This window comes from Archocentrus centrarchus, chromosome 5, assembly GCF_007364275.1.
Source record: "Archocentrus centrarchus isolate MPI-CPG fArcCen1 chromosome 5, fArcCen1, whole genome shotgun sequence".
Lineage (NCBI taxonomy): Eukaryota > Metazoa > Chordata > Actinopteri > Cichliformes > Cichlidae > Archocentrus > Archocentrus centrarchus.
Genome location: NC_044350.1, coordinates 20,153,415 through 20,225,503, shown reverse-complemented (window position 1 = coordinate 20,225,503; position 72,089 = coordinate 20,153,415). Strand labels below are relative to the sequence as shown.

The window sequence follows — 72,089 nt, the reverse complement described above, 5'->3', positions numbered from 1 at the left end:
CTGGAGCTGTAGGCAACTGGTTTCCACTCTTCTCCATGGAGTTGAAGTAACACAGCTCCCAGACCATAGCTGCTGGCGTCAGCAGATACTGTAGTTGGCTTTGAAATGTCACAAAAGGTGAGAACTGGTGCTGTTGTTAGCCTTCTTTTGATATTCTCAAAAGCTGACTGTTGGAATTGGCCCCAGATCCATGCATTTTTAGTTTTGAGTAGTTCATACAAAGGTTGGCCAATGGTGGCAAGGTCAGAGATGTATTTGCCAAGATAATTGACCATGCCTAGCAGTCTTTTTAGCTCTTGCACGTTTTGTGGTGAGGGCAACTGGTGAATGGCCTCAACTTTCTCAGGGTCTGGTCTCACCCCGAAGTGATCAATCAGATGACCCAAGAACCCTAACTGACTTTGCCTCAAGGAACACTTCTTTGTTAAGCTTGAGGCCTGTAGACTCAATGCGATGTAGTACTTTGTTCAGTCGAGCATAGTGTTCTTCCATGGTGGCTCCGTAGACCAGGATTTGATCCATGAAGACTTCCACACCCTCCAAGCCTTCCAAGGTCTCCAGCATCTTTCGCTGAAAGATTTCAGGTGCACTTGTTATGCCGAATGTTAACCTTTTGAAACAGTACCTGCCAAATGGTGTTATAAAAGTTGTCAGTAAGTAGCTGTCGGGGTGGAGAGGAATCTGCCAAAATCTGCTGACAGCATCAAGGGAAGAAAACACTGTTGCACCACTTAATTTAGAGGTTATCTCATCAGAAGTAGGCAGGACATAGCACTCTCTCTTTACTGACTTGTTTAGCCTTGTGAGGTCGACACAAATTCTTGCTCGGCCTGTGTGTTTTTTTAATATGGGAACCATGGGAGCGCACCATTCAGTAGGTTGTGTCACTCTTTCAATTACACGATTTTTTTCCCCATTCTCAGCAGTTCATCTTTTACTTTCGGCAACATGGGAACGGGCACATGGCAGGCAGTGTGTACAGCATAAGGCTCTGCATCTTCTCTTAGCTGTATTTTGACTGGTTCTGTTTTCAGTGTGCCATGTTCCCCATAAGGCTGCTGGCAACTGCTTTTGTTTGGTGTAACCTCATCTACTCGCCTCACGAGATTCATTTCTACTGACAAGGAGCAACTGAGTAGATTATTGACGCTGTGTCCACAGACTACATACATTTTGGATGGATAGTCTTTGCCTTTGTAGCTTACTGTCGCATTAAAATATAATAGGCACAACAGCTGTCCACCTGGGCTGTTTAAAGGGAGGTCTGATGGTTGTAATTGTCTTTCAGGGGTGATTTTGTGGAATGCGTCTTCATTTATGACATTAACATCTGCTCCCGTGTCTATTTTAAATTCCACCGGTACAGAATCAACATTTAGGACCATAGTCCATGCCTCACTTTTCTCGTTTGACTTGCACGCTGAGCCCAGAAAATATGACGTCTGCTCACCTTTGTCAGGCTCTGTGCCTTCATTCACAGACCTGCAGTTACAGCACACCCTGGCCCAATGTCCATGCTGTGACATGCTGTTTTTGAAGCTGGGCACTTTTCATCTCTCCTGTGTTGTGTTTTGCCACATTTACCGCATTTCTTTTCCTTCTCTCCCCATTTTCTGCCTATTTGTGACTGGCCTTGTTGTTGTTGAGGTTTCCAGTTTGTGATTTTATGTTTGGTTCGTACTTCCTGCACGGACGCCGCCGGATATCCTTGCAAACTCACTTGCACCGATACCTCCTCCGATTCCCTCACAGTCTGAATTGTGAGCGCCAGTGTGAGGTCCGACATTAACTGCAGTCTGCGTGAGAGTTCCTTATCCAATATCCCGACCACGATCCGGTCGCGGATGTGTTCCTCTCTGGAAGAAGCCCCAAAGTCGCAATGTTCAGATAACTCATATAAAGCTCGTATGAAGCTTTCTTCTTCTTTTTCGGCCGTTGGAGTCGCTGGTGAAAACAGGCTCTTTCATGTATAACGTTCCTCCGCGGGAAAAAGTAGTCATCAAACTTCGCTATTACTACTGTAAAGTCATTGATGTCTTCTCCCTCGCAAACGAGAATGATCTAAATATATTCTCGGCTTCATTGCCCATGGCATAAATGAGGCAGCTCACCTGCACCTCGCCATCATCTTTGTTAAGTTTAGTAGCAATCCGATAGCGCTGAAAGCGCTGTTTCCAGTCCGGCCATTCTGTCGGCCTATCGAAAGTAAAGTTCGTGGGAGGAATTAACTTTGCCATGGCTCAGAGTCCGCTTATTCTTATATGTAAACTGGCGACTATCCGGTCTGGATAATTTCTGACACCATGCAGAATGATCGAGTGGTAGTTTTAATGAATAACTTACCTTTTATTTTGGCTTGGCAAAACACGCCACAGAGTAGCTAGGCAACGGGTAAACAGTGGCAGGGCACAAACGTTTGTGTGCGTGCCGTAAAGCAATATGGTGTCGTAAAGTGTAGCACACAACAGCAGTTCACAGTACACTTTTTCAAATCAATATGTGACAACGGCAGAAGGGAACATGAGATTGACAGATGGTTTGGGGCTGCACTGGTCTGTCATGGTGAAGAGGGAGCTGAGTGTGAAAGCAAAGCTGTCGATTTACTGGTCAGCCTATGTCCCTAGCCTCACCTATGGTCACGAGCTTTGAGTAGTGACCAGGGTTATAAGAGTTTTGGATTTTACATTATCATTTAGTTTTAGTTAGTTTTTACTTTTTTTCTCTAATTCAGTTTGTTTTAATTAGTTTTCAGAGTGGTTTTGCTCGTTTTTATTAGTTTTTATTTTTGGTTTATTGCTTAGTTTTAGTTTAGTTTCATTAGTTTCAGTATTAGTTTTAGTATTTTCATACTTTGTCAGGTGCAAGATTCAATTCGCAAAAGTGACTATTGTGTAATAAAATCTCAACAAAAGATACCATAAAGAAATATATTCAACAACCAACAGTTCATAAGACAGAAGCACTAAATGCTAAATGTGTAATAATTAGGACACACATGAACATCAACAGGGAGAAACAAAGAAAAACATGAACTCCCAAACTCAATAAATTCTACAATACACTCCCAATAAACTCCAGTGTCAGTGCAGTAGATTAACAACACCTACATTTGGTGTTTGACAAAAACAAACTCTTTGAAGGAGTCAAAGCTCAAATCCAGCTGCATCCTGATGTTCTCCACCACCAGAAGCTGCTTCTGTTTTGGAGCTAGCTTGGTTAGATGCTCTAATTAGACTTGCAGGGTCTTTGCAACCTCTGTACACAACCTACGGAAGTGTCCGACCTCATGTCCGCATTTATGCTTGTATAGCTGTGTGTGTTAATTACCTTGTGGTCGTGTGCTGCGGTGCCAGCTGGGACTTTTTTTGGTCCTGGCTCTTTGTGCTCATTTTTTTTGGCTGCAAACATATTTGTCCCTGTTTTTCCACTTCCTTCATTTCCTCACGTCCATTCCAACAGTTTTAGCAGTCTCCCAGGAATTTGCTGACATTTGTGAGTCCTTATACTGATGCTTTGATTATTATTCCTGATTGTTATTCTCTCACTGATAAAGTAGACGGAAACGCACAAGAACTGAACAGGTTAATCACAGCGTTGCGGCAACGTGGACCCGCTCTGAACCCGGTCGGTTCAGAGCGACTCTGCAGCTTTCTCGTGCACACGCACGCACACAGCTGCCCGGCGGCGCTCCTAGCTTAAACTCGGAGAGCGGAAAATGATCAATCCACAATAATTTCAGTTAGTTTTATTTAGTTTTTTAAACTCACAATACAGTTTTAGTTAGTTGTCGTTTTTTCCTTTTAATTGTAGTTTTTATTTATTTCAGTTAACGACAATGTTTTTTCAATTTCAGTTTTCTTTATTTCGTTCGTTTTCGTTAACTATAATAACCCTGGTAGTGACCAATGAGATCGAGAATACCAGCGGCAGAAATGAGTAGTGTTGTAGTACTCGAGATTGGTCTCGGTCTCGAGACTGCTTTTTGATGGTCTCGGTCTTGTCATGGTCTCGGACATTGGACTCGGGATTTTATTTCAAGACCACAGCTGTGGAAATGTCAATAAATTGCCAGAATATTTTCCAATTTATTTGTTAACATCCTTGCATTTATTTAATAAAAAATGTACTGATTCAAGTCCAACAAAGATTGCGCTCCTCTGCCTCTCAAAGGAGTGCCGCTCGCAGACTCCCCCCGGCTAGGTTGCTGCTATTATCGCTGCTTGCCTGTATCGCAGTTTGCAATCTACCACAGAGCAGGGACTGTTTCGTTCACAGTGTGCACGTTTGATCTCACTATGGTCATTTGTGCGCTTGATTTCGTGGGCTGCAGAAATTAAAATGACAACCTGTAAGAAAGCAAGAAGTAAGAGGGAAAATGAAGATCAAAGGAAAATTTCAGGCTTCCTATTCAACAAAAAAAATCCCAGCATGAAAGGTAAATACCAACCTTCATTTGATACACAAACTAAAAATTTAATGCAAATTTTAGGGCTGCAATGATCCTTGGAGTAACTCAATTCGATTATTAAAATTTGTTGACGCAAAGTGCTACTTGTAGTCTTGCTCTTAACCTGTCTGTGTTTACCTCTGTGCTGCACACAGCTGCTGCAGTAGTTTGGTTTACACGGTAAAGTGTGTTCGCAGGACAAGAAAGGGGAGGCTGTTCTCCCACACTCGTATGTAAATGAGCAGTTCACGAAGCGCGTTCTTAAGCCTTTCACAGGTTCATTTAAACCAGCACCAGTACTGGCACGAGCACCGGCCCCTCGGCGGTGGAAAAGTAGCAACCATGAGCTCAGGTGGAGTGAAAGGAGCTCTTGTTCCTGTAACCACCTTAAAACATGGAAAACAGCTGGAGGTCCTTCATCAACCACCTGATCAGCAACATGAAGAACAGAGAACTCCATCCACCGCTGTTTGTTTCACACAGAGAAAAACTGCAGTACGGAAGTTAAAATATGCTGATGAATTGTTAAAATAAAAAATTATTTCTTATCCAATTACTTGATTAATTGGCGGAGTAATAAATAGAATATTTGATTACTAAAATAATCGATAGGTGCAGTCCTACTTGTATTCAGAAAGCCATAATCAAACATTAGTTTTCAGCACCAGTGGAGCGATGAAAGGCCTTCAAGAATAAAAACTGCAGTTCCCAGCAAGATGTCACTTCCTGTTGTTGCATTAAAAATGTGATAGTTTATACTCACAACATGGTGGCTGATATTCAAATGTAGGAAATGCTTTTAGCAGCTGATTGTCAAAAAATCTGGATTATATTTTTGTTGTGTATGTTTTTTATGTGATTTCTGCAAACACATTAGTGGAAGGAAACGGCACTCTGGGACATATTAAATGCATACTATATGAATGTAACTTTTCTGTATTATATGCAAAAGTTATCACTCTATCGATCTAATAAGGCCTGATTTAGAGTTCTGCATTGGTCCTTTGTACATTCTCTCTGAACCTAACCTGACATGCACCTCGAGAAATGTAACTACACGTCCACAAAGACTGTGATTACTGCCTAGGCTTCAGAGGTGGTTTCCAGTAACATCGTAGGCCCCGTCACTCAGTTAACAAGCGGGAGCGGTATTTAGCGGTTAGCATTAGCTTACTAATTAGCATTAGCTTACTAATTAGTATTAGCGTTAGCGCTGGGCTGAAAAATATTTCTTGCTAGAACCCTGTAGTTACCATGGCTACCAATGACAGCAGATAAGTAAGCTGTTTCTCCGCCATTAGTACTAGTGGTGGGCAGATCAATCCTAATATTGATAATATTAGCATCTGCCCTTTTCTACGCAGTGGCCTGCTGGTCTAGCTCTGTGTTGGGATGTCCTCTAGAGTCTGTGATGGTGGTGGGTGAGAGGAGGATGTTAGCAAAGCTGACATCCATCATGGACAACCCCCATCACCCTCTGCATGAGACCGTGGGTGAGCTGAGCAGCTCCTTCAGTCAGAGACTGAAACATCCTCGCTGCAGGAAGGAGCGCTTTCGCAGGTCATTCATCCCAACAGCAGTTAGACTGTATAACACATCATAATGTCTTGAGTCACTTGGACACTTTACCTCCTCTGCCATCACTTTATCCATACAGTCCAGATACATTTTATTTATTACACTCAGCCATATAATGCATACCGTGTATGCTATGTACCTTACTGGCTACAAATGTATATAATATTTTGATATCTATATATAGTGTTTTGATGTGTGTGTATATGTGTGTAAATGTAAATGTGTGTATTGACATTGATATATATATATTTGTGTATATAGTGCTTATGTACATGTATATAGTTTTTTTTTTTTTTTGCTATTTTATTTAATTTTATTCTATTCTATTTTAGTTTTAGTTTGGTTATTTGTTCTTACTCATCCTTTTCATTTTTTCTCTGTACTGAGCTGCTGTAATGCGCAAATTTCCCCCTCGTGGGATCATTAAAGTTTTATCTTATCTTTTTTATCTCTTAATATCAATATCAACTTTGGTATTGGTATTGATCAATATCAGTATAATGAGATTGATACCTTAGCTTCAGTTTCTCTCCTGTATGCAGTGCTGCGGTTTCATCAGAGATGCAGGCTGACTGTCTAAGTGTTGCTCCTGTCACAGCACAGAGCAGGCACACTTTGCTCCTCCCCTCCCCACAGTGGTTTGTTATACTGTCACATGACACGTAACATATTTTACTTACGAAAAAAAGGAATTTGCTATAAAACATTTAAAGCATATTCAAATTTTTACAGCTTGTTTATTTAAGGAAAAAAGTTTACATTTGATCTTGAGTGATGATTTTGTACCCTTCATTTACGAAAAAAAAAAATCCAGACATCAATATATGGGGAAAATTGCTTTGTTAATGTTGTATTGTTTCAGAACAATAACCTTTATTTTGAAAAAGTATTTTCTACTTACCTATAAACTTTGCCCAATTCTGTACTGGGTTTTAACTAATTAAGGATCCAAAGGAAAAAAATCTCAAACCAGTTAAACTTCATGAAAATTCTTCATGATTATTAAAAAGTATTGGTATCAGTATCGGTATTAGTATCGGCGATACTGGCCCTGTATTTACTTGACATTGAATCGATACCAAATCTTGAAGTATCGTACACAACTACATTGAGCAGCATACAGGAGGAGTGATTGACTGTGATTGACCCTCATCCTGGCTCTGATTGGTTGTTTTTGATTAGGAGTGGTTCAGGGAGGAGGTGAAGGAGCTTGATTTTTTTCACAGATTATCAGTCTCATACTGTCCTGACATGGTGACAGTTTTAACAAATATGTAAAAAACAGATTTATAAAGTTACATACTGCAGCTTTAATCTGTATAAGAGAGAAACTTGTGGCTTAAGTTCTTACTGTCGATGATTGTTTTGCCATTTTTACACATTTAGCTATGTGGTTTTGAAATAGCACCCATTTTTACAAAGATTGTTGTTGGTTTTAAAAACAACATTACTTTATGTATTGTTTCTGAAAGGCAGAGAACAGTTAAGACTATTGTGATGAACTATGAATAATTGTTTTACATTCTGTGATAAATGATGGAAGTCACGCAGAGTATTAAATAAAGATGGTTAAATTTATAATTTATAAACACAGGGGTGGCTGGCCTCTCCCTTAGAGATAAGGTGAGGAGTGCGGCCATCCGGGAGGGGCTCAGAGTAGAGCTGCTGCTCCTCCACATCGAAAGGAGCCAGTTGAGGTGGCTCGGGCATCTGATTAGGATGCCTCCTGGCCGCCTCTTAGGTGAGGTGTTCCGGGCATGTCCCACCGGGAAGAGGCCCCGTGGTTAGACCCAGGACACGCTGGAGGGATTATATCTCTCGGCTGGCCTGGGAACGCTTTGGGGTCCCTCCAGATGAGCTGGAGGAGGTGGCTGGGGAGAGGGAAGCCTGCTTCTTTGCTTAGGCTCCTGCCCCCGCGACCCGGCCCCGGATAAGCGGAAGAGAATGGATGGATGGATGGATGGATGGATGGATGGGTTAAATTTATTTCAGCTCTGAGTGTTTAATATCTAGGTGATTTTATGGGAATCTGGATCTTTCAGATCAATTTGAGAAGTGATTTTGATCATGTTTCACATTTTATTGCGTCATATAGCATCAGGCACTGGTCTTGGTCTTGTCTGGGTCTCGCCCTCCCTCGGTCTTGGTCTCAACTCGGTCTTGGACCCTAAAAGTCTTGGTGTTGTCTCGGTCTCGATACACTCTGGTCTTGGTCTTGTCTTGGTCTCGGGTTAGGTGGTCTTGACTACAACACTGGAAATGAGCTTGCTCCAAAGGGTGGCCAGCCTCTCCCTTAGAGATACGGTGAGGAGTCGAGCCATTTGGGAGGGGCTCAAAGTAGAGCTGCTGCTCCTCCACAGTGAGAGGAGCCAGTTGAGTTGGTTCAGGCATCTGACTAGGATGCCTCCTGGGCGCCTCTTGGTTGAGGTGTTCAGGGCATGTCCTACTGGGAGGAGGCCCCGGGGCAGACCCAGACCAAGCTAGAGTGATTATATCTCTCGGCTGTCCTGGGAATGCCTTGGAGTCCCCCCAAATGAGCTGGTGGAGGTGGCTGGGTAGAGGGAGGTCTGCGCTTCTCTGCTTAGGCTGCTGCCCTGCGACCCAGCCCCGGATAAGCAGAAGAAGATGGATGGATGGATGGATGGATGGATGGACTTTGACTATCTTAATGTCTTGTATCAATCTGTTTAATAGTCAGAGATCCACTCACTGTAGTTACAGTTATATTTTCCACTTGACATCATCACATTGTCTACAGTATCTGTGGACACTGACCCTGATGATCTTAGCTTTGGATAGCATAGGAATCATAGTTAGTTATTTACAAAGACACTGGAGTTGTCAAGTAATAACCTTATTCTGAAAGTACAATATTTATATAATTGTAGCAAGTGAAAGAATCTATACTTAAACACAGCTTAAAGAATGTGTCCACTGTATGTCTGCTGACTTTATTATTATTTTTCCTTCTTCCTAATAATTGCTCAACTACTATGCTGTATACACTGTATATTTTATATACATTTAAATACCTGCTTATTTTACAAAGATGCAACCTACTTTTTTGTCCATTTTGATTGTAATAAACAGTTAAGGTGATAATTTGCCCTTAAAAATTTGCATTCAGTTTCTCTATTTCAATATATAGCTGTAAAACATGAAAACAATCTTAGTGGCATTATCTAACCAATGTTAACATTTTTTACTAACACTCTAAGCAAACGCAAAGCATAAACCAGCTTTTAACAAAGTAGTCAAAGCATAAAGATGCACACTTTACCATAAGGAGCTCGAGTCTTTTCCCCTTCGAAACTTGTCTTCTGAAATGAAACACCAGCTTTTGTCCAGAAAATATGTTCAGTGAAATGAGATTCTGTGAGGAGTGGCCAAAGACAAACAAAGCCAGTCTTTTCACTGGAACCAGTAGAAAATGCTGGCACACACACACACTCACCTACACACACACACACACACACACAGTTTGACGTTGGTTTCTATTTTGTGTTGGTCAAGATAAACTTACTTTGGGAAAGGGGGGTTGCTTTATCTTTCTTTGACAGGCGTGTACATTGCGGTATATTTGTGTCCCTCTTATCGTTGTGTGGAATACATTTGAATAATTCGCTTTGGGGTTTTTTTGCTTTTTTTAAATGACTACTTTATCATAAATTAATAATAAACCTATTTTTGTTTTGCACTGCTGTGAAAGGTGGTATTATATGATGGAATATTTGTTCTCAGTCATTTCAGAGAATGGTATTTTCACATATCCACACCTTCAGCTCAGTTTGAAGGCTATACGTGACAGTTTTCCCTCCTCTGTTCCACATGACCTTGTGTAACAAGAGAAATAAAAGTCTTAAATGATAAATGGTTGTAAGAGCCATAAAGCAGAAAAGATAGGATGTGAAAATATATGTACAATTTATAGTTGCAATTTATATTTTGTTCCATTCTTGATTCATGTCATTGTGTAGTTCATAATTTCAAGAAAATGATTGTTGATATAAAAAGTGTTTGATGACGCTCCCTTAGAGTGACGTAACTGAGCACGTGCAGCACCAGTTTAGTCAGAGCTGCGCAAGGCACGGGAGCATATAGTTTTCTTACCGTGCGCCATGCTTGAAGTGATTTTTGTAACCCTTTGATTTTCTAAGTAAAGACACCTAAACATAAAGAGCCTGTCATGTCGTGCGTGTGAAGAAATTACTGTGTCTGCAGCTCTAAGGGGTATTTTTTAGAAACCAAAGAAAGAAAGTACCACTACAATGGTGGTCTAATATATAGTTATGTATTGTGCATTTGTTTATTTCATCTTTATTTTTGGATGTAGATTTACTATGTGCATAAGATTCAGTTGAATACCTGAATATTTGTTCCTCATTCCCTGAAACAAAGAGGAGTGAAAAGCTGTGCGCTATGAAAAACCATGCTTGCATATCAGTCAGTATAATTTGCATATGCAATGCTAATCGTAGCAGCAGTGTTCAAATGAGCATAACAGATCACAGCATGGCTCTCCCTGATCTGGTTACAGGGTTTTTGAGTGGTTTATAATATAAGTAACATTAAGTCTTCAGTTCCTGGGTTTACTGTATTCTAGTAAGGTGGCTCAGTTTTGGTTCATGTTTACATCATTAGTAGTAGTAGTAGTAGTCTCCCTAGTCCCTCTGTAGGGAGCCTTGTCCTTTGGTGTCCTTTAGTCATTTCCTGCTTTACTTTGAAGGTTAGTTTGTCTAGTTGCAGTTTTACTTCCTGCCTTTTCCCTCCTTTGTGATTCATCCCATATGATTCATTCAGAAGGTTCTTTCCACCACTGAAAAAAAAAAATTCAATACTTCGCTGATTGTGTTCCCCTGCAGTTACATTTTTGTCCTCCTGTGTTCTGGCATGTGTGCATATAGTTTTGTGTGTCCTTTCTCTGTCTGCTAGCTTGTCTGCTACGCTCCCCAGCATGCACTGTCTCTGTGCTCCTCATGCAAGTTGGATTTTGGTTCTGGTTTTTTTGCCTTTGAGACTTTGTTGATGTTCAAGTTTGTCATCAGCCTCAAACATCAGCTTGTCTCTTTAATTCTACAGTCTTGGCACGCTCCTGGCCCGGGCCTAGAGGCGGCCTTCTTAGTGTATCCAGATGAGCATGGTGTATGGTCAAAGGCACAACCTACTTTACATCACCCATGAGTCATTGTTTTACATGAGGGTTTTAAAGGCTGCTACAGTTAGGACTGAGTCATGGTTGCTAAAAACTTTACAACTGACTGTAGTGATGTAGTAGGTGTAAAATATTGAATAAAATGTTGTGCTGCATGACTGGCTTTATTTTCACTCTTACATTTAACTTTATGAAACGCAAATTTTCAAGTGGATCGCCAATATTTTCTCCAAGCTTTTGGGTAAAACTCATCACCAACTGTCCACCAACGTCATCATCAGTCACTTGGCAACAGATTGTAAACTAAGTGGAGCATTTTTACGGACTAAGCTAACATGGGTGGCACTTCATAATATACACATACATGCAGGCATGTGTATGTTGTAAAATGATGTTATGATGAGCTTTATTATTTGGGTATAAAGGGCCCAGTCATTTGTCCCGCCCCAGGCCCGGCTTTGATTTGTTCCGCTAGTGGACCACAGGTATATGATTCTGTCTTTTTCTATGTAGTGGTATAAGTATTTGTACATTTTAATACATTACCTGGACTGGAGATTGCTTAACAGTTTTTTTTTTTAAGTGTGTAAAGCTCTTTGTGATTTAGTAAAATATGTTTTTTTTCCAAAAGTTGTAACAAAGCATTTAGCTTAAGACCTCTTTTTAATTGTTTTGTCTTTTTCATTAAATCATTTTATTCTAAGCTGTTCAACAAAAACCCTGAGTCAATACATGGTACAGATAGAACATTTCTTTCCTATTTATTTAAATTTGACCAAAAGAAAAAGATACATCGTTCTTTATGAATAGCTGATTGGATTAACTGTAAAATAAAATGTATGCAGCATTATTTTTCTTTTGCAGGCTACACTAGCAAGACAGGAAATATCTATTGCCTCTTATATGCTGTGTTTCAGTCAGAAAGTTTTTTGTTTTGTTTTTTTTTAGGTAAAATACAAATAACCACATGTAAGCATGATGTGATATTAAACATCCACGTGCAAAGAAAAAGTGATCAAAAAGTAAGACTTGGCCTGTTAGCTCAGGAGACAGCTGTGTTTCTTTGAACTGAAGTAGCCCTCACTTTGAAAGACGTTGCCAAAGATAATTTATTAACAACCCCAACAATGACTTGTCTGACCTAAATCTAGTATTATTATTAAAAACTCTTCTGCTGGGAATACACAGAAAGACATTAGCTCTGAAGAGATAAGGTGTGTTTGAAAATGGAAAAAGAAGGACTTCCACAAGAACACCAAGCGGACTCAGAAGACAAATGGTGAGTATAAAGATCGGAGTCCCCTTTGCTTTCCAGAGATGAAATTCTCCCTGCAGTAATGTTTCTGAAACTGAACAATCTTAGCACACTGTGTGGCTAACAAAGAGCATTTAATTCATTTTGTTTCATTAATGTCATTTTTTTAAATTTAGAATAAAAGTATACCATTCTGATAGGGGTAAAGGGGTAATTTGGTGATTTTCTGCATCAGTTAGAACGCACATCCAGGCAAATAAAAGTGCACCTTGTATTCGGATTCATTTCTGACATGAGCTATGCAAAGTTTAGAATCGGTGTTTAATAAATAAAACGTGAGAGCATAAAGCTGTGTTTAGTCACAAAGCAGGGTCAGGAAGGTTATTTAGTTTGATGTAGACATAAATAATAATGTAACAACATTTTATGGGGAGTTAGGTGTTCATACTGTATATGGTACTATTTTCTTAACATGCAACAACAGGTTTTAGTTGTTGTCTCTCTAGCACAAGACAACACAATTTTGTATTGAGACACTGAGCACAGTCACTGTTCTTTGGTCCTCAAAAAGAAGCTTCAGCATGTAAGCCCCTCGCCTATTGCATTTCTCTAATCTCTCCCCTAATGCATAAGCCAAAAAAATTAATTGCTAACTCACTGCAGTTTAATATCAATACCCCTTTTACTATCCAAGAAAGGTCACTGACACAAAATGGCATCATGAGTTGCTGGACTGCCATTGGACCGTTACTGTGCTCTGACTTCACAGCAGTCTGAACAGCTGACAGCTGTGGAGCTAAAGGGCTGGTTAGTGGAAGCTCTCCAGAGAAAAAATAAGAAACAATGGCAGCGGGAGAAAATGACAGGAGGAGTGTATATTTCACAACAACGGACCCTCACCTCATGTGTCCCAACCATTAGATGGCACAGGAATGCGGTGGCTCTGGTATTCTGTTTAGAAGGAATACTTTGCATTTACTTGTCCCTTCAAAGAGTTGTCAATGATTGGCTTCATTCAGAGATTAAATATGAGAGGAGTGCTGTCTTCCAAAATGACAGTGCCCACCATTCAAGGTCACATTGAATGGTACCTGAACGGTTGAGTGACTCGACTCCTCATTAAAAGTCAAGTAAGTTGTTCTTTCCTTTATTTGTCAACCATTTACAGTTTAGTGAATAATATCCCAAGCACAGTTATTATAAAACTAAACTAAAAACATAAAGTATGTATGAAACTACATTTTAGTTAACTGAACAAAATAGTGTTTGGAAGGAAAAGGGAGAATCAGCTGAAACAATATCACGCATTTACAATGCTAACTAAAATAAAATAAAAATATAAAGCATATGTCTAAGGATGCCCACATGACTGTGAGTTATGTTTACACTGTAATACCTATTCTGAATTTTTCAAATGTAACCACCCTAACCTAAACAACACCAAGTCTAATGAAAATTAAATCTAAACATTTGCAAGCAACGAAAGATAATGACTAAATCCACTTTTGAAACTTAGCTGAACCTATTGCAATAACTCTGACCCTAAGAAGGAAACCTAGCCTGTCTCCAGAATGAGCTGGTAGCTGGTACTGATTAAATCAAAAGTGGGTGGCCAATCAATTTTCCCAAGTATGGAGTTAATTTCCTGCCAAAAGGTTGCACGCAAATAAAACCTGTTTTACAAACTGTCCTCAGACATCGCGCACATACACAATACATATTTTACAAACTGTTCTCGAGCACAAAATGATCTCTCCTCGTATACAAAACAACCTCTCCTCGCGTAGAAACAGCTCCGCGGTAAGGTTGTGCCAAAAGTCACGTGATATGCCAAAGTCACATTCCCTCCTCGACAGCAGGGGGTGCTATCGAGACAACTGAAATGCACCGAGAGCAGTATTAACTTTTTTGTTCACAATATTAACTGTTTTGAACTGCAACTGTTGCTGTATATATCTGATAATCGAGGTCAAAAATGCTGGATTGTACAGTATATCAAGGTTTGGGCACCCCTGCCTAGCCTGAAGAGCTGATTGTACTGTTTGAGTAAATCAAAGTAAAATTTTGTCACCTTCTTAAAAAACTTGGCCTATGCCATTTTTTCCCAAAAGTTTTTTTTTGTTTTTTTGCCTTAATCATCTTTTTAATTTCCTGCCAAAAGGTTGCATGCAAAGAACACATGCTGCACACAAATAAAACCTGTTTTACAAACTATCCTCAGACACCGCACACACACAAAACATATTTTACAAACTGTCCTCTAGCACAAAATGATCTCTCCTCGTATACAAAACAACCTCTCCACACGTACGAAACAGTTGCAACCTTTTGGCAGGAAATTAACTCCATACACTTTATTGTCAAAAGATGATTCAGGCAAAAAAAAAAAAAAAAAAAAAGAACTTTGGGGATTTTTTTTAGGAAGGTGACGAAATTTTACTTTGATTTACTCAAACAGTACAATCAGCTCTTCAGGCTAGGCAGGGGTGCCCAAACCTTGATATACTGTACAATCCAGAATTTTTGACCTCGATTATCAGATACATACAGCAACAGTTGCAGTTCAAAACAGTTAATATTGTGGACAAAAAAAGTTAATACTGCTCTCGGGGCGTTTCAGTTGTCTCGATAGCACCCCCTGCTGTCGAGGAGGGAATGTGACTTTGGCATATCACGTGACCGCGGAGCTGTTTCGTACGCGAGGAGAGGTTGTTTTGTATTCGAGGAGAGATCATTTTGTGCTCGAGAACAGTTTGTAAAATATGTATTGTGTGTGTGCGCGATGTCTGAGGACAGTTTGTAAAACAGGTTTTATTTGTGTGCAGCATGTTTTCTTTGCGTGCAACCTTTTGGCAGGAAATTAACTCCATAAAAAGTGGTGGTGATTTTTTGTTTCATAAAATAACTTTTGCCAAAAAATGACTTAAGCCATTATTACTTTCAATAATAATGGCCGTTATATCTGCCGTTATATCTGAATGGTTTCAGATATGCAACAGGTTTTATTTGTGTGCAGCATGTGTTCTTTGCATGCAACCTTTTGGCAGGAAATTAACTCCATACCCATGGGCCATATGAGAAACTGTGACTATTGTGAAGGGCCGCACCAATACCTTATAAAGAGATCAAATTAACATTGAGCAGAACTGAGTTTAGCTTATCTGTGTGGCCCGTCACAACAGTCAGTTTTTCATGTGGTCTCTTGGGAAAATTAATTGCCCAACCCTCTATTAAATCCTGTTTGGTCACCGTTCCATTTCTGGGTGAAGTTTGGCCTGTATTCCCTGCTGCTAAATCCAACTTAACGAACTACAAATAGGAAAGGTTTAAATTGTGGGATTTGCTTCACCTGTTGTTCGTACTATCGACCTCACGGTGACGCTAAGAGACCGTCAAACGAGCAGCAATCTGTTGCTTTCGCTCTGTGCCAGAATGGTACATTCACCAACAGAGGCACCTATGCAGCTCAGCATGGCTGACGTGCATCCAACCAACCCCCTCCTGTTGCCTTTACTTTGAGGCCATGTGGTCTGCGGAACAGTCTCCGCCTTGTCATTCAGAAACAACCCGCCCTCGTTTCTCTGTGTCTGTGGCTCCTTCTGCTTGTCTGTCATCGTCGCCGCTCACATTGCTCTCTCCCACTTCTCCACTCATGTGCTCAGTTACGGTCACGGCTCGGAGTTGCACTTGTCTTTGTGAGACCGGGAGATCTGGACGTATTCTACTCAGGAGGCTCTAGATGAATTAACCCGGAATGGAAAGCTAAAGAATTACTGCAGACGTGAGCCAGTCTTTATCTTGGTATTCCCTTTTGCTTTATGTCATATTAGATTTTTCCTTTATATGTCTTCTTTGTTTTGATTGTGAGTGGAATTTTCTGCTGATTACTTTATCGTACTGTAAATAAATGCGTTTATAGCTGCACTTAACTCTTGGCAATTGTTGCTGTAAAATGTAGGCCAAAGGTTACTGAATACGCTGCTGCGAGTTTTAGCAGTTTCCCCTTTAGTGTAGCACCTCAGGCTTCTCTGTGATCATAGCCACAAAAGGCTATACAATATCCACTCACAACTCTTGTGTGAGTGGATTTAAACAGACTACATAACAGTGCTCAAAAGGTTACTTGGACAAAACTGTACAGATAGAGAATGAATAAAAAAGTTAAATTTGTTTGTCTTCTAGATCATATTTGCTACAGGTAGTGATTGAAATAAGTTTTTATATACATTTTGGGCTAAAGGCAAAACAGCTGTTGATGTCAGTGTACATATTTATAGTGACATGCTATATATTCATCTATTGTAATATAAGTCAATATATGTACGGGCACATATTAATTGTGGTAAAGAACCATTTTTTTCTTTACATTTTGGCCAAAAAGCAAAACAGCTGTTGATGTCAGTGTACAATATTAATAGTGACAGACTATATATTCACCTGTCATAATACAAGTGAACATATATATAGATAGATAGCTAGAAAGAGAGAGAGATTCTGCAAAGTATCTTAGTAGTTCCTAGGACTGCACTCTTGGTGTGCCTGGAATCTGCTGGAGCCACTTTTCCAGCTTGGGGGTTACAGCTCCTAACGCTCCTGTTACCACTGGGACCACTCTGGAAGTAAACAACAAAACTAGACTAGTTAAAGCAGATGAAAAAACTTTACCAAAGTCCTTTCATCTGCTTTAGTTGTTCCTTCAGCCCCTGGTTCTCCATTTTCTCGTGCGCCTTCTTTCTGATGTTACTGTTTGCTAGGATTCTTCTGCTCCTTATCAACCTCCACTATATCTGGTTGGCTGGCCAGCAGGACCTTAACCCTGTTGTTCGCAACCACTTTTGGTGGAGTCTCTCATCTGGAACTGGGGACATCTAATCCATATGTGGCACAGATGTTCCTGTACACCGTCCCAGCCACTTGGTTGTACCTCTTAATGTACTTGGGTCTTGGGGAGATCTTCTTGATGTATTTGTGGATGTTCTGTGCTTCTTCTTGGATTGTGGGCTGACACTCACTAATCCTTGTCCTTCCTCTTACTTTTGCACCTTCAGACTCAGGGTGTTGTATTTTGAGGGAAACCTCCCTGCATTGTGAGTACTTTTTGTGTTTTGATATCAGTGGCATTTATCTACAGGACAGTACAGGACCTACAGATCTGTACATCACATCTAAAAGTGTGTGTTTGCAAATGTCTCTTTCTTTTAAATGCAGTAACTTTTGATACAGTTAACTTGGATGTGTGGAAGAACTGATTAGTTTTAATGGTCAAACATCAACATAACTATGACCTCACATCTGTCCCATTGTGAATGTGATGTTTCGGGAACTCCTGAGATCATGTCTGGCACAAATGTGCACTTGGACTTAAGAATGAACTGATTACGATGTGGTGATAAAAAGTCAAAGTCAAGATAAAGTTATTATGTAACATTTATTTTTAAATGGCCAAATGTCAACATCCATTCAGTTTCTTTTCACTGTACAAGGAAATATCAATGCAAGTGAAAGAGGCCATTATTAGGCTGAAAAATAAAACTTTTTTTTTTTGGAGTGGCTAAATCATCAATCCAGTAAATTCTTAAAAAAGACTAGCTGCAGTGGCCAGCTCAGCAACACCAAAATACCTGGGAGACCACGGAAGACAACTAAAGTGCAATTTCTTTCCATGGGTAAGAAAAACAACTTCACAACAACTAGCTAAGTCAACAACACTCTTGAGGAGATAGGCATATCATTGTCAAGGTCTCCAATTAAGAGACGCTTTCATGGATGTAAATACATAGAGTTTACAATAAGGTGCATACCACTGGTTACACTCAAGAACGGGAAGACCAGATTAGACTTTCCTAGTAAATATTTAAAGAGCCTACATAGCTCTGAAAGGAAGACTAAGCAAAGGTTAACTTGTACCAGAATGATGGGAAGAGAAAGGTATGGAGGAGGATAGAAACAGATGACGCATACCGCATTGTCTATTAAACATGATCTGGCACGTTTTTCAGTGGCCTTAACACAAACCTAAAAGCAGAGAGACCCGCAAACAAGCAGCAACTCAAAGCAGCTGCGGGAAGGGCCTGGCAGAAACCCTAGAATTCAAGCAGGCATTGATTGCAAAGTATTTTCATTTAAATATTTAAAAATAATAATATATTTTAAAATTTTATTAGTTTGTCCTGTTTTTTTTTAACCTCTGGATCTAAATTTATGAGACTTGACCTTGGCAGACACTAATCTAGTTTCGCCTTATTAAAAATCACACTTTGGATAGCAATTTTTCTCCAGTGTGCATACACTCTAATGCAGTGTAATATCAAACACATAATATCCAATCAGAAAGAAGAATTTCAGCAATGACATGAAGAGCTACCTTCTACAAGTGTGCAGAAGCATGCTTTGTGGTTCAGCTTTTTACATCTTCAGTTGCTGGTTTTATTTCATATATAGTTTTCATATATAGTGAGTCTTATCAAGGATATTAGATGTGTAAAATAAATAAAAACAATAAGAAATATTATTGGCAGTAATGAGGTAAATATAATGTACTTTAAACTTTTTATAAACTTTCCTGTCCCAAAATGAGGTCCCAAAACGCAAACGCAGAAGAGACAGACAGCTTCACACTAAGCGACTTTATTTACAATCAAAGTTGCATGGACAAAAAAAACAACGCAATATGAGAGGCAGCAGAAGAAGAATCCTAAACTAACTCGACCCTTAATCTTAAGGAATAACAAAAGGGGACCAGGTTTATAACGATAACTCTGGAAAATTATTCCAGAGTCTTTTAATACAGAAGCTTCCACATATAACAAAAGATCTACACAGGCATTCACACGTTTATTTTCCCTTCTAAATATTCTCAAAACGTGGCAGATGGAACAAGGTGAAGGAGAAGCAAATATGCAGTCAGTCATAATTTGGAGATGCTGGGGCCGAACATAATCAGAGACATTGCATAACTTCAAGCTGGTCGGGGGGGGCTGAATTTGCAGGGATTATTTTTGGCAGGAGAAAAACATCCGTCTTTAGGAGGAGGGTTTATACTAGTGATGGTCGGAGCTGCTGGGTTTCCGGGAGGGCAGGCAGGTGAGTTGGGGCCAGTTTCCCAGAGAGTCCTGGAGTTTCCTGGAGAGAGGTGAGCAGCGCAGGCAGTTATCTTGTAGTGGTGAAACGAGCGCCAACTGAAGACAAAAAGCATCTACAACATTACACAGATAGAGCAAGTCAAGTTACCTTGCAGGAGCAGGTGCTTTCATAGGCCCACAAAGCACGATTACACTAACAAGGCTACTTTTCCTTTTTGTCTGTAAAAACAATAAAAAAAAAAAAAACTGTGGCCATGATCAGAGCTGAAGGCAGAGCGGGGAGCAGATGTGAATGATGACTTTGTGTAGGTGACACCAGATAAAGTTGAACTGAACAAAAATAACAGATAAACCAGTCCCATCATGGCCAACACTAACAAAACTCTCATCACAGACAAAGCATTAAGACAGGCTAACACTTGGGAGTAACAGTAGGAGTAAGTAATGTTATCATCCCTTTATCTGTCTATATATATATATATATATATATATATATATAGATTAGGGGTGGGACTCGATTAAAAAAATTAATCGAATTAATTACAAGCTTTGTAATTAATTAATCGAAATTAATCGCATTTTAATCGCATTTCAATATTTGACATGAGAAATATTAATTTAAGTTTAGTTGATGAATAAATCAATATACATAAGCTTAAACTTCAAAATTTTGTTCATTTTCCCACCAGTCTACTACACAGACCAATGAAGGGTGGAAGTGCCCCTATGATAAGCAAACTCCTGAAATTAAAGTTAAGCATCATAACTGGATAGTTTTATTCAACATTAATGTCTCACTTGTTATAGTTGGAAATTAATCATTCACTCAGCTGTATTCCTTGATGTTGAAATGTGTTATGATTGTTTTAACAGCTTATTTTGAATTAAAGACTTAAAATTAAACCACAAAAAGGAGAAAAAGTTCGTTCTCTGTTTAACAGCTGCTTTTACACAGCTGTGCTTCGCATTCACGGTTGCTAGGCGACATGAGCTACACAGAGGTGACGGCAGCTGATATGAAGGCTAGCTGCTCACTTCTGGCCTTTGTGGTGTTCGTGGGCTGCTAAAGACGTGGGCCGGGTCCTTCGCAGGATGCGGCCCCTAATAATCTGTATGCCTGGAACTCGTGCACTGAGAAACGTTCCACGGTGCAAAGTGCGATTAAAATGCGTTCAAATTTTTAACGCGTTCATTTCCCCGTAATTAATTAATCGAAATTAACCCGTTAAAGTCCCAGCCCTAATATATATATATATATATATATATATATATATATATAGGTAGATATATATATATATAGATAGATAGATAGTCCGGAACCTTGTACACAAACTGTGAAGACTCAAGTTTTCCATTTGCTATTGTAGTTCTTGCCACATATAAGCAGCACATACTGTAATTGCCATGCTCCAGCATCCAATGGTAGATTTTTCCTCTTGGTCAGCCCATTAAATGATCCATAAACACTTTACAGGAGTTGTTTTTCAGCATCTCAGGATTTGAAGCCTATTACTAATGTAGAATCACACATATTTTCCAGTCTGCCTGCTTCACTCCCACATCAAATCCTAGGCCGCCGCACAAAAGCAACATTGATGAACAGATTTATTCTCATACCAAGCTGCACCGACCCTCTGCTGACCTAATGCAGCAAGACTGCTGGCTTTGTCCAGATCGTGAACGCTGATGTACCATGATTAATTTATGTCAATATTCCTACTGTGATTTTTTTTTTGTGTGTGTTGTTTACTTGGCACTAATCAGTGTAGATAACCAGATGACCTCTGGAATTTCAAGGTGTGTGCCTTCCAAATCTTCTTTGCTTAAAAATGTGATCAAACCTGCTATCTTAAATGAACTTTTTCCCTTCTTATTACAGCACAATGAATGCACCCTATGATCCAGATGTCAGCTTGAAGCTGAACATGGGCACAGCCTATCCTGCACCCAGCACCCATACGAGAGTACAGTGGTCTAGCAAAATTGAGTTCCTCTTGGCTGTTGCTGGACAAATCATAGGGCTAGGAAATGTGTGGCGGTTTCCTTACTTGTGCTACAAAAATGGAGGAGGTGAGTATCAATATAAGGAAAGAGTGTAAACACTACCTTGTGATGCATCAACGTAGATATGCTGGGTTTCTGTTAGTACCTACTCACAATTCGCCACGGTCTTGTTTTGTTTCCTTTGCAACTGAGTACCACCTCGATGTGGGTGGAGTTGATATAGCAGTGTGGGCGGTAGTCTCTTGACGTAATTTGTATGCAGCTCAAAATACAACACAACAATGGATGAGATAAAGGCAAGCTAACAGCTAATGCCATTTTAATATCATCATCATGTATAAGTCCCCCATAAAGTGTTTTAATGGATGATGGTTATCATTGTTAAGTATTAACTCTATACCACCAAACATGTCATAATTAAATCGGTATACTTCAAAAAATGCTGCCGTTCATATAATTCTGGCAACAATTACTGTAATAATCCTATATAGGTTGTGAAGTGCAGTTTCTCAGCTTTCAGAAATGGTTTGAATTTTTCCAATCGGACAAACAGTCGTGTAATTACAGTAATTCAAAGTTCCTATGATCAGCCATGTTAACCAGCCGTTCGCGGCTATTAGAGGCAGGTAATGGGTGCTTCAGCAGTGATCGTCTGGCAGCATAGGGTTATAATATGTATGCTGTGTGCACGTTTCAGATGGCTCTCATGTCGCAAAACTTCTGCTGCATACTGTCGGTCTGGGCATTTAACTGGTGCTTTGCGTGCCTCCATTTTCCTGATGTCGGGTTTTGTCGGGTTTTCGGGTCTAGGCAAAGCATTAAAGTTATTAAGTTATTTCATAAAGTTTATTTGCAGTTCTAAACATATTTATGGTGGGGTTTTTTTCTTCACTTTTTGTCTCTCCAAAGATGTTTTTCCTTTCTTCTGCAGCCTCGATTGCAACTACAGTACAGCCAAATGAACAATTATGCAAATTAGGTGATGATGTCATATAGTGACCTCTATTTTCAGCAACAGAAAATTTCCCATATTTTTAAATAAAAAACTTGACAGGTATGGCACAGGGAGAACATGCAAACGTCACACACCAAAGGCCTAGCTGTCAAAATCTCCATTATTTGCCTTACACACTTAAAATTTGCAAGAAAACACACTGCAGAAAGTAGCTAAACAAAAATTAAGATCCACATATGTAAAAATTACACTAAAAATTCTGCATTACAAGCTGAACAAAAAAACAAAACACAAAATAAGTTTTAAAAGAAATGAAAGAATTTAGAAAATTAGCCAACATTATTTTTTAGTGCGTAATACCAGTTTTATTTAGAGATTAGATGAGTAAGCCAGTCTTGATCTCCCGTGGGACTGGCCTGTGACAATGTGGTAAAGGAGTTCAATAATTCAGTACAAATAACTTACGTGGTACATCTTTTGATTTTCTCCAGGGGTGTTCTTCATTCCATACATACTCTTCCTCTTCACCTGTGGCATACCTTTGTTTCTGCTGGAGACATCTCTTGGCCAGTACACGAAGCAAGGAGCGATCACCTGCTGGAAGAAAATTTGCCCCCTATTTGAAGGTAAATATTCTGTATTTTTTTTTAACCCTCTGGACCTCTGAGCATCCATTTTTGTGCATGCGTGCTCTGTGCCATCCAGACATTACATGAAAACCGTTCAGTGGATTTATCACAAATTTGGCAGAAACATTCATTGGACCTGAGAGAGGTCCAATGAAAGCTTGGTCTTCTGATTAAATATCTGGGGGCCCCATGGGGGCCCCCAAAATGTTAAACATACCAAATTTTCACATATTTTGCTTAATTGCAGAAAAACTGTTCAGTACCTACATTTATTACAAGTAAACTCTATGATATCTTTTTTTTCTGTGACCTTGTATGAACTTTCTCATGAGTGTTAATATTTTCTGTAAAATTAGATTCACTGACTCTGATTCTCTATAGGAGCCCCCATGACCCCCAAAATGGGGGTAAAATCACTGATTAGAATAAATTATTTGTAATTGCTGGGAAAAAAAAAACATCGTTTTATGTTCTAGTGATTATTGCTAATAATCATAATACTTGTGATAATTTTAAAAAATGGGGCTCTTTAATATCATCTTACTGTAACACCTGTGCTTCTTGTTCTTCCTATCATGCTCCAGGGTTTTCTATCATCTTACTGGAACTATGAATGACCACATGACTTCAGGGTGTTTTTTTTGTTTTTTTTTTAAACTAGAACATGTGACACTTCCACCAAGGGCACATGACTGAAACCGGCTACTTGTCTGAAAACAATTAATGTTTTATCATTTTATTATATTACACGATTTATTTTTTTTATGTTTGGAAGTTTTCATTTTTCAGTCTAATAGAAGAAAACACAAGTTAAGGTCATACTGTATGCTAACAGATTGTGATGGAGCCTTTAATTAAGTCATTAAGATGAATTTAATTATGAGTAGAATTGTTTGTATTTTTGAATTGCATATTTTATGCAATTCAAAATCTAATTATAGAAATTAAATAATTTTACTATAATTGCTCGTTTTCTTACAAAACTGTATGTTTTTCCCCTAGAACTTTATCTTGAAAACTATCAGATGCTTTGTTGCTGAAAACTGGACTTTTGAGTCTGAAAACTTTGCAACTGTCCTGTTTTTAAAGATTAAATTCCTATTTAATGTATTCTCAGGAATAACAGATGAACTCTCTCTTTTTGAAAAAAACTTTTATAAGAAACTCAGTGATCTGTGACAAGGGTCTTGTGTTTGACAAGGCTCGCATGTGTTGAATATTGCCTCTTCTTTGACTTCCAGCCAGCGGACTTGTTCCTATAGCTCCTTCCTAACTTCTTGTCTGTGTCTTCTCTCTAAAGTACTTCACTACACTACAAGTGTATGGGATTGATAATAAGAATTTAGAGTAACATATTGGACACAGCACATTTCTTGACTTCGTCTAAATATGTGTGATATTGCTTCTTCTTAAGTGTTTCATTTGTGCTCTTTTTGTTTTGTTTTTATTTTTCAGGTCTTGGTTATTGCAGTCAAGTGGTTGTTTTATACTCCAGTATTTATTACATTATCATATTGGCCTGGGCATTCCTATATCTCTTCTCCTCTTTCAACTCTGAGCTTCCCTGGGCAAGCTGCAGAAACAGTTGGAACACTGGTAGGTCCCAGAATGTGAGTGCTGAGGTGCACATTGCTTAAGTCACCAGTGCTCTGCTGACTCAGTAACTGCAGAGTTCCAAACCTCCTCTGGCATTAACATCATCACAAAAAATGTGCGCCAGGAGCTTCATGGCATGGGTTTCTAGTAGCCCCTGTACGTGCAGTGTTTGGGTGGCCCAGTACATTCCTTTGTATTATTTTATGTTTTCTTGAGTGTTTTGCTTTATACTTTAATACACATGACTAGAAATGATCAAATTTAATTTATTTGAAATTTGAAATGAGTTGTAATGTTTGCCCTCCATTCTTAAGACCCTTCATATTATGTAACATACTTAAGAAAAAACACCTTTAGATATTCTCAAGACATAGAATACATGAAACAAAATAAGTGTATGATTACTTAAAATCCAGAGTTAGGCAAACCACAGACTACCCTAATTTGGCGTGTGCCAACACACCAGTAACACAGAGCTTTATGGCAACACCAACAAAATCTTCACCACACACTGGGATAGGGCAAAATGCAAAATTTACAGATGGTCGCAGTCAAGCCAACTACTGGTCATTGCCATTAATCTTGTGAGGATGCTTACACCTCAAACCACTCAGTGCCTCTTTATAACTCTCTTTCAACCCAGTAAAAATAACAGAGGCACCACCTTGTGGCAGTATTCAGCACTTGTCTGACACAAGTGAGTAATTTACCACTCTAGGAGGCAGATCACTAAATCCACAAAATAAAAATCATACAAAAAAACCAACAACAACAACTCTCAGTGGGCCTAGCCCTCTCTGACTTTTTTTAATGTAACTGGTGGAGTCACTGAAATCCTTCTGTCCCTTCCTTCAGCCAACATAATGTGAACAAGGCCTTCTACAATCACCAGAGGTGGCAAAAGGACAGATATTCTGTACTTAAGTGGAAGAACAAACACTTGTGTTAAAAAAAATACACAAAAAATTGTATATTGATTTTTTTAAAGTACTGTAAATACAGTACAACTGCAGAGTATTTTCATGCAATCTTTGAATTACATAAAGTTAGTTTGTTTTGTAGTCCTTACCTTTAACTATAACCTCTCTCCTTCCTCCCCTGTCCTCTTTCTTCCTTCTTTCTCCATCTCTGAGTGAACTTCTCTCTCACTCTTTTCTCTCCCTGGAAATACATCAGCTGGACCTTTAGCTAGCAGACACACTGTGTGATAAACTGCAGACACTTTGTGTGTTTGCTGATATTTGTTGAACATTTACAAACATTGCATTTAAAATTACCTGCCACAACATGTTCCTCCCTTTATTTTCGCTCCTCTTCAGTAGCACTACTGTAGCTAGATGCTGAAGTACCATGACCACAACGTACGGACATCTGCACTTGTTCCAGCCCACTGTAACCCTTGATTATAGCACTACAAATGATACATAAATTACATGGTTTTGCCTCTTTAACCTCTTTGTATGCGATAAGCCCCAGTGATGGGGGATATTGCAATAAGACTGACTCTTATGTGTTGTTGTTCCTCCATTTAGTCTCAGATCGGTTTAATGTTTGAAGGCGAGCAGTGACCGGGAATGAAAACTTCCCTCAAATATCTGAAACCTAAAGTAGCGAGCCTGTTTTGAAAATGGAAGGAGTAGAAAGTGCGGATACTTGTGTAAAAATGTAGGGAGTAAAAGTAAAAAGTAGTCAGAAAAATAAATACTCAGGTAAAGTACAGATACCTGAAAATTCTACTTAAGTACAGTAAAATAATATTTGTACTTCTTTAATTCCCACTTCTGAGGATCACACAGATTATGTAATTTAACACAGCAAATGACAAATGACAAGCCAGTAAGAAAATCATCAAAATAATTGTATTTGTTATTGTCACTAATAGAAAAAGCTATATAAACATGTCCCTACAGTAAAAACACAGTAAATACTAACACAGCTTACATGTGTTGGTTTATAAAAAGAAAAATGATATAGCACAAAAAATTATTGTTTTCCATGGACCAAGACAGGATTTGAGAGGACATGATAATGTGCACACTCTTTTTTTTCTCTAATCACTTGTTCACGTTTCTCAGAAACCTGTGTGGAGTTTGATGGAAGGTCTGATTATTTGAATATGACTGTAGCTGAAAATGCAACTTCACCAGTGAGAGAGTTTTGGGAGTGAGTAACATGTTTTTAAAAAAATCCAAAAAAATTGTAAGACATTATTTGGACAAGTGACCTGACATTTGTGAATTATAACCATTATTAACTGTCATTCAGGCGAAGAGTTTTAAATATCACAGGAAGCATCCATGAGTTGGGAAGTATTCGATGGGAGTTGGCTTTGTGTCTTCTGTTGTCCTGGATCATCTGTTATTTTTGTGTCTGGAAAGGTGTCAAGTCTACTGGGAAGGTAGGATATGGACTTTTTAACGTGGTACACAAAGTACCAAGTAACAGGATCCTTTACTCTGGAAAAACATACCACTATCACTTTATTACATATTAGGAAGAGGATGTGTTTGTACAAAGTTTAAGGTTAATCATAAATGCTCCTGACTCAGAAGAACAAAAACTAACTAGAGCAATGCTGTTACCAACAGCACTGACTCATGACCTTCATGGGTCAAATATATCATGCTGCTCCCAAACTTTTGCTGTGCTCCCACTGCTCTTATTTTGATGGTGCATCCAGCAGATAGTTAAAATGATATTTCATAAAGACCCACTGACTTTTAACTCCCTTTAAAGCTCATTTTTTTAGTGATGAGTTTTGCTTCCCTGTCTTTATCTGTTCTCTCTTTACTTCCCATTCTGTGATTGTCACTGCTTATATATTTATTTGGGGTGGAGATGATCTATACACATATGTGCGTGTGCACACACACACACACACACACACACACACACACACACACACACACACACACACACACACACACACACACACACACACACACACAGGAGGGCAGGGGAGATTTTTATTTTACGCAATGATGACAGTGTTTATTTTTGATGTATACAAAAGTTGCAGACATGTGATGTCAGTAAAACTTCCTCTTTCAACTTGTTGCCCTCTGTTGTCCAGAGCGATTTACACAGCTGTATGCTGCATGTCATGCTAGAATTAGTGAACTGTTTTGCTAAAAAGAGTTATACAAGGCATGTAATCAATGATAGATAATTACTACTAAGTTTGATTACCCCCTATTAAACATAAAAGGGAGGGCTGTCCTTAGTCCTGATTTGATAGTAGTATCTGTATCAGATAGTAATGCCTTTTATGCTGCATGACGCATAAAAGGCTTTGGCAGTAGTGAACAGCAATTCTCCCTGTGCACCAAGAAGAGTGAAGATCAGCAGCATGTGTTTAGTTTGTTCTACATCATGTGAAACGTCAATGTTCAGTGTGTGTTCTGAAGCACAGAGGGAGTGTGATTGCATAATATCCACAGTGAATGTCCATAATTTTGCCACACCATGCCTCCTCTGCAGGTAGTTTATTTTACGGCTACATTTCCATATCTGATGCTGGTGGTGCTGCTTGTTCGTGGATTCACGCTGCCTGGGGCCTTAGATGGAATCAAGTTCTACCTGTACCCAGATCCATCCCGCCTTGCTGATCCCCAGGTGCAACCATGTGTGATGACTTCCAATTTTAATGACATGTGGTTTTACTCTTGGAAACCTCTTTAACCAAGTTGTACCCTCAAAGTTATTACAAACAGTGACTGGTTACTTATACATGGTTTTCAGTGCATTTGCAGATGATTGTTTTACTGCTGTCACATGAGGTAAAACATTATCAAATGTTCTGTCCAGATTCACTTTGTGCAGTTGCAACACACACGCACACACACACATTTTCCGTGTAATTTGTTATAGATTGAAAGAATGACCTTTATTCCTTTTGCAGGTGTGGATGGATGCTGGCACACAAATATTTTATTCCTATGCTATTTGCATTGGGTGCCTAATGGCACTTGGCAGCTATAATAAGTACAACAATGACTGTTACAAGTAAGTTTGATACAATATCTGATCTGTTTTTTTGTTAGTTTTTTTTTTTTACATAAGAATATCACAAAATGACACACTTTTCATGAGGAGCCACCTTTAATAGGCAAGTGAAAGCAGAAAACTGTAACCGAAAATGTAAAAAACAAATTATGTAGATCAAATATCTTGATATAACACACATAGACACAACCTGTGCACAAAGTGAATTTATAGTCTCATCTAAAAGTATTCCCTTTGAGTCGTGTGTCATGCCATGCACTACTAGTATGAAAACGTTGCATGTCACAATTATGCAAGAAACATGTGAACCGTTATTATTGACTTTAATAAACAAAATAATGTGGTATCATTTCTTTCTTTTTATTTTAGGGATTGTCTGTATTTGTGCCTTCTGAACAGTGGGACCAGCTTTGTTGCTGGCTTTGCCATATTCTCTGCCCTTGGGTTCATGGCATATGAGCAGAACACAGATATATCCAAAGTGGCAGAGTCAGGTGAGCTTATAAAAGAAAGTGTGAAATGATATAAAGAGCATTATAATAAACAATGTGCTCTCACTGAGCAATTCCAAACTGTTAATATGCTTAAATGGTACAAACATATGTATGTACCATTCTGTATGCATGTGTCTTTGTATGTGAACTGGATGGCATATCCTCATCTGATTACAGAAATGCTCAAAAACTGGCAAAAGAAAGACACCTTATAAACCAATATATGATTACATACACTCACCGGCCTCTTCATTAGGTACACATTGCTAGTATTGGATTGGAATTGCTTTCATCTTCAGAACTGTCTTAATTCTTTGTGGCATAGAATCAGCAAGGTGCTGGAAACAGTCTTCAAATATCTGGGTACATTTTTGACATTTTTTTCAGCTGCACATCCATGATGCGAGTCTATCGTCCCAACACATCTCTACTGGATTGAGATGTGGTGACTGTGGAGGCCATTTGAGTACAGTGAGCTCATTGTCATGTTCAACAAACCAGTCTGAGATGATTGAGCTTAGCGACATGGCTCATTATCCTGCTGGATCAGCCATCAAAACACAACTACATGTAAACCCTAAAGATGGTTGTGTGTGAAAATCCCAGTAGATCAGCAGTTTCTGAAATACTCAACTATGCCACATTCAGTATCACTTAAATCACCTTTCTTCCCCATTCTGATGCTCAATTTAAACTTCAGAAGATCATCTTTACAGTGTCTACAGGCTTAAATACATTCAGCTGGAATGCGATTGGATTGATTAGACATTTGCATTAATGAGCAGCTAACAAGGTGTCCGTTATATTCTCTCATTCTCACTGCAGGTCCTGGCTTGGCTTTCATTGCCTATCCTCGAGCAGTTGCCATGATGCCTTTTCCGCAGCTCTGGGCAGTATTTTTTTTCGTAATGATCATCTTGCTGGGACTGGATAGTCAGGTAGGCTGCCTTTTTTTTTTTTTTTAAACAACTGAAGATGACTGAGAAGCTGTTTTGTTTTTAGTGCCCATGATGTAAAGTTATGAAATCTTTAATTACAGTGATTTAAAAAAAAAAAAAAGAAAAAAATTTTTACATTTATAGGAACATTTCACTAAATATCTAATACTATGATAATGATCTGGCTCAGGTCTCTTCTCAAATATCTTTTCGGTTCTATTTTAATGCAGTTCTGAGTTCAGATTTAATCTTGAGCAGAATTTAGTATTAAGTATGTAACTGAGCGATTTCTGTTTCAGTTTGTGGGACTGGAAGCTCTCACAACAGCTATTTCCGACATGTATCCAGTCTTCTTCCAAGTTGGCCACCGACGCAAACTCTTGCTGCTTGCTTTTTCTGTTTTCTGTTACTTTGTAGGCCTTGTGATGGTTACGGAAGTAAGACCAAATTTAAATTTCAGGTTTATCACAATAACTATTTATTATGGCAAAGCTCAACAGCTAACTAAAGTGTTGTCCCACACACAGGGTGGACTGTACATCTTTCAGGTGTTTGACTACTATGCCTGCAGTGGAATGACTTTACTTCTCACTGCCATACTGCAGTCTGTGGGTGTTGCATGGTTATATGGTGAGTTCATGAGCTACAGGAATATCCGAATCTTCTTCACAATAAAACTAACTTTCCCTCACCTTCGTGTTTCCACCTTCTCACAGGTACAAACCGGTTTTATGAAAACTTGGAGGACATGATTGGATATAAGCCTTTAGCCCTGATTAAGTACTGTTTGAAATATATCACTCCAGTAATTTGCATGGTGAGTTGCATGGTTTAATTTTTCAAGTGGACTCATTTTAAATGGGGGGGTCTTTAAAGTGTAAGCTTGCCACAACTGGAAGCCTGACATTTATAGGAACTGCAAAATTTTTAGAAATACTAAAAAAAAGTTTTTTTAACATAAATTTCATGACATAGAAATCCCCAACAGTTGACTCTGTCTCAGAGCTGGCTTTGAGAAGTTCAGGAGTATTTCAAACTCTGTTTGAGTTGTTGTGCAATTTTCAACCCAAATTTAAAATTGTTTCTTTGTTTTAAGTAAAAATGTCAATATGAGCTTCAGCATTTATGTTTGATCACAGTAGAGTCATATTATTAAGTTGTTCTTAGCTATGTACCTTTACAAAATATGCTTCATGATGGAGTACCTTTTTAACGTGCGGCCACATAAACTATGTGGGCAAAAGTATTGGGCCTCACCTTAGCCATGCAGAATGGTTTTACAACAGTTGCAAAAGAATTGATTGCGCTAACGAGCTCACTGAATTTGAGTGTGGTACTGTAATAGGATGCCACGTTCATGAAAGTTCTTCCCTCCTAGATATGTCACGATCAGCTGTAAGTGTTATTATATTAGAAAATGGAAGTGATTAGGAACCACAGCCACTCAGTCATGAAGTGGCAGACCACATAAAGTTACAGAGCGGGGTCGCTGGCTCCTGAGGTGCATTGTGTGTAAAAAGTCACCAACGTTCTGCTGAATCAATAACTGCAAACCTCCTCCAGCATTAATATCAGTGCGAAACCTGTGCCAGGAGCTTCAGGGCATGGGTTTCCATGGCTGAGCAGCTCCTGTAGGTGTAATGTGTGGGTGATCCAGTACTTTTGACTGTGTAGTGTACTTGTAGTGTACAATTATTTACCTTTTCCATTGTAATTTTCAGGGAACATTTATTTTCTCCTTGGTCAAATACACTCCACTGAAGTTCAATAACACACTAGAGTATCCATGGTGGGGTTATGCTCTCGGCTGGTGGTTTACACTCTCCTCTACACTCATGGTTCCCTTCTGGATGCTGTACAATTTGAGCATCACCCCTGGTACACTGCGACAGGTAAGTTATTTGTGTATGAATGTGATTTTGCAAAAAACTATGTTTGTATTGATCTTTTATTAAAACCAGTATTTTTCATTGTTAGAGGATCTCCATCTTGTGTACTCCAGCTGAAGATCTTCCTTTGACCAAATCAGAGAAAAAAGCTCTTGAACTGCTTGACTTGCCATCTGTTGACAACATACCGTCCTAGAAAAAAACATAAGAAGTGGAGCAACCTCAGATGTACTTAACACTGAGGCATAAGGAACCTTAAATCCAGTGGTGTTACCCCCAGTGCCTTGTCCCTGTAAAAAACAAATATCTTCTCAATCCATTTGGTATTTAACCCCTTAAAATGCCCATATCTATTTGTGACCCCATCTAATTGGCTGGATGTGTCAACCATTTGGAATGGTTAAACCAAAATAATCCAGTAATTCACACAAACAGGAAGTGATTAAAAAAGCTGTCTGTAAAAAATAATTTTCCAATATAGGAATTTGGAAATGGAGAATGTGTGTTTGATAATTGTTCAGGTAATCCAGCTCCACAGCAGGTGCTAATTCTTAGATTTCCCTTCATGGGCCATTCAGCATAATATTTGACATTTAAAATTGCTGCTCGTCTAAAATTCATTAGTGAGGAATATGAGGGGTTTTTTTCAAATCCAGTGAGCAAGTTCAGCTTCATCTGACTATTTTTGAGCTGTCTGCCTTCACTGAGCCTGATTACAAAGAAAGCTGTTAACTTTTTTTTTTTTACCCAGCTATGCATACATCCTTGTAAGAATAGCACAGATATCAGAACTACTTGTGGAATACTTAACATGAAATGAGATGAACTGCTGGAAAACTTTCATATAAATATTGTACGTGCCTTTAGTAGTAGACTGTTTCTGCATCCAAAGTTGGAGAGGAGGGAACTTAATTCTGTCACAACAAAATATTGTCTTTGCAATCATGAGAAGAAATTAATAGTGCATTCAATATGAAGAAATCATTTTATTTTTCTAATAGAAGCCAACACTGGGTATATTTTATTATGTGCACCTACACAAATGTGGCTCATGATGGAATCAAAATACCTCTGGGACTATTGCAAACAACACCATTATGAAAACTGTCATATTTTTGTAATGATCACTTTTTAAAAAGAGAACTGAAATGAAAAGTTATAAGCAAAGTATTTTTGTCCAGTACAAATGATGACTTACTTTCTCCACTGATCTGATTGGCTGGTGGTTGTTAGTCTCGTGATTGCTCCATGAACACTAACCACATTTTGTGGTCCAGGCCCCAGGCTGTAGAACTGTTTGGAGTAGGGAAACACTGACAATTACTTGAAAAATAAGCCATACAGATCAAACACTTCAGTTACTTCTAAGGCAGTGTGAATGAGACTGATGGTGCAAATCATAACTAAAAAAACGTGGCAGAAGAGAGTTTGTCATGCAGTAAACAGCCAATTGAAACCCCAGACACCGTGGGTATCTGAGCCATCTGAACCATCCAGCTGTCCCGACACTGAAGTGTTTGTGACCTCTACAAAGTACTGATACTGTAAATATTGTGGCTATTGTGTGTGGACTTTTCATTTAGGCAGTAAATGCAGCATTATTCTAATTGCATTCACTGCAAATTCATTAGAATCGACAGTAAAGAGTTTGTATAGTAATACTGATTATAGAGGCACAGGCATTTTTCTACTGTATTCTCAACTTTAAATTTGTAATTCTATTTTTTTTTTTTCTTCAGAATACTCACTTCGAGTGTTCAGGTTAATGTTTTTAGTCTTTTGCATTATGTGTCATTGAAATTTGTGGCAATATTTTTATGCATAACATGAGATGTGATCAAAAAGTTCTGGGAATTGACCTATGAAAATCAAAGGAGCGGCCACCCTGTATGTGACCCTGTGGGGGTCAACCATAATGGTCCAGTTCTGTGAACCTTTTGATCACACCTCTGCACTGTACAGATGTTGTAATAAGAAATGTTTTCATAATCAATGAAATGAATCAATCAGTGATTTCTTTTTCAATAGACATCATGTTCAAATTTACATGCTAAAATTTTATATGATCCATTGTTGCCAGTAGATACAAAAAGTTCTACTAAAAAAAAGTTTGCTAAAATTTTATTAAAGTGTTTGCGTGATGGACTAAATCATAGCTTTGGTTTGCATATGTTAATTGAATGATTTTAAGTTGTATTAAACAATGTGCCATTCTTTAAATATGATCCATAATCAGGTGTTAATATGATAAATTATTATGGATTTCCTCATGTCTTCACATCATTATTTAGCCAAACTGACAGAATCATTTCTTAGCATGGGGTGACTGTAGTAAAATCATCATTTGCAAACTTTCAGTAATGTTCAAATTAGGGATGCGCCGATCCGATATTCAGTATCGGTATCGGTCCGATACTGGCCTAAATTACTGGATCGGATATCGGAAAGAAATAAAAAAATGTAATCCGATACATTAAATAACGTTTCGCTCACATTAGCTGCATTACAGGGCTCAGTCGTCTTCTTCTTCTTGTGACTTTACGGTTGACCAAACCAGCTTAGAGCTGCATTACCACCACCTACTGTAATGGAGTGGGGGATCAGGAGTTAGAAAACAACCCCCTCAGATCCTCCGTCGCTGCGACGGATTCCCTTTGACACTGAGCGATCATCGCTGACATGTTTTTCCGCCTCCACTGTTCTCTGCCTTGTTTGTGTTTTGTGCTCGCTGTGCTGAGAATCAGCTGTTATTTTTTTTCTCTACTTCAGCTCCCGGACATACTGCTAGCGAGCGCAGCCATTAGCACGGGTGACCGTCCCGTACCGGAAGAACCCCTTCCCCGTCAAAATATTTTTGATACTTTAATCCCCGATTTGTGACTAAATATAGACCTGCAGTAGAAACGTATTTAGGAGAATGCTTGTAAATATAAAGCATTACAAGATTGCGCTCACGCAGCCCCTAGTTTTTCACGTGAACACTGATGACGCAACAGCAGCAGTCAGCTGATTTACGTGCAGTCTGTCTGCACAAGTGGAAAGAGGCGGAGCCGGCGCGCTCAGATGGAGCAGAAGGAAATGTTTTTCTAGTGTCCAAAAGAAGCCTTTTCGTCCCTGTAACCTCCATTAAACCTTTACTGGGAAACAGCTGGAGGTCTGTCATCAACCACCTGATCAGCAAGTGAAGAAAAGAGAACTTTGTAGCTGCTCCATCCACCCTGTTTGTTTCACACAGGGAAAAACTGCAGTACGGAAGTTAAAATATGCAGATGAACTGTTAATATGAAAAAAAAGTATTTCTTATCCAGTTACTTGGGTAATCAATATAAATAGAAGACACAATTGCTAAAATAATTGATAGTTGCATCCCTAATGAAATATGCAACATGCCATAAGCATCACCTTCTCACACAGAAGCAACAGGATTCAGGTGATAGTTACTGTTGTAAGTAAAGTTTATTTATATAGCGTTTTTCACAGACAGAAAAGTCCTGTACAATAATTAAAACACAATAGCACCCCCCCACCCCCAGAAAACACTATGTTAAAAACATAACATTACCATATTAAAAGAAAAAGAATAAAAATAAAGTCAGAAACCAGAAAGCCTGGTTAAACAGAAAAGTTTTCAACTATTTTTTTAAATGACGCCACAGAGTCAGCTAAATGGAGCTGGAGTGGTAAACAGTTCCAGAGCTTTGGTGCCACTGCCTAAAAAGCTCTGCCCGCCCTGGTCCTTAGTCTTATATGTGGGACAACTAAAAGACTTTGATTGTGTTGTGTGAGAGACTGTTGACTTCTTTTTTTTTTCTTCTTCTTTTTTTTATGTTTTTAAATGCCTGGATCAATTTTAAATATCGGATTTATATCGATATCGGCCGATATCCAAATGTAAAATATCGGTATCGGACATAAAAAAGTGGTATCGTGCCATCCCTAGTTCAAATATCAGGAATAGTAAAGTTTGACATTTGTTATTGTTAATAAAATGTATAAACAAATTAAAAACTGTCTTGTTTAGTGAAGATTGTGCAGATCCAGGGGGGACTATAAAAAAAGTAAAAATGCCTTTTGTGTCTTTGAATGACAAAAGAACATTTTCATTTTCTACTACTTACATCCGTAATGTCTCTAAGAAAACAAGGTTACCTCAAGTTCTTCAACTGGAGTGTCCAGCTGTCTTGCAGACATGTATGATAGATGTTTAAGTTTTTTCATTAATTAATTTAATTAATTAATTAATTTAATTAATTTGCTTTTTTGAGCATGTGAAAGACATGTCATCCTCGCTGGTCTAAAAGCTGAGGTTATACTGGACCTTGGAATCAGCAACAGTATCATTACATCCTCCATTGAATAGCTACTCTACTCTGAATCAGAGATGCACAAATTATCCTCAGAAAAATCTTTTTTAAATGTGCTTTACAAAAGGAAAAAAATGTCAGTTACTTTATTTAAGGAGCAATTTTTCTTTAAGTGATCATTTTATAATATATATATTTATTTTAGAACATGATATCTGTTATCATCAAGAGTTAAACTTGGTCACAATGATCTGTAATGGTCTTCCAGCATTTTCAATTATTGGGTAACAAAATCTGGCAGGAAGTTTAATAAAGTTCATTTTTAATGCACTGCGGGTTGGTGATCCTTTTAGGTGATGCCATGGAGACAGTAAGTCACTATTGCAGGCATCCTTGCTTTTCTTTTCCTTATTTTTCCTCTCATCCCTGTAATGGGATGCAAGCTGTGGTCATGGTATTTCTTCATTTTTTAAAAGTGGTATGTCATTTCAAATGCAGTGTTTCACACAGCTCGATAAATGTCACTACAATGCTGGAGTTGACGTGGCTTTCAGGGAAGGCGTCTTGACTGAGAGTCTCATGATTAATGCATAAAAGGTTCCTTTGTTGAAAGGATCTGTAAAAGTTTTCCATTGTATAGCATAAAACTGATATTATAAAACGTTTACTGCCTACTTTGTTATGTATACCTGCTCCGCTGCTTGTTAAGGCAAATATCAGCAACTCAGTACATTCATGTACAGTGGTGTGAAAAAGTGTTTGCCCCCTGCCTCATTTTTTTATTTTTTATTTTATTTATTTGGGACAATGCACATTAATAAAACAATCAATACTTAGTACAGATTTTAAATGAGCCAGATTATAGCATATTTGCTAATTTGCATCTGTAGTCCCTAGGCAGAAGGACAAACAACAGAAAACGTCATGAATATACAATAGTAGTAAAAGACAACACATTGACAAACATTAAAACAATATACAAATGGAAAAAGAAATAAAGGAGAAAAAAAAAAAAAAAAAATTAGTGAAAGTGCAAACATGTCTGGGAACTTTTAATAAACTGCTTAAGGTGCTTTTTAAAAGTACTGTAAGTGGAGCATTCTCTGATGTTAGTCGGTACAGTATTCCAGAAATGACCCCCTCTGACTGACAGAACCGTTTGTCCAAAGGTTGTTTTTCTACGGGGGATCTCAAGGTCTCCTCTGGAAGAGGCTCTGGTGCCAAAACCTCGGTCAGTTCTTGATTTAATGTATGTTGAAAGTGGAAGTGGAGCTAGTCCATGAAGAACTTTATAGATCAAGCAGCTATTTTTAAATTTAATAAAATTTTCAAAATTGAGCATATTGTATTTTTCCAAAATATTACACTGATGATATGATAAGGGCTTTTGATCAAGGATTTTTATAGCCTTTTTAAATAATATTTCTATTGGTTTTAAGAACGTATCTCCAGTGAGTGACCAAGATGTAATGCAATAATCTATATGTGATAATATCATTGAATGTAGAAAAACCTTAGCTGAAATAATTGTCATTGATGGTCTAATTTGTTTGAAGTTATTTAAATTAAATTTAATTATGCTTGCTGTAAGTTTTATATGTTTTTTAAAAGACAGTGTGGGATCCAGTGTGACCCCAAGGTACCTGAAATCCTGCACAAGATCAAGCTCTTCGCCCCCCAGGAACACACTAGACCGCTCCAGTTTTATAGGTTTTTTGTAAACATCATTGTAACTGTTTTTTTCTTATTCAGCAGTAAGGAGGACTGAAGGAGCCAGTGTTGTATATTCTCCAAGGCTAATGTGAGGATTGAAGATGCTTCCTGTGGACTTTTTGCAGGTGTAAAAATAACAGCATCATCAGCGTACATTTGGAAGTGGACACTTTGACACACATTTGGCAAATTATTTATATACAAAGAAAACAGGACTGGTCCCAAAATAGAGCCCTGGGGAACCCCTGCTGGACAGTCAAGGTATGACGACATTGTGCCCCTGACAGACACAGACTGTCTCCTGTTGGATAAATAAGATTGAAACCAAGCTAATGCATCTTCGGCAAAGTTAAAATAAGTCAGTTTGGACAGAAGGACCTGATGGTCCACTGTATCAAATGCCTTCTTTAAATCTAGAAAGACTGCACCAACACAGGTGGTTTTATCGAGCAGGGATTTCACTGTTTCTATAAGGACACAATTTGCCGTCTCTGTGGAATGATGCTGGCGAAACCCGAACTGCATGGGGTGCAGAAGAGAATGGTGGCTGAAATGTTTGTTCAGCAGCTTGGCAATCCATTTTTCTGCAACCTTAGAAACAACAGGGAGGATGCTAATGGGACGATAGTTAGAAATATTTGATTTGTCTCCTGATTTAAAAATTGGTGAGACTATGGCAGCCTTCCAACTTTCTGGGACTGTTGCCATTCTGATGGATAAATTTATCAGATGTGTTATTGGACAAACCAGTGAATCTTTGTGTGTTTTTAAAAAGTGTGTGTCAAGCCCGTATGCATCTTTAGTTTTTGAAGCCCTCATTGATTGAATTATACTAGCGACTTCCATATCTGTAATTTGATCTAATCTAAAAAGAGGCTGTCCAGAGTCATTAGAATTGCAAACTATCTCTGACTGACTAAACATATGTCTTATTTCATCAATAGACTTAATGAAAAAATTATTGAACTCAGTTGCTAATTCTTTTGGATTAATCAACAACTTGTTATTAACTTTTATTTCCAATCTATCATTGATCATTTTATGTTCCTTACCTATCAGTTTATTTATGTTTTGCCATATGATTTTGACGTTTCCATTAGCACCTTTGATTACATCCAGAAAGAAATTTGCTTTGGCTTTACGTAGTGCATTAGTAGTTTTATTCCTCATGGAAGTAAATCTTTGCCTATCAACAGTCAACCCAGTTTTCAAAGAGGTTTTAAGCAAAATGTCTCTTTCTTTCATAAATTTTTTACAGTAGTTATTTAGCCATGGCAGTTGTTTTTTCCTTATATTTTCTTTTCCCCTTTTAAGAAAAGGTTCCATAAGTTCTGTGATTTTTGAATTAAATATTTGAGAGTTGAGTTCAATATTATCTTCCAAAAACAATTCGGGCCAATTTACTTCGTTTATAATATCTTCAAGATTTGAATGTGAATGTTTTGGAATAAATTTATGATGATTATTAAAATTAGCGGTATTGAATCGTTTTTTACTTAATTTGCGGGAGAAAAGTACAATATTATGATCAGAAAGACCTGTAATGAGATTATATGTTTTAAGAACCCTCTCAGCATGATTTGTAAATAAAAGATCTATGAGAGTTTCAGAATGATTTGTTAATCTAGTTGGGTTTTCTATTATTTGTGTTAAATTAAAATAATCAGTAATTCGTTTAAGATTTGTTCGTTCTTTCTTTACATTCCAATTAATATTAAAATCACCCAGTAAAATAATTTCTTTAAATTTATCACAATGATCAAGAAGAATCCTAAGTTGATCATAGAAATCATTTTTTGCTGTGGGCTTTCTATACATACATACTATTATAAAAGACATTGTTTCAGAAAGTGATATCTCTACACCAACACATTCCAAAACTATTTCACTTGGCCATTCAATCATTGTACACTTAAGAGTATTTCTAACATATATTAATACTCCCCCACCCTTCCCACTTTCTCTGTCCTTCCTAAATACATTATAACCGGGCATATTTACTACAGCCTCTGGGGAAGAGTGGGACAGCCACGTCTCTGAAAGTCCTAAAAAGTCAATGTTGGAATTACAGAGCAGGTGTTCCAGCTGTTCACGTTTTGGCCTCATACTGCGGATATTCAAGTGCCCGCCAAATAATCCCTTTATTTTTGATAACGGGTCCCAGACAACCTTAGCCTGGTTTAATGTCTGGAATATTTTAGTAGATCTATGCCGTTTAAGAACTGGATTCCTGTACCTTTTTGGATGGGACTGCTGGAGATCATCAGAACAGTCAACAAGCCCGGGGAGCAGCAAAGGCAACCCAGGAGCTGGCACAGGTCGCAACGGTGAAAGCTCAGGAGCAAACCCGGGGAGCAGCGGTGTCAGCCCAGATACCAGACCAGGGAGCATCGGAGTCAGCCCAGGAGTCAGCCCAGGAGCCAGACCAGGGAGCGGCGGAGTCAGCCCAGGAGCCAGACCGGGAAGCAGCGATGATAAACCGGAAGCCGGTTTTTTTGCATGTTTGTCACACTTAAGTGTTTCGGAACATCAAACCAATTTAAACAACAGTCAAGGACAACACAAGTAAACACAAAATGCAAGTTGTAAATGAAGGTGTTTATTAGTGAAGGTGAAAAAAAATCCAAACCATCATGGCCCTGTGTGAAAAAGTGATTGCCCCCCTTGTTAAAACAAAATATAACTGTGGTTTTTCACACCTGAGTTCAATTTCCCTAGCCACACCTAGGCCTGATTATTGCCACACATGTTCCCAATCAAGACATCACCTAAATAGGAGCTGCCTGACACAGTAAGGTCCACCAGAAGATCCTTGAAAGCTACACATCATGCCGAGATCCAAAGAAATTCAGGAGCAATTGAGAAAGAAAGTAATTGAGATCTATCAGTCTGGAAAGGGTTATAAAGCCATTTCCAAAGCTTTGGGAATCCAGCGAACCACAGTGAGAGCCATTATCCACAAATGGCGAAGACATGGAACAGTGGTGAACCTTCCCAGGAGTAACCGGCCGCCCAAAATTACCCCAAGGGCGCAGCGACGACTCATCCAAGAGGTCACAAAAGACCCCACAACAACGTCCAAAGAACTGCAGGCCTCACTTGCCTCAGTTAAGGTCAGCGTTCATGCCTCCACCATCAGAAAAAGACTGAGCAAAAATGGCCTGCATGGCAGAGTTCCAAGAAGAAAACCACTGCTGAGCAAAAAGAACATTAAAGCTCGTCTCAATTTTTCCAAAACGCATTTTGATGATCCCCAAGACTTTTGGGACAACATTCTGTGAACCGATGAGACAAAAGTGGAACTCTTTGGAAGGTGTGTGTCCCATTACATCTGGCGTAAAAGGAACACTGCATTTCAGAAAAAGAACATTATACCAACAGTAAAATATGGTGGTGGTAGTGTGATGGTCTGGGGCTGTTTTGCTGCGTCAGGACCTGGAAGGCTTTCTGTGATAAATGGAACTATGAATTCTGCTGTCTACCAAGAGATCCTGAGGGAGAATGTCAGACCATCTGTTCGTGTACTCAAGCTTAAACGTACTTGGGTTCTGCAGCAGGACAATGATCCTAAACACACCAGCAAGTCCACCACTGAATGGCTGAAGAAAAACAAAATGAAGACTTTGGAGTGGCCTAGCCAAAGTCCTGACCTGAATCCTATTGAGATGTTGTGGTACGACCTTAAAAAGGCCGTTCATGCTCGAAAACTCTCTAATGTAACTGAATTAGGACAATTCTGCAAAGATGAGTGGGCCAAAATTCCTCCAGAACGCTGTAAAAGCCTCATTGCAAGTTATCGCAGACGCTTGGTTGCAGTTGTTGCTGCTAAGGGTGGCCCAACCAGTTATTAGGTTTAGGGGGCAATCACTTTTTCACACAGGGCCATGATGGTTTGGATTTTTTTTCACCTTTACTAATAAACACCTTCATTTACAACTTGCATTTTGTGTTTACTTGTGTTGTCCTTGACTATTGTTTAAATTGGTTTGATGTTCCGAAACACTTAAGTGTGACAAACATGCAAAAAAACAGGAAATGAGGCAGGGGGCAAACACTTTTTCACACCACTGTAGGTGGACATGGTCATTCTTTAAATATGATCTATAATGAGGCAATCAGGTGTTAATGTGTTATGTATTCCATGATGTCTTCACATCATTATTTGATCAAACTAACATGAGAATAGTCAGACTGCTTTGAGTTGATAGGAAGGCAACAGTAACTCAAATAACCACTCATTACAACCAAGATACTGTATGCTGAAGAGCATCCCTGAAAGTACAACACATTGAACCTTGAAACACCGGCAGAAGACCACACTGGGTGCCACTGCTTTCAGTTAACAGAAACCCGAGGCTACAGTTAGCATGGTCTCACCAAAACACACACACAATTGTTTTACACAAAATATCTAAGACAGCTAAGGTTTTCATTCTGAACCAACCAATGTTTATAAAGCATTTTGATATCATTGTCCAGATTTTGTCCAACCCTTTTATAAAAAGATAACAGTACTGGTTTGGCAGTCCACACTCTTGAAATAAAGAAAATCCTGCTCCAAGACCTCAGCATAAATAACTGCACTGATGTAGTTGATCACATTATGAAAAATTCGTAGTAGTTTCTAGAAGGTGAAAGAAAACTGCAAAAAATGCTTCATGCATTAACCATCTATTGATGATCTTATGTACTTTGAAGATTATGCCTTTAGACTGATACAAGTAGATCAGAAAATCGGATGAAAGCAACAGAAGAAGAAAGACTGACTCCTTATTCACTAACTTCAGCTGAAGATCAGGAGGAGAAACATTCAGTTTTATACACAGTATGATTATTTTATCTTGTGTGTTTTTTTCTGAAAGCTTTTACAGCTGCCTTCAGTGTAAGACTTAAGGCGTTAAATCCTCCCTGTCATCTGTTAATACTTGACTCAATAATATAAAGTGTGTGTTACTGACTGATGTGTTTAATCGTTAGAATAAAAAGAATACACAAATAAATTATTTTAATGCATGACCACTTTCAGAGACATTTTAGGAAAATGAATAATCCCAAAACACAAAGGCTAAATTAGAATGTTAGAAGTGAAAGAACCATTCTATGCAATTTTATTTATGACAATATTAAGTTTTGGCCAAAACAAGGATATTTAATTTATTGTGTTTTTGTTGGGGGGGGGGGACATCACCATACTAACAGGACTTGTTACACCAAAAATACATATTGCACATATAAAAATTAGCAAAGTTCAAGTCTGAATCCAAAACACCTTGTGATGCATGCAGCTGCTCCAAAGAGGCTTAAAACCAAATACAGGTCATGAGTGTGGCTTTACAATCAGAAACACACTGTGGAGGCACTTCAACACAGTAGCCTAAGGAGATAGTATATGTCATTCTCGTATTTTGAGAAAAATAAAAATATATTTTTTTCCGGATACAAGGCGAGGGCTAGAAGTGTTCACCAGTCTTAACTTAATGATCCTGTCTCCACTGGAAGGTATGCTCTGGCAGTTCAATAGTCCATTTGACAGGAGAAAGGCTGTTTGGCTTGCAAATGTCCCTGCTTACAGTCTGCTTTATATGCAGGAATGGTCATGCTGGATTTTGGGATAAAAAAGGGTTTGGTTTAGAGGCTTTTATTCATCTTCATTCTTGCCTCTGCTCCCTGGACTTGGAAAGCAAAAGGAGGCTTTCTCTTATCCCTTTCAAATGCCACCATTACGACGGGCAGTCCTGACTCCTCCTTCGTCGTTTAATGCTCACTTCACCGTTGAAGCTGGTCCTCACGCTCTCATCCCGCCTCCTCTTTGTCTTCCCAGTCTGTTCAGAAGATACAGTGCTTCAGATGAAGTGCAAATGACTACAGAAATATAAATTTAAACTATCTCCTATAAAGAAAGACTGATGGAATTATTGTAAAAGTAAAACAACAAACAAACAAACCACAGCCAGTGACTGTCCATTTTACAAGAATGTATATGGCTTAGCAATGACATCATGACTTAGATTATTTAGATTTATATAGACATATGTTGCTTTTTTGCACATGGTATATTACCTTGTGTTTAACAAAGAAAGGAGAGAGCAATAGGGTGAAAGAATCAACCTAACCACTAGAGGTCAGTATAACACTGAAGAAGTACGAAAATAATAGCGCAGAGCAATTTTACAATTAGAATTAACTTAAAAACATCCATCCATCCATCCACACATACATAGATTTTCTGCTGCTTATCCAATTCAGGGACAAATTATCCTTAAATTGTAACAAAAAAATAAATAAATGCAGGGGTCATGTAATAAACATCAAATTATTTCGATATTTTCCTGGCACGTAACAGTGGGGTAGATGTCCTCAGAGTGCATCAGTACCTCTCACTGTGAAATACCAAATGGCTGACCACTAGATAAACAAAAAGTAAATTTATACATGTTGAAAGGTGTGACGGAATATGAATGTCCTTAAAAATCCTTTACAGAAAATTGTCTTCACACAAATAAAAAAAGACTCTTTTATTTCTTAACAGTTGTGAAGTTTAGTTGCAACAGATGCTATTTTATCTTAGGGAAGTATTGGGGTGAAAAACAAGTGCTTTAAATTGTGCTATTTGAACATTTTTGTGTATGATTTTTTTAACAAAGAAATACATGTGCTTAAAAGGCCATAAATTTGTCAGAAAAGAACAGGAGAAAGAAAGAAAGAAAAAGAGGAAAATGCAAAACTGCTGAGCTAAATTTGTCTACAGACCTTGGCGTCCTGTTCTGCAAATTTCTGGAACATGTTGGCATAGGTTTTTTTGTCCTGTTCATGATGTTCCTTAATCTTGCTCTGACAGATGGAAATCTGAGCGCGAGCTGCTCGATTTGATGAGTTAACTTGCAGCACTTGCTGAAAGTCTGCCAGGGCCAGGCTGAACTCATTGCGGGACAGCCGGGCTTCCCCGCGACGATACAAAGCCTTCTCATTGTTCTCATCAAGCTCAATGACCTTTAACAAACACACAAAATAAGCAAACAGTATAGTAATAGTATACTAACTGTTAAACATTCATCAGACAGGATATATGGACTGACACGATGGTCACGCGGCTCACCCTGTTGCAGTTGTCCACTGCTTGTGAGAACTCTTTTAATCGCAGGAAACACATGGCCAAATTGAGGTGGGAGGTCAGAATATAGTTTTGTATCTTCTTTTGTTGCTCCTTCTCAGTACCACACTCTATCTCTAGCCAAGAGATGATGCGCTGGTACTGGACGACTGCCTGGTAATAACGCCCTGCCTAATGAAAGAACAGAATAACGTCTTATAAAGAAACGAACAGCAAAAACACATTTTATTGACATAAGAGAGCAGCAGGACACATACCTTAAAATACTGATTCCCTTTATTCTTCACTTCAGCAGACAGCTCTAGTTTTTCACTCAAGTCCATTTCCCAAGAATCTTTAGCCTAGTGAAAACACAGAAAGTGCATGATGATCTTTTTAATGTTGGAGATAGTAAAGTGAAATTATCTACATAAAAATCTGTGCGATCAAGTTTGTCTCCAATAGTGAAATTAAACACAGCAATTTATTCCGATCACATTGCACTTAGAAGCTAGTGCTCACCCTTTTGAAGTCTTTAAGAGTAACTTCATATACAATGTCTTTGTCTGGTCCGATTTTGTATTCTGGTTTGCCTTCGCTTCCAAAGCCATACCTGTAAGCATAAAAAACACCATCTGTTTATAATAAAGAACAATAATCATTATTTTGAAACATGCCATTTCTGCATACCAACATATCTGTCAACAGTCGACTCAAACCATTTGACATTCAAACTTCAATTTGTGGCATAAACTGAAACTGCTGCTGAAAATTGCACACATGCTATAACTGTCAAACATTTCTTGTAAATATCCAAACCCTCTGAAATGATGTAAAAGGAGCTTTCTTTAACTTTTTATAATTCTGAATTTTTAAATGATGTCATTTCTGGATGGCATCGTTTGACGGATGCTTTTACTAAAGTTGTGTCTGGACACAGGATACACGCTGATGTGTGTACTTTGCTAACAAAATGGTGTATAGCTCTTTAATGGAAAAGCTTAAATAAACCATGAAAGTGAATGTAGTATGTAACAGCATGTAGCCTTTATAGTATAACATAAAACTGTTGCATTAAAGGAATCAGAGCCTCTTAAAAATAAAGACAGAATTACATCTGCAGGAATAGATAGCTCTAACTCAGATATAAAGAAAATATTTTCTATTCCTTTGTTAGTTTATTAGTCGCTTGCATTAACTCAGTTTTTACTGTTTTCCTAGTATTTACCACTATTATGCTGTTTTACTTTTGCCTGAAGGACTGATGGGGATGGTTGGTGTGGGCAGGTTAAGGAAATGATATAATATGGTTTATTCAGGGCTTTTTTTTGTTTGTTTTGTTTTGTTTTTATTTGGGGAATGATATAATGTTATCTGGCCTATGCTTCTGATTTTAAATTATGCAGAATTCACAAATAAAATTAAATGTAAAGAAGTTTTATTTACAGTGGGAACAGGAGGTCTTGATATTTATTAAACAAAAAATGAAAAGAAAATAACTAAATGAAAATTGTAATCATCTGACAAGAATCCTACAATTCAGCACAAATAAAAAGTTCCTCAGACAATAATAAACAAATGCCACAAGAATAATGAGTCACTGTAATTTCATCAGCAAAATGACATGATGTTACATTTTATGATTTGTTAGGAACTTACTTTGGTTTTAAGTAAAGTAAACAGCACTCTCCTTTCTGCATCTTGTCCATGGCTTGGTCCACTCCCAGAGGAACACCTTTATCTTCAGCCTGACCAACAATAAAGCTGACGTCCCTGCAGTCAAACAGTCGGTCACCACACCTTCCCTCCAGGTGCACTGTGAGATGCAGGGCACGGTTTAATCCATGATGTCATCATTTACTGTACAGGTCCTTAGTCAGTCTGGCACAATAACAATTATTAATGAAGACACAAATAACTTTGTTACCATCAACAGTTGCTCCATCGTTGGGATTAGCGTAACCATCCCCTTTGACCTTTATTCTTCTCACAATCCCACCATCTCCTGTAAGTACCTCACCTTCAAACTTGATTAGCTCCATCTGTGTGAACATGTATGCATGCATCACTGTACTAACAAATGGTGATACAAGGCGAAGTACAAAATTATAGCACTGCAGAACTTTCAGTAGGTGTGGGAGGAGAATAAATACATAACTAAAGACAAGTAGGAGTTATCAACGAAAATAAAAGAAAGAAATGATTTATGAAGAAAATAATAAGGAGATACAGTGCAAGTACATTGTGTATCCAGACACATGCTGTTTGCATGCATCACACCACTAACAGGCCAGCTAAGAAAACCCATCTCTCATTTATGAAAAACATCAGTTTTATCTCTTTTATTTCACAGTAGGGAGCTTTAAGGTTGGGAAAAAGTATTTTCCACTTTTTTAGTATGACTGTAAAAATAAAAATGCTGATGCATTTTTGTATTAAAACAATTTCATGCTAACTAACTATACTGTATATGTACACCCAAAACTCTGTTGATGTCTGGCTGGAATTCAAATTAAAGTTCTGTGAAATTTGTGGCTAAGTATGATGTCCTAGTAGTCTCAAAACCTGTGCGCATGGAAACCAGACATGTGCACAGGAAATGAAAACATGAAACAATACCAACACCAGCATCTGATGTGCCTACTGCCAGAATATATTGCATTTAATGGGGTTGATGTGAAAAGCAGAGCACACGGCTAAATCTGTTTTCATTTTCAACAAAGCTTAATTATAATTATCACTGATTATTCAGCAAAGAGAAGATCTGAATTGTACTCCCACTGAGCTCCAAACACACTGGTAAGAGTGGCATTTGAAACTATGCTGGCTGTATGACTGAGGGGGATTAAAATAGACAAGCCAGTTAATTTTATGACCAGCGAGTTCCATCTGCAGAGACACACTCCTAAATTATCAAAGTCCCTCACTGTGAGGCTGGATTAATGCATCGCACAAATGACAGCACTAACACGACATGCCTACCTCAAATACTACCAAAGAGCTGGGAGGAATTTTGTCGGGATTTCCAGCAGCCCCATAAGCATAGTCGGGTTTACACAGCAGTGTGCACGCCTCCCCTCTCTGCATGGACAACACACCAATGTCCCAGGCCCGGAGGACCTGTCCTGTGAGTGGATCAAGAATATTTAAACAATGAGAAAATAGTTTGTTGTTCGTTCAACTGGTTCAAAGGTTATATTACATCATTCAGCTACACAAAGGAATGTTTTTCCCTGCGCACATTTCAAACTGATCACTTTTTTGCTGTGAAATAGATGAAAACATTGACATCACAGTCATATTTGTAAATATAAAATAACTAGCTTAGCTTAAAGACTGAACTGCTTGTCTCTGTCCAAAGTAAAATCCACTTGCCAGCATCGTTAAAACTTACTAATGAATAATATTTCTGTTTTTGTTTAATAAGTAGAAAAATCCAAGCATGATGAAGTTACAAGTGCTGATAGGCTGATTTTGTTTTTGCCAGACACAGCGAGCCCAGCATTTTTCTTCTCATTCCATACCTAATGCTTAGGTAATCCAATCTGATGAAATTAAACAAACATGAGTGAAGAGAGTTATATCTGAAAGTCCCAGCCAAGCGCCCACATCCAGTCTTGAAAAATTAAGCCAACACAGAAATGCTTAAAACTCAAATGTCACCTAAGGCTCAAGTCAATTTTTTTAACAACTCACCCATTTAAATTGTATTAAGGCTTAAACGTATGTATTATTAGGAACAAAGCCACTTTCAGTTGTACTAAAAGACACTCTTAGGAGTCTGCTGTTCAACTGATGACATTTTGTTTGAAGACTGTTTTTCTCCAGCCAAAGTTAGCATTCCACGTAATAGCAGAATAAATTAAAACAGTGCTTTCTAACCAAGCTGGTTAGCAAGCACAAGCACTAGCTCTCAATATAACTCATCAACTAACGCTTCCAAATAAAATTACCTAGCGATAGCAAAAAATATCAAACTTGAGGCATCAAACTAGCAGCCCAAACTGACATGCTTGGACTGTATATATTCATATACAGTCCAAGCAAGAGTGTGTGTGTGTGTGTATATTTTTCTCTTAAATATACAATCCTGTGTTAGTCTTGAGCCACCCCTCATTTCTTTAGGGATTTGTTGAAACACACACACACACACACACACACACACACACACACACACACACACACACATATATGGTATGCATATAAGGCAAACATAGAATTTGAGCAATTCTAACAAGCTTCAAAGTCAATATTTAGTATGAGCACCTTTATTCTTCAACACAGCCTGAAATCTCTTAGACAGCTTTCTTGTCATTTCTTCAAGGAGTCTTCAGGAATAGTTCTCCAGGCTTTTCGAATGACATTCAAAGCTCTCTCAAAGCTTTTTCACTCTTCTTCTGTTCTCTGTCAAGATGATCCTACACTCTTTTAATAATTTTGAAATTTCTGATTTGGATTTATCACTCCACAAGACCTGTTGCCACTGATTTTCAGTCCAGTTCTTGTGTAAGTTTGCAAGCTCAACCTTTTCTCCCTGGTTCCCTTCCTTAAGAGTGACTTCTTGACAGCCACCCTTCCACTGAGACCATTTCTATTGAGGCCTCAGTAAACAGTAGATGGATCAACTGAAGGGCCAGATGCATCCCTTGGGTCCTGTGTCAGGTCTTTGCTGGAATCTTTCTTAGTTCTTAAGGACGTGACTTTCAGATGATGCTCATCTGCTGTCGTTTTCTATGCCTGCCACTTCCTCTTTTGTCATCTACTTTTCCAGTTTCTTTCCTCAAACACACTGCACACTATGCTGAGACATGCCAAATTTTTTTTCGCTTTGGGAATTGCCTTGTTGGTGCAAAAATACTATTTTATGCTTGCCAAACTGTGTTATCATTGACATTTTTTATAGATTCGGTTAAAGAAATAGGAAGGAACTGAATGTCTTTGTGACATGCTGCTTGTAACAAAATGCCTAAAAGATACAATTTAAACCCGGTTCTTTGCTAAGTTGTCTGCTATCTGTAGAGACAACACTGGTTCATACCTTGAGTTAGGTGCCTTTTTATGCGCGAATGATTCACAGGTCAGTGGCTTAAAAAACAAAAAAGCCTTCCTCTGAAAATGGTAGGTACGAGGACTGGACTGGAAATGAGTGAAACAGCAGCTTTCAGAAAGCCTGGAGAACTAGTGCTCAAGAACACTTAAAAATTACAAGTAAGTTTGGCTCCTTAGAAGCAAAATATAAAGAAATGAGGAGGAGCTCAAGACATTTGCACAGCACTGTATATACCTTTAATTATGTCACGTCGCCTACCTTTGCCCACATTGAAACAAAAAGGTTCCTTGCGCTCTCGACTACAGTCAAATTTCTTCCCAGTGAGGAGTTTCCCAGTGTAGTGGACTGTTACTCTGTCCCCAATCATGGGCCAGTCTCCATCTGTCCCCGGACACTTTATAACCTGCAAAAAGACAGACACGTTTCTGCTTCAACTATAAAAACTCACCATTTGACAAAGAAAATAAAAGCGATAACAACGGCAAGATCCAAATGGGAACAGATAAAAAAGACGACATTACATGTCATATGGTGGAACAAGGAGTCCTACTTGTGCATGAATGTCAACAATCACATGACAGTACTGTAAATACCTTGATAACGCCTTGGTCTTTATTGGGTGTTACATCAATGCCCTTTGCAGCAAACACGGCTGTTGCTGACTGGTGATCCATGGGCAAATCCTGATCAGTTGTCATTTCTGCGTGTGGGAAATCGAACGCTGCCAAAGACACAAACACACAAGCCTACATGTTAGCTATCTGACTGCTGATCATTAAATGTCCTTCTGTCTCATGCTTAAATGGGAAAATGACACATGATATAAGTCAAATTTGTGGAGCAGAGCTAGAAAATCACAATATAGGATAAAAATATCAAAGTGATCTCCATAATCCACCCAGTGAATGTGACTTTTTCCTCCACCTTATATAACTTGAAGCTATTTACGGACATGTGTTCTAAATCAGTGTCTTGTACAATATATTTACAGTTACTGCTGGCAAAATCCACATCAGCATTGATCCCAGCTGTATAAGGAACACATTTGTAGGCTATCGCACCTTTTCTGATTCCCCCCACAGATGAAGTAATTACATAACTGTAAATCTAAGTGAAAGAGAACAGCGTGTCGCTCACTTCACTCATTTTATTTTGTAACACACGCTGTACTTGTAGAGTACACAGAGCACTCGCAGAGTAGGGAGTGTGTATGTCCAAGACTATTACTTAACGGCCTTCGTATGCTCTTGGAAAATATATAAATGACATCTGGATTTTTATTGGACACCAAAATGAATTCCGCAAAACCTCATTCGCATATTTTCACTGTTTATTTTTTTAATGAGCCTTTTTAACTTAGTAGAGTCTTCAATCTAAAAGCCTCGCATGCAAAGGGAGCAAGCACACTGCACCGCTAAAGCTGCACCATCCTAAACAGAGCCACATTATCTCCCCGGTGTTTATGATGACAAAGGTAAAAGTCTTGAATTTGATCAATGCTCTTGGGTGATACACAGATAAAATATCACAATATGAGACTCCATACTGTCTGTCTTTCTCTGCAGCTCCAACTTTGTCTCTTCTGAATCATTTAACCTGCATCATTGTTGGTGTAAAAATTTCATACAACTATGTGTCTTTTGAATTTGGGGGATTTTGCTGCCAGCACAAACACTGACATCTACCCAAACCATTTATGGATTATTTGAAATGTTTTAAACTGGAGACAATACAACAACAATAGTAACAAAGCTTCAGTTTATTCATGCCAAAGTAATCTGGATGTGGACAAAAACAGTTTCAACAAAAGAAGCCACCACTCTCAAACAAGTCCCCTGCCTTAATCTGAATGTATAAAGATAGCAAATTACAAATACCTGTAAACCTGTTGTTAAGAAAATGTTTCTGAAGCTAAAGCACTTAATATAGCCTGAAGAAAGGTTTGCTGGCAATAAAAAAAACAGCAGCTTTGCCAGACCAATAAAAACTGTAATGACATGTTGGTGTTACAACTGCTAAATGCTGCTTCTCTCATCAGAGCAGCAATCATTGTCTTCATGCTGTTTCTCCAGTACACACAACTACTGTCTCCCCTGGCACAATAATGCTGACATTGTTTGAAAAAAAGCTGCGTAGCTATGTTAAGCATGTTGGCAAACAGTATTTGGTGATTGTTATCATATGCAGCTGCTGAGATATTAGCACTTTTTCATATATCGTGGTGCTAGGGATGCTACTAAGGCTAGCACTTTTTTTTTGGCTTCTCAAAGATTTACCACACTCAGAAGCGAACTGTCCAGAGGCGCAAACTAAGCAAACACCCTTTGGCCTTCTACCATAAAGAGGAGTCTCTATTGGCCTCTCACGCTGCCACATTTTGCAGTGATAACTATAAACCCCCTTAAAGAGGACCTATGATGCTTTTCCTTTCATGTTACATTCAAAGAATGAGGTCAGCATATGTACAAGTAATTCCTGTAAAATGCCAAAAGCTCCAGCTTTGTACGACATCTGTTATACGGTCATCACAGTGGTTGAACATAGGAGGTGCACCAAGGTCCCCACTATAAGGATATAAATAAGGAACTGTGAATCATGCGAAGCTACTTAGGTAGAGTCAAAGAATAAGAAGTGTTGAGTACATGTCCTCCTGCAACGGCACTACACAGTATACAACCATTGCCTCAGTGGGGCCCGCACTTAAACTGAAGGGGCCCCACATACAAAGAATGCCAGCTGTTTTTGAATGTGAGGATGTCGAACAGAGTAAAGTCTTACTGAGTTATTTATTTGTTGCAGTCCTTTTAATACATTTGAACGTGTTACCGAGCAAACTGACTAATGCAGTTATAAATCGATTTTTATGAGCGTATGCAGGAGAGTTGGGGGACTGTCGGGGTGCTCTTCTTTTGTCCAGGCTCACCACAGCACACAAAGGAAGCATTTTTTGTAAAATGCTTCCTTTAAAATGTTTTTTTTTTTACGAAGAAGTAAACAATTTCAAGCTAAAATGGCCTATTGATATCAAGCCAATTTGGACTCATGGCTTTATACTTCATCTGAACATAATTAAGGTCATTTTTTTAAAAGGAAGAATTCTACAGCAGCAGAATGATGCATTGTGCAATTTATGTGAAATTTGTATTTTTTTTCCCCCACTGACAAGCAAAAGTAAACAAATTCATTTTAGAATAAGCAAAAAAAAAATGACTTGACTTCAACTACTTGTATTTGATGCTGTATCCTCGGAAGCTGATAGAAAGGGGATTTTATATAAAGGCGATATTTTGTATCATCTGTTTTTATTAAGGGGACATGTTGAAGATAAGAGATTATCTTACTGATGTCACAATCATAAATCTTATTGTATTGCACCATAATTTTTTTTCCCAAGTTTAGGTAGCACTGTCTACACAGACTGTTTCGAATAGTCAAATTACAGGGTAGTGCCCCTGGAGAGTAATGTGAGGGGAACAGTGACAAGAATACAGCTGCTGATCAAACAATAGCTTTAAAATTTCCACATATATGATTTGTGGCAATAACCTTTCTTCGGGGACATACTGTTTTACAAAAGAGGGGCGGCAGCTCTCTCACCCTGCATCAGTTTTCTGGATTTTTCCATCGGTTGCCCTATGGTCTGCTGTGGCAACAAAGAGCCTGCAAAGACTAACATTAAGTAACAGCGTTTGGTCCGAGTCTCATCAATAAGCAACACGTCCAGTGTGCTGAATACCGGTAAAGAAATATTCTTGACCTCAATCTAAATGAGATCTTAAGAAACTATGGTGCAGCCCATGTGCATCAAGCCACAGGGTGAAACCATAAAGATCTGTATTACTGACATCTGCACTGTTTATTCTGGTTCTGCAGTTTTGGGTCTCCCTCAAAGTGTTTGTGCTAAGCACAAACTGTCCATCCCTCATTAGCAGCATCTTGTCTTGTGTCTTTGATATTTGATGGATTTCATTTTAGATGTAACTCGTGCATGTGTGTGTGCATTTGTGTGTCTGAACACAATGTTCCTTCTCTTCATAGTTCCCCTGCTGGCAAAGCCTGACGGTGTTCACCAATTTGAGACCCCCTCACGTACAGCCCAGTTTCAATTTTTAAACCAAAACAAGCTCATTTAAATGAGTCAAACAAAGCCTACATTTTCAATTAGATTAACATTATGATTTAAATAGTCATAAAACAAGTGGGTAAACAGGGAGAATCTTTAATAATGTAATTTCAAGTAAAAGTTACATGTTCTATCAACTTTACCATTTTATTTTATTTTGCTTTTTTCTTTATGTTAAACATCCAACTATTAAACAATGTAAAGAGGAACAGTGTGCAAACATTTACAGCACGGGGATGGTGGAATGTGGACTACATGTACCTTTACTCAGCTACTTTGCAGAGGAATGCAGGAACCAAGCACAAAGGCAAAGACACACACTTCAGCCTATCTGTACATTTTGTCTCACATGCGTAGTTCGCAATTTAATATGTGAACGTGTGAGTACACACTGTGTATGGCTGACTGACATCCTGAACCAAAGCACTGCCTGACATAAGGGAATATTTTTCTTTTCACCTAACATCCCCTTTGTAGGTTTTCAAAAATGATGCAGGAAAAGCGTGTAGAGTTTAATTTAAAGCTGAATGCTTGCAAATTTTTAGTTTAAAGTGAAATATGCCACTGCAAACCCTTTAATTTGAACTTTTTTTTCTGGTGGAAGGTGACAAAGACCTTGAACCCCCTTTAATGACATTACTTTCGGTGCTTTCTAAGGCAAGAACCAGTTTATCTTTATTCAATATCTCCCCTGAGGCAGTTTGATTCATCTCTGGGAGATAGCCTCAGCCTCATTTTTAGAAGGCCACCTCTGCCTGAAATCTAACTACACCTACGGTAACAGCCGTGCATTTGAAGTTATTCAAGGGGCCACCATCATATCCTGTAATGTACAAGTGCTCCAGAATAAACGCACAAGCCATGTTATAATTCTCAGAAACAGTTACACAATCTGTAATTTATGACGGTATACCTAGGCTTACATGGACTCTGGATATAAACTGTTGTCTTCATCCTCCGCAGGGACCCACAGCTAAGTGCTACATTCACACACACACTTTCACCTATTAACCCCCCCCCCACACACACACACACACTGCCTTATCAGCCCTTATTTTCTAGGGCACAGTGGGATACAACTGTAACCTCACATATGACAAATTTAGCATCAATTCTGAGACATACGTTTTGTTTTGCTTCTCTCTCTCTCTCTCTCTCATATATATATATATGTGTGTGTGTATATGTATATATGTATGTATGTAAAGCAGTCTCTAAATACAATGAAAGCTAAACCTTCATCCTAAACCTTCATGTATCACAAGTGTCAATTAACTCAGCCAGGCATGAACATGCCTCAATTAGCTCCTTAATTAAGTCTGTCAGCAGCAGAATAAAGAGGGGTAAATAAACTCACTTACATTTTCTTGGGATCCGTTAATAATAATTTCTTCCAAGAATCGGCCGGTAAATTCTAAACCGCGTCTCTTTCACCTAATTCAAGCCCGCCCTTCTCGTCTCACATCCATGGCACTAAATGTTCTGCCCATGTGGTTATTAGGCAGGCAGCGCTCTTTTAGTCAATAGTTATCCCTCCCCTCTTTTCTCCCCGTCCTCTCCGCTGACGATAAACGTGCCGGTGTAGTTGTAGCCACATGGAGCTCAGACTTCAAAATGACACCGGGGAGGTAGTGAGGCAGAGAGGAACAGGGAGAAAGAGAGAGGGGGGAGTAGAAACGAGTAGAGTTGTGGGAGGGCGTTTAGAGTAAAATTAAGGGCAGGTCTTGGAAAGCAGCCACAAAGTAACACAATGTTCCGGCTGTACTGTAGCTGTACCGCTGCCGCTGCTGATGAGAACACTGTGTTCCAATAGACACCCTGACCTGTAACCCGTTCCGTGCCGAGACAGCCAGGCCGGGAACAGCCTGTACCGCAGCAGGCTGTCCTCTCCGCTCAGCTGACAACACGTATCATCAACAGTGCTTGTGTAGCCCGCCTGCAAACACAGACCAAGATGTGTAATCACCGAAGTAAAAGCACACCTCACTGCCCGATAAGGCGCGCTGTGAGGCGGATTAGTCTACTGTTTCTGTAGACTTTAAAAAAAAAAAGTAGCGTCTTTGCTTATCGGATACTTTTATGGCTAAAGGACAGTTTTCTGTAACTTATTACAGGGTAAGGATTTCGACAAAAAGCGTATGCATGGCTATTTTTTTTTTTAATTGTTTCTTTTATGAATGCCTGGCGGTAATTTTCCATTTTGGCCATTTTTACTGGGTGGAGATAATTTGTCATCTTTTCCCAAACAGTCTGTGTTTACATTACTGTGGCGTTTACAGTTTTGCACCAAAGTATGAAGATGTTTAAGGGGGGGAGAAATATCACTTTACCAAGTTAAATATGAAAATAAAATAAAATAATAAAAGTTGATTATTTGTTTTATCTAACTTTGCAATTAAGATCTTGGCGACAGCTGTTTTGCTGCCAAGACAGTAACTTAAGATACTTAAACAACTTCTTGCCTTAGCCTAATTGCATTTTTATTTTAAATCTTACCATTATCAGAGTACAAGTAAATATTGGAGTACTTACAGTGAAAGGCTCTGTCAGTGTTTTAGATGTCAGTTTAAATGTATAATCACAGTTCAGGTGGTTTTGTATGTGATTCTAGTGGTGGGACATTTAATGCATAATATTTTATTAACTCTTGTTTTGCAAGTCAAACCTTTGTAATTTTAAGGTACTATAAATAAAGGCCACAGCCTGTCTTTACCCATATAGCCTGTCATAAAAATACCAGTCATTATTAAAAGTAGAAGTACTCAGTGTGAAGGAACATAAGGGCAGTCCCTACCAAAGTGCTGAATGATAAGTAAAAGTAATAAACCAAGGACAGGTGGTAAATATGTGTAACCATGTGTTGTCCTGTAAAACAAACATTAACCTTCAAATACAATAGTTCTGATATTTTATAGTGAAGCATTCAATAGTTTGCTTTGATGTTATTGATGTGGATGCTCGCTGGAGCACAAGTGTGTTTAAACTGCCTAAACTGTTACTGTAGCCTAATATTTTTACTACAGCATTACTGTAAATTACCAAAGTAAAAGTACTCACTGTGAGGTACAGTTTCCCTTAAAGTGTTCAAAGTTTCATTAAAGTGAAAACCTAAAATCTGCCATCTATAATGTAATGACACATTTCCTGTCTGTAATTACTATAAATGTATTATATTTTAAGAGTCATCATTAACCTGTAAATACAAATGATAAATAAAAATGAGTGAATTTTCAAAATTGTAACTTTATTTTAGTTACTACAGTCATGTTGATTAATTACATCTTCCATACCTAACACTAAGATATAAAGCACTGAAAATAAAAGCACTCACTGTGAAGGATAATGTCACATGACAACTTAAAGTAGCAGACCAGGTGCAGGTGAGCATGAAATGCTTTGCATTTTATGAAGGCTGCCTTGCAAGTCAAATTTTATTCTGGTCAAATGAGATTACAGTTATCAGCAAGAGACACTTTTCACCTGAAATATAAAAGAAGCTGAAATAGTGGTGTACTAAAGTACTAAACACACAGGGACCAAAAGAGATGAAAATGAGAGAGTGCAACACAACGCAGAATATTATATTAAAATATGATAATGTAGATTATATGGAGAAAAACTCCCAGAAGCTGATTTATGTTGCACAATCAAACTAATCACTTTCATGTTCTTCTGCATAGGAGACGTATTCAAATATAGTTTAACTACAATTCCTAAGGAGGCCTGTAGCTCTCCCCGTGTGGAAACCCCAGACTCACGCTCTGCATACTGATAAAAACATGTGTTCAAACAGCCCTGCCTTTATGACATTTATATGCTTGTGATGTGATTAAAAGGAGCATTTTGCTTATTATCACATCCAGAGTTAATATCTTGAGGTATTTTTCACATCTCTCTGATTTTTTAACTGAAGCATTTGCATTGGCCTGTGCAAGAGCAGCCAAAATCCTTAGCCACAAAATGTTTTTATGGCTTTGCTTTTGTGCTTTTGCAGTCAAGGATGCTGGCATCAATGTGCCAATAAACAGTGCTTACAAATATGGCATGCTTTATGGCTGCGTCATGTGTTTATGTTTGTCACATTTTTTGGATTAAAAACTTAAAAAAATATATATGGCCTAAAATTATTGGTGTGACTGCATCTTTAATGCGAAGTTAACCAAGATTTGCTCATGTGAGAGAAAACTTTTCTTTATTGAACTGTGATGCTGAAAGAGTTAACACTGCCTCTTCTCTCTAGTGGATGAATCCCACCATTAGAGGTGGTAAGGACACTGTCTGACCACACTGCTGGCAGACAGCAGGCAGCTATTGAGAGGGAACATGATGATCCTGTTAATTATATAGGTGACATAACACAAGTGAACCTGACTCTGCAAACCCAACAGAGATGTTGTCAGGCGGATAAGTAATCTTCTGAGCATCTAGTTATCAGCAGAAAGTAGGTTTCACACATGTGTTTCAGAACATGTTATTCATATTTTTTAAAAAAAAAAGCAAGCAAACAAACAACAACAAAAAAAAAAAAAACAGCACAAAAACAGAAAGATGTGGTCGTGTGCTGTAAAAACACAACCTCACTATGTGTCACCGCCCACATGAAACCATTAAAATAAAGGTATTCATTATTTAAAACAGAACATCATGTAGGGATGGTTAACTCCAGCACAGACAAAGGTTTGTTTATGTGTTTATTTTGCCTAAACTGATGAACCGTGGTCTCCTGGTAGCTTTGCCTGTCTTTTTTTTTTTTCTTTTCTTTTCTTTTTTTACTCCCCTACACTGTAATGCTTAAATGAAGGTCAAAATGACCTAAACTTGCTTTGGCTGAACTGAGATGCATGAATAGATTTAGTGACACATGGCTTGAGATGTTGTTTTCCTTCCTGAAACATCAAGAACATCCCTTTTTTGTTCTGGTGAAAGCACCAGCCTGGTGAAAAAAGAAAAAGACAGAAAATTAGATGGTTAAAGGTTACATCAGTGGTCTGTGGCTGTTTTATATAAATATAATGGAGACATACAAACAGTCATCACTTATATTTAGAGCTTTTTTGGGCCTCTTACTGCTACTTACCTGCTAGGACACTTTTTATTTCATTTTTGTTAAAAACAAACCAATGCGCAGCAGATGCAATAGCTGCCTAACAGATTAACTAAATACTGTATAAAGAACAAAAATCTGACAGCCTGTTGCAAGAATCCATTTGTCTGAATGAGAATCTTGGTGTAACCAGAAGCACGCGGGTGAGTTCATTCAGGGATACGGGCTGCACAGTCATCAGGAAGTGAAACAGAACAGAATGTGCTGTACTAATCTGATTGAAAAACACTGCGCTGAGTGGATGCTTCAAAAAAAAAAAGAAAAAAAAAAGAAAGATATGATTCATTTAAATAGCTACAAGGAGAATCCTATAGCAGCGGGGGGAACATATGCACTGAAAAACAAAGACAGCTTAATGCTTCATTTGGTGAAGCAAAAGGCAAATGTGAGAGACAAGGTTAAAAAAGCACTTGCTCTCACACAAACATGCGCGCTGCAGCTGAAGGCTGAGCAACATAATGCTCTTTGTTTGTGTTCTAGGCATCTGTGTTACGTACATGGGAGTAATCTCTTGAGTGATCCCTTTTATTCCTGAACTTTTGCCCCCCCCCCCCCCCCCCGCCCAAGCAAGCGTTCTTTACTGTTGTGTTTGTCAAAGACCCTAAATAAATGTCTGAGAAATGGGGCAGTGAATAATGGGAGTCCTTTTGTTTTTTTCATCTTGTCAACACAAAACCTTAAATGGCTGTATTTTATTTTATTGCCGACATAGTTCAGTTTTGGTGTGCTTTATGTTACGTTTGACATTTGTCACTTTATGTTACTGAACTGAAAGAAACATCAATTCATTTTAACTTTTTTTTTTTTTTTTTTTCGGTTATTGTTTGTTTCCAATTAAAAGAAAAACAGGAAATTAATGCTTTGTTCGGAGCCCTGGAGAAAATTTTTGAAATCATTTCAAATCACCTGAAGACTTTTCTTAGATTGTAAGCAGAGTTTGTGGGGAAAGGGTATCACTGCTTTAAGCTCTTTCTTACTTGATGGGGTTTGAAGAGGTCGGGCAGCAAACAATTAAATGGATGACAAATTGTTTATAATTATTCCACATACAGCTAAAAGGTTTGTGGGACTCCAAATTGTGATGAAATTATGTCAGTGACAACAAACTTGTGGTAATAAGGGTTATTATTCTTAATTATCTTATGTGGTATCAGTTACTGAGAAGTTTAGCATGCAGCAATTTACCCTGTCATGTCAGGCAATCATTAACAAAAAGCACGACATGCATTTGACTAATTGCCCCAAAACTAATTGGAATCCAAACAGCTTTATCTAGGCATATTAGATGGTTACATCACAATGCAGCTATTACAAACAAGACTAACACGACTGTGGCAGAGCGAGATACAAATCAGAATGCTTCAAACAAGTTTAACTGAAATATTAGGGAATCCAAAATGTGTCAAATTAAAGATTACATATATGGCTACACGCACAATTGTATAACAGGCAAAACAGAGTTCCCTATTCATGACATCCTAATCTTTCTTTGCCTGTGTGACTTTGTGACATGAGGTAAGGCTCATGGTGAGAGATGCACAAAGACTTTTGTTACAGAACTCGTCCCCTTGATCAACACTACGTTTTGAATGTGCCTCCATAAGGGAAGTGTACATACATTATTTACCCATCCACCTGTGCACTTTTAAGAGGTTGCATGCATTGAGCAATAACCATGTCTGTTGATTTACTTGTGTTCCTATGTAACTACTAAATGGCAGGCAGCTGTTTTTCTTCCGTTTTATCTTCTTAAGGTCAAACTGAGCAAAGTTTGTGTTTCGTGTCACAGAACATAGAAGACATTATATCTTTTTTTTTGCAGTGAATTTTCTCACGGTGGAGACAATATGCCTCTTGCTTGGGTCTGTGTTTCCTTATCATAATAGTGATTGCATATCTGCAGCCAAACCTTAATTTGTTTTCTCTGTATGCAGTTAATTTTTTTTGATCTGGGGTCAGTCAAAGGGTCAGGGTACTGACAAAGCCTGAGGGTTTGTGAGATGCTTGAAAAGGGGGAAAACAAGACCTGTTTCACAACTTTGAATTATCTCTAAAGAGTGGTACATTACTGGGCCTTCAAGAGTTTGAAGGAAACAATGTTTCTTTTTGATAGATTAGAGCAGAGTAGAAGTATCATGCAGAATAAAATGGAAAATACTGAACAGTAAAGTATTATAGCCTTTTATTCTTGAGTAAATGTGCTTATGAGCTTTCTAGGGGTCCTAATGCTTATGTGAAAACATGGCCTGTGCATATTTATTGCAGTGCCTCCAATAGGATTTGTACTTTTATTTAAACATTTTTGACAAACTGTTTTCAGTTGTATCTGTGTTTCTGTTGAACAACTTTAAAGTTTTTTGTTTTTTTTCCACAAGGAGATGGAGCCTAAAATGTCACAATAATATGGACATCTTGACATTCTGTCTTTACAAAGGTTAGCTTGACATAGAGGAAGAAAGGATGATGATTTTTGTTGTTGTTGGGTTTTTTTCAGGCTGAAGAGCCTTATGTGTTCACACAGGGGAAATCTAGTATTGCAGTAAATATCTGAAAAAGATTACGCACAAGGCCGGAGGACACAGGGACAAGAACAGATGTTAAGAAAATCTTCAACCTTGTAAGCACAGATATGGTCTGAAATGAAAAGCATCAGTAAGAGGACAGAAGCAGGAGGATGACATCTGCCCAGAAAACCCACTGCCTTTCTCCACAGTTATAACACTTTTTTTTTTTTACTTGCATTATTTCAAAAAGACGTGTTACCACATTAAACAGGGTACATACTGCATAGAGTGTACATGTACAGTTAGGCTATAGGTTTGGTAGTTCAGCTTGAATCCCCTTTTCTTTATAATACAGTTATGGCTGTTCATTTTACTTTACTTACTCATAAATAAACAAAAGAAATTACTTTGCTTTGCCTATGGGTATCATTATAACAGTGTAGATGTAAATTAAAAAGGCTCAGGGCAGGCATGGGTTTACCTACAGCCAAAGCAGGATTAGAAGGATTATGAAGTTTTACTCAGTGTAATAGCAGCTTGGTTTACATTAACTCGATAATGCCTTTACTATAAATTAACTAATTTTACAATAATATTAAATAATTCAAATGCAGATGACGTGATGGTGCAGCAGAAAGACCCTGGTTTATAAAAAATTAAAAAGTAAATTAATTAAAAAGTAACCACATGAACTCTTTCTAAGCTTTCTCTGGTTAAAATTTTCTGTTACCAGAACTTGGTGAGCATGACACACTGTAGCCAGTTTGGAGTATTGTGGCGGACTTTCCACTGTAATGCAGTAGGTGGCAGTATATAGGCTTAACGTCGTTTTACACACGCAGAAGAAGAGCGAGCTTTTTTTTTTTTTTTTTTCTTCACCTCTCTTCCGTTTTACTCGAGGCGTTGGTAAGCTAACAAGCTTGGCCTGCTGCTTAAACGAGTGGCGTGAAATCTGTTTGCCAGCATCTTTGTTGAATTTTAGCTGCAAAAGGGTGAGCTATATTCTATATAAGTATGTAGTCCCGGTCGTCCACACGGTTTTCTTGTGAATTTAGCTAGTATGCCGATGTCCTGCTTGATTTATTCTCTTTTAAACCGTTTCGCGGTAATAAATGCTAAATTTGCTAGCATAGCGTTAGTGCTCGCATGGTTGGTTTTGGGAGGGGAGAAACTTTGCTGCATTATCGTTTGGAAGAAAAGTTGGACTCCAAAGTAACGATGTTGTGTGATAATCAGATAAAATGTTATTTTAGGTAAACAATGCAATCTAACATTACCTGCCAACAGTCGAGCTAAAGCGAACAAGTTTAGGGGTGTTAGCCTGGAAATGTGCAGCCAGTATTGAGGCTCAGGAGTCTGATAATGAAAGCCGCGCTATTTTTTTTTTTTTTTTAAAGCTTATTAGATGCATCCTGCCTGCGAATTAATTGAAAAATTACGAGTCAAATTAAGGGACTATATCTACAGACTACATTATAAACAACAAACCGTAAACTTGTGTCTAGTTGAGTCCCGGTTACTGTAGTCATCAGCAATTAGGTTATGTGTAACCCGGAGCGATCCTTTCTCGGTTAGAAAAGGCTCTGCAGTGCTGCAAAGTGAAGGCATACATAGGCATTCACTGATATCAGACAAATAACATTAAATGCGGCAATGCACTTACTGTACTCAGCTGTTTCTCATAACAGTGTTTTTCTTTCAGGGACATCAGAGTGAGAGACTTCATCAAGAAGAGAGTTGAAATGGGAGGTATGAGAACTCATTACTTAGAAAGTTAGTCAAGTAGCTTTCTCTATTTTCAGCACAGTAGGGAGGTGGCCTGCTTCTTCCATGAAACACTTTGGGACATGTTAGGTGCCAAAAATTACGGTAATTTCAAAGTTAAGAGGGTGTGTCCACCAAAGTATTGTTCTTGAGGCAAGCATGGTTACCTCACTTTGTAATTCTTGGAATAGGAGCAGCACGCATTGATTCTGTGTAAAAATGCCAGTAATGTGATGGGGCGCTGAGCATCTGTGGCAAGCTCTGTGCTCAACGTGTTTTCCTGGTTGCCAGGTCTTGAAAGATGTACGCTTTGGGGTAGACTGCTGTGGTCATCACTTTCTACCCTGTCAAAAATGATCAGGTCAGATGCCACATAGACCAATCTTTTCATACTAGTTGCATACATGCTGGAAAACATCTAAACAACAATGGATGAGAAGTGAATACTGCTGCTGTGAGTAACCATGTCTACAACAATATTGATGATAAATAAAAAGGCCTAGAAGAGAACAGTTCATTCACCGTGGGTCCACCAGATCAGCAGCAGTCAGCTAAAGTAGATGTTCTGTATCGTAGCAACTAAGTCATCTCAGCTGAAAATATGCAGCACCTTGAAAGTGCTCTCAAGTATTTTTCGCTGGAAGTTTTCAGAGGAGTGCCTGGCATTATCATTAGGCAAAAAAGCACTTTGCTGGACACAGCCCCTAATACAAACAGTGCAGAGCTAACTGATACTGACTCCGCTGAACCAGTTTAAACCAGTAAGAGACCATATTCTCTAAATATTTTGCAGTTATCTGCACATACCACACAAGAAATTAGACAGATTTTCATGACGGGGTTTAAGACGGCAAAAACATTTGTTTTCGCCAGTTTGGTAAGCCAGCATTTTTAATTTCCCCGCTACAAGTGTTTTTGTGAATCGGTTGATGTTTAAATTCAGCTGGTCATGCATGTAGTTTGTTTTATTTTTTTTTAAATAAAGGATCTGTCACATTTAAAAACCACAGCCAGTGTTCTATGTCATGGTGGGTTTACGCTGTCTCATCAAATGTTTTCACATGCAGGTGGTTATGTGTGGCTGTATCAATACTGTCATCTCTAAATAGCACTTTGCAGCACTTTGTGCTCTTACTGTGAGCTTAGCGCACTCTGCCTCTGTGCTTCTTACACGTTCTCTGGTACAAAAAAAAACATACCCTATTGACATGGCATCAGTAGACTTTATTTTCCATCATTGGCTACAGATCTCCACTGCTGAAAGATGGAGGTCTTTTAAAGTAAAATTGCTGGCATCATGAAGATGCTGCTGGCCTGCTCTTCTTGCTTTTCAAATATACCTTAATAGCTATGTTTTAATATTTTTTGCTCACTAGATCCAAGTGTTTGATAAATTTGGTATTTATATTTAACTCAGTGAAGCATAGTTTATTTGTATAAAACTTACCTGCTATCTGAGGTAGATCAGAAAACTGCACAACGGTCAAAGGCAACAGATTTATATTCAGCTTGCTGAACAGGTTTTGATAAATTGTCTATACTTTTCCCACAATGTGCTCATCAGGAAACTTAGATGTTAGATTGTGAACACAACGAAATGATCGTACCAGATCACTCATCCAGAGACGAGCATCTGCAGTCATGCAGCCAGAGACCGGTGCCACCGTTGGGCAATGTGGTTTAAGTGTCTTGCAAGGTGTCTAAGGACACAACACAGGGACAGGGGCTTGAACAGGCAACCTTGCTGCTGCAAGGCGAGCGCCTACCCACTGCGCCACCATCTGCCTACAAGACCAGTCTTGTAGTTGTATTCTGTTGGAGACTCTAAATATTCAAACTGAAAAAAAGTTTACACAAGACCTAAATTGGTGTGAATGGCTGAACAGTCTCAAGATTGGTTCACTTTAGTTCGGTGGGGGGAGGCATGACTGGACATTTGCATTACTCAGCATAAAAAAAAAAGTTTGAAAGAAGGTAAACAGAATAATTTACATTTCACTTGCTCTTCTTTGATGGATGATGCAGAATTTGTTATACTCATGTGTTCTTCCCTGTGTGCTTTGCTTCTGTCCCTTTTAAGACCCTGCTTTTCATCGAGACTGCCCCCTTGACTGCAAGGTTTACGTTGGGAATCTGGGAAACAATGGAAATAAGACGGAGTTAGAAAGGGCATTTGGTTACTATGGTCCTTTGAGAAGTGTTTGGGTTGCCAGGAATCCACCAGGTTTTGCTTTTGTAGAATTTGAAGACCCCAGAGATGCATCTGATGCTGTGAGAGAACTGGATGGCAGGTAATTCTTCTAACATGCTGTATTTCTTAGTAATTGTTTTCTTCTTTTTTTTTGCACAATTTTCCACTCTTTTATTAATTTTTGTTCAGAACCATGTGCGGCTGTCGAGTACGCGTGGAGTTATCCACTGGAGAAAAGCGCTCTAGGAGCCGTGGCCCTCCTCCATCCTGGAGTAGATACCCTCGAGATGATTTTAGGCGCCGTAGTCCTCCAGTTAGACGCAGGTGTGTATTTTCTACGTGATAGTTACTTTCCTGTTTGTTTAGTAACTTTTTTAAAAACAACACATTCTCACTTGCAGTGTTCATTAAGAGTACAACTTACAAAGCACATTCATTACCTACACACTGTAAGCATTTCTTCTTTCTCGGCTTCTTACTTTGGCAAAACAGTTTTAGATCAACTAAATGTCCATATTGGCAACAATCTAGTCTTTTACTCTCAGACTAATTGTAGTTTAGTCATAGTCTAAACGGAAACCAAACAGGGAGACAAGTTTTGGACTACTTGAAACTAATTGTTTGCACACTTGCATTCTTGCCTTTAATTTCTTAAAAATGATAATAATAAAAAAATAATAAAATCTGTGGCCGTATTCACAAAGTGTCATACCTGCCTCCTAAAGCAAACTCAAAGTTCTGGACTAAAGCAAAGAGAAAAAAACATTTACATTGTAGCCTCAAATTTCACTGCAGTTTTCAATGATATACTGCAGGTCAAATCTTTTCTTTAGACATCTGATTGTGCCGATGTGAGAACAGTGCAGGTAATGGTGAATTCACATCTAGCAAGCTATCTTGTCCTGTTTCCTATACAGGTAGTATTCTTGCCCAAACACATTATTTCCAGGCTGGCGAGTGTATCTGTTTCTATGTAAGAAAGTATAACTGGATAGTTTCTGCCCTGATCCTCCCAACATTTTCTGGAGTTCATGTGTGAAAACAGCTTATGTCTCCAGTGCCAGAAGGTGGTGACTTGCAGTCATTAATGCTTAACTTAGAACTTCTTACTGTGGCAAAACATTCTCTTGGTTAGCTATTGTATTAGATTGTGACATTTTTGATTAAATAAGTCACACTTCAGGCCCAAGTAACACAGGCCTCGAGATTGGTTGTTGTCATTGTTTGCATGGAAAAGACAGACTAAACTGCACATACTTGCCAACTACTTGCTACGTCATTGTAAAGAATACAGTGCAAACTGGAAACAACCTTCACCTTCAAAGTAAAAGTTGTACCTTTTTAAAACGTCCAGTGCAGCACAACTTTTACTTTGAAGGCAAATGTTTACCAATTCTGATTTGTGTTGTACTTTTTTACTACTGCTTGGTGGTTCATTAACAAGTGTTTGCAGACAAGTCAGCATCTTCCATGCAAATTATAGGTGACTGCAGCATTCTGCTAGAAACCAAAGTAATTGCAAGGAAGTGTTTGGTGCACCACCATCTTTGTGACCGTTTCACCCAGCAAATTCCAGGCAATACTTTGGCAACCAGTCAGGGAGTATGCATTTTTCTTCAGCAACCAGAGGTTGCCAGACTGGGTTCTAGGCCTTTATGACTTTGGCCTTAGTGGACCTGAAACTGGCTTTAATTATTTGATGGATTATGATTTGCTAAACTGTAGTTGGTGTTGGATAAACTGGTTTCTGAGTGCATTTTGGTTAGCTAATTATGACAGGTGCTTATATAGTCAACATGGCCATACATTGATTTTAGTGCAAGTTGTCTGAATCATTGTATCAGGTTCTTCTTAAATTTAACACCACCAAAGGGTATTGCTCAAGTTCATTATTCTTTCCAATGTTGATGTAGAAAAAGGCAAAAAGAGCAGAAGCATTTCGCTGACTGTGGGTCAGTATTTGTGTCATGTCTTATAGACCACCTCTAATATCTGTCAGGTGTAGACACTGTTTTTTTCTTCTCTTAATTGGCCACTTAGGAGCTACATTTAGGCCTTCTGATGTTTTGTGAATATGGCCCCCGATCCCGTGATGATTGAAATTATCATTTTGATATATTTTTTTTTTCTCATTATTTTATCATTTCAACGGTATTTGTATCAGTGGCAGCTTATGTCAACAGTTAACTCTTGTTAAAATGTAACTGTTGAAACACCGAGCTCTACCAGTGATATTGTTTTATGAGGACATCTTAAGAGGTACAGTTAGCCTTGCATCTCCCATCAAACATTTTTATACTTAAAGAATTACATTCTGCAGGTGTAAATTTTATTTATTTTTTTGAGTTCAGTTGCCATTTATTAATAAAACTGAACCCCGTTTCAGAGTCACCACCACGCTTCTCACCATCTGAGTCAATCAACTAGTCCTCTTTCAGCATCATGTGACTGCTGACCAGTGAGCCCAAATCAGCTTGGCTGGTGTTGTCACATGACCCAGGCGCACCGCCAGTCGTCAGGTTCCACCAAGCTTTTGGTTCCTGAGCATGCAGTTCCCAGCATCCTCCTCCTTCCTCCAACCTTTACCCAATCAACAGCGGTCCACTTCACATTATCAGCCAATCAGCGTCTTTACTCTTTCTATTCTCCAAACATCTACTGTATCAACGGGAACAGCCCTTGGCTTACATCCCTACCCATCCCCCACCCCCCAAAAAAGGCAGGGAAAATCTACAACTACCCCCTCGAACCAGCCACCAGGCAACTTCATATCTCCAACATTTGCATCTTGTGGCAAATCTTCTCTGCAATTCGACCTCCCTCACCATCAGTCTGGCTTCCTTGCGCCATTTCTATCTTGTCCAAATCCCCCAAAAATAGTAAGTTTCTTTTATCCTGCTTATTGTGGTTTTAATGCTTAATCTAGCTTTCATAGCTGCTTGACAGTTTTCTTCAGCAGTTATGTAATTTCGAGAGAATTCAGTGCAGAGCTGCAAAAATCTAAAGGTCAAGGAACTTTGACCATCATTCTTTAATTTCCATTTGCAAAAATGAACTACATTTATCTGATGTTCGCTGTAATTGTGAAACTGAGTGTATTTTCAAGGCTCGACATTAAGCTATCTTGAGTGATAACCACTAGAAGTAAACTTTTTTTTTTTTTTAAATTCTGGCCCTCTTTGATTGTTTAAAAACCCCTTTACATATAAGTTACTCAAGTTTTTATTGCCTCAGGATGTGTTTCACATCCAAGTTTCTTTGAACTAAAAATAAACTGTCCTTCCTGTAAAGAAGTGAAGAAAGTAAAATTACCTCTTTCCACTGAAAGAGGTAATTGACTTTCTGGGGAAAATTGTGCGCAAGGAGCATCGCAGTAGATGGATCATTACACTTGTTTTTGTTTTTTAAAAACAAAACAAAAAAGCTGTCATAATTTATCTGATCTGTCTCTCAGACGAGTCTTAATGCCGAGCCTTGATTTTGTTTTATATTCTGATATCTGGTTCCATGTTTTGTGCTCATTGGTCAAAAGTTTCTTTTTAAAGACTTGACCTTGATGCAGTTCATGGATACAGATGATCATTCCGTTAAAAGACAAGGAAGTACGTGTAACCACGTTTCCACTTGTAACCCATGCTTCTGTAGGGATCAAGAAAACCAAATTTCAGAGGTTTTATTAGTGATGGGGAATGTTAAATATTCTGTCCTAATTTTTTCTCATTTATGTTTTAAAACATCCCCTACACTATAGATCACCAAGGAGAAGGAGCCTCAGCCGCAGTCGCAGCAGGTAGCCATGTCAGCATTTCTTTATTTTAACCACACATTGATCTGTATTAAATGATTAAAAAAAAAATCATTAAAAAATTTTCTTCAGGTCGGTTTCAAGAGATAGACGTAGATATCGGTCTGCTTCCAGAGACAAGAACCGTAAGCGTTCAAGATCCTTCTCGCGATCAAGGAGGTAAATCAAAGAATATGATCATTATTTCTAAATTTGAGATTTAATATTATTTATTTTTTTTTCTTTTTGGCTCACTAATGTTACACTTATTCACTAGTTGATATTTATTTTACAGTCGTTCCCGGTCTAACGAGAGGAAATGAAGATCTTGGACAGCTCATCCACAAGATTATGTTATGGTTACAAAAACAGTACATTTTTATAGTCTTGTTTTCTTTTTAGATTTTGTTGGCTAGCTCTCGGCAGTCCAAGATTGGCTATGTTGGGTTCATAATGAAATGAATGATCAAGAGAGATGTAAACTGTTTCTTGTCAGTTGTGGTTTCTTTTTTTTTTTTTTTTTTTTTTTGGTTAAATTCTGTATTGCCCTGCATGCTTTGAAAATGAGTACTGGATTTTACATAATTTTTAACTGTTTAATTAAATTCACTGTTCCATTTTTTTTTATTTTTTTTTTTGGTTGGGCTATTTATTTCACTACTCTTGGTTGGCTCTTGAATTTCTTTCAGTGGGTCACTGTGACATGCTATAGAGGGAGTGTTTTTTCATACCAGTAACATAAAGGCAGACTCTTAAAAAAATGCTGTAAATATGGTGCCGTTATTGTAGTCTAACCCAAAAACATAATCTGTAATTGTTTTAAATGTCTTCTTTTGCAAGAGAAGACATTGACTTTTTTCTTTGATTGTCTGAGCTCCAACGTGCTGATGCAGTTTAACATCTTGTTCAATAAATGTTTTTCCAAGGTGAAATTGCTTCGGTAACCTTTGCTTTAAGTTTGCGTAGTTGCATATGCTATAACTTAAAAAAAAAAAGTAAATGTTGAAAATGGACTGCCTATTAAATTCAGGAAGTACTGTAGTTCACTGCTGTTAAAGGCTGCAAATGTAGCCCACACAGGAAGCTCTTAGGCATGGTTGCTATAGAGAAACACACCCCCACATGTGAAAAGTAACTCCTATTGAACAGAGGCAGATGACATTACACAGCAGCTCATGTGGTGACACGTTAAGTTTCCAGATTTGAGTGGTGAGTACATGTGGCATAAGTTTTTGTAGAAGACATTTAGCTAAATTTATACAACTGATCAATCTCATGTTTAAATAAATGGAACTAGTTTAAAATGAACTGAGCATAGTTTTCACTTGCATAACATTTGATGTTAACACTGTTTTTTTGATGCACGTGTTGCAGTATGTAGGTTTCAGATGAATGTTAATTTATTCTTTTAATACAGTATTTTAAGTTTATATGCAGTAGATTTTAACTTGATTTGCAAATACATTGCATGACTGAATGTTTCATACTTTAGGAGAAAGGATTTCAAGTCATGTCTACTCCAAATGCAAAGAAAAAGCGACTTGGGTCACGACGAGTGGCACCAAGCCAAAGTGAAGTGCCTAAGGCTGATGAGTACCATTTAGCAGAGAGTTTTTCTGTGGCACAACACCATGTACTAGAAGAAAGTACAAAATCTTTAAATGCTTTGTCCGACCGGGATGATTCTAAAACAGAAACTCAACGTCCACCTTCACCAGAGGTTGCATTTAACAGAAGAAAACTTGGGTCTAGTCGAAAAAATACAGGAAGGCAGTTGGTGAATGATTTAGAAACTGAATCATACCTCAACCCCGGAAAGGAACTTGTGAAAAAAACCACGGGTATTAAAACCTTTGAGACAATACAAACACCACGGGCAGTGGAATTTGAGCAGCAGGAAGAATTCAGTCAAGGAAGTAACAGTGTGTCTGCACTAGTTAAAGACTGTCCAGATAGTACAACTCTTTTTGAGGCTACAACAAACTCTCCAGGGGGTGTAATGGAAGTTTTAATTCCCAAAATCAATTATATGCAAGCTGGGAAACCTTGTGAAAATGAGACTGACAAATCTGACACCCAGAGTGAAGAAATCAAAGAAAATGCACATCCTGTGGTTCAAAAGCCAAACTCCACTGATGTGCCAGATGAGGAACCTGCAAATGTGCATTCTGTAGCAGAAATGGAAAGTACAAAAAGAGATGGCACAAACTTGATCACGCATGATGGAAGGTTACAGGGTAACAACTTGGAGAATGAGTCACATGTAGAATTTGTAGCTTTAGAGGGTAGCACACCCGACATAACCTCAGACAGCCTTGAGCAAAATACTAAAGTTGTATTCAGTATTGAGCAGGAAACATTTTCATCTTCAAAAGATAAATTAACTGCAAATGAGGATCCTTGCAACAAGTCTGAAGTTATAGAAGCTTGGCAATTAG

General features: G+C 38.3%; 3 protein-coding genes across 5 annotated transcripts; 2 read left to right on the top strand and 1 right to left on the bottom strand.

The window, feature by feature from the left end:
• The first annotated feature begins 16,004 nt into the window (after positions 1–16,004).
• Positions 16,005–34,290, top strand: slc6a22.1 (solute carrier family 6 member 22, tandem duplicate 1). 2 transcript variants are annotated; one of them, XM_030728749.1, is made up of 15 exons: positions 16,005–16,213; positions 21,394–21,584; positions 22,965–23,099; positions 24,558–24,698; positions 26,774–26,861; positions 26,964–27,096; positions 28,179–28,313; positions 28,600–28,703; positions 29,073–29,197; positions 30,023–30,135; positions 30,435–30,572; positions 30,663–30,765; positions 30,852–30,952; positions 31,857–32,027; positions 32,113–34,290. In XM_030728749.1, exons 2-15 carry the CDS (start codon positions 21,398–21,400, stop codon positions 32,218–32,220), a joined length of 1,782 nt encoding a protein of 593 aa, XP_030584609.1. In that variant the 5' UTR covers positions 16,005–16,213; positions 21,394–21,397; the 3' UTR covers positions 32,221–34,290. The 2 variants fall into 2 exon arrangements, with proteins under 2 accessions (XP_030584609.1, XP_030584608.1); XM_030728748.1 differs by having other exon boundaries at positions 16,005–16,233.
• An 8,836-nt stretch (positions 34,291–43,126) lies between these two features.
• fkbp5 (FKBP prolyl isomerase 5) lies at positions 43,127–55,989 on the bottom strand. The gene is made up of 11 exons (XM_030728560.1): positions 55,666–55,989; positions 50,775–50,902; positions 50,440–50,584; positions 48,114–48,256; positions 47,059–47,173; positions 46,791–46,947; positions 45,654–45,744; positions 45,410–45,493; positions 45,138–45,323; positions 44,792–45,031; positions 43,127–43,863 (listed from the first exon to the last, which is right to left on the bottom strand). The coding sequence occupies exons 2-11, from the start codon at positions 50,877–50,879 to the stop codon at positions 43,762–43,764; spliced, it is 1,368 nt and encodes a 455-aa protein (XP_030584420.1). The 5' UTR covers positions 50,880–50,902; positions 55,666–55,989; the 3' UTR covers positions 43,127–43,761.
• Positions 55,990–56,276: 287 nt separating this feature from the next.
• Positions 56,277–70,583, top strand: srsf3a (serine and arginine rich splicing factor 3a). 2 transcript variants are annotated; one of them, XM_030729150.1, is made up of 7 exons: positions 56,277–56,419; positions 63,615–63,661; positions 65,757–65,967; positions 66,057–66,191; positions 69,619–69,657; positions 69,745–69,831; positions 69,947–70,583. In XM_030729150.1, exons 2-7 carry the CDS (start codon positions 63,655–63,657, stop codon positions 69,972–69,974), a joined length of 507 nt encoding a protein of 168 aa, XP_030585010.1. In that variant the 5' UTR covers positions 56,277–56,419; positions 63,615–63,654; the 3' UTR covers positions 69,975–70,583. The 2 variants fall into 2 exon arrangements, with proteins under 2 accessions (XP_030585010.1, XP_030585009.1); XM_030729149.1 differs by lacking the exon at positions 56,277–56,419 and adding an exon at positions 62,788–62,904.
• Positions 70,584–72,089: the final 1,506 nt, after the last annotated feature.

Coding starts and splice junctions, on each gene's coding strand:
- srsf3a (XM_030729150.1), top strand. Junction 66,192..69,618: donor AGTCCTCCAGTTAGACGCAG/GTGTGTATTTTC, acceptor CCTACACTATAG/ATCACCAAGGAGAAGGAGCC. Junction 69,658..69,744: donor CTCAGCCGCAGTCGCAGCAG/GTAGCCATGTCA, acceptor AATTTTCTTCAG/GTCGGTTTCAAGAGATAGAC.
- slc6a22.1 (XM_030728749.1), top strand. CDS start 21,398: ATGAATGCACCCTATGATCCAGATGTCAGCTTGAAGCTGAACATGGGC. Junction 30,766..30,851: donor GGGTGTTGCATGGTTATATG/GTGAGTTCATGA, acceptor ACCTTCTCACAG/GTACAAACCGGTTTTATGAA. Junction 30,953..31,856: donor TCACTCCAGTAATTTGCATG/GTGAGTTGCATG, acceptor TGTAATTTTCAG/GGAACATTTATTTTCTCCTT.
- fkbp5 (XM_030728560.1), bottom strand. CDS start 50,879: ATGACAACTGATCAGGATTTGCCCATGGATCACCAGTCAGCAACAGCC. Junction 50,585..50,774: donor AAGACCAAGGCGTTATCAAG/GTATTTACAGTA, acceptor GTCTTTTTGCAG/GTTATAAAGTGTCCGGGGAC. Junction 47,174..48,113: donor GCTCTTTGGTAGTATTTGAG/GTAGGCATGTCG, acceptor ATGTTCACACAG/ATGGAGCTAATCAAGTTTGA.